The sequence below is a fragment of the Chanodichthys erythropterus genome, chromosome 16 (genome assembly GCF_024489055.1).
Source record: "Chanodichthys erythropterus isolate Z2021 chromosome 16, ASM2448905v1, whole genome shotgun sequence".
Taxonomy (NCBI): domain Eukaryota; kingdom Metazoa; phylum Chordata; class Actinopteri; order Cypriniformes; family Xenocyprididae; genus Chanodichthys; species Chanodichthys erythropterus.
Window position 1 is genome coordinate 25,302,432 of NC_090236.1, and position 71,327 is coordinate 25,373,758.

Sequence of the window (71,327 nt, forward strand, 5' to 3'; positions counted from 1 at the left end):
CATATTTATACAAGTTAGATTTGGTACATTATTATGGTCAAAATGACATTGTACTTACAAAAATGCTTTAATGCTACCTTTATCAGTCAATTCAAATGTTTCAAATACATAGACACAATATAAGTAAAAGACCAGCAGTAGCTTATAATGTTACTACAGTAAATTAATGTGTATTAATACAAGAATCCTTGAATGTCCCATTAAGATGACGCAGAAGTGCGTTCCAAAAAAAAATATTTTTTTTTGAGCCCCCCTTCATGCCTTCGAAGTTCTCTCTCCAGAGGGTAAACCCTTTGAAGGGCATAGGGATGAGCCCTTCCGAATGGAATGCAGGGAGGGGACTGAAAGAAACAGGTTTAAATACAAGAATAAACAGGGGACCTAACAAGACACAGCTGGGACAAATTAACTCAATGATGGTAACCATAGAAACAAAGTAGTGGCGGGAAACTGAACAAAGGAGCTGATCAAAATACAAACAGAAAGACCAAACACAAACTGAAAATGTGACAATTTTAGGTTAATATTTTTTTCAATGTAGTTGCTTAGCCAAGTCCTGAGCTAAGTTCTGTCTGTTAGAATCGAGTCTGGTCAGCGCAACACAAACCTTGGCCAACTTTTCTTTTCTAAACAGTCAGTTTCCAGCTCTTTACTGTTTCTTATACAACACACGTGTAGTGAGCATGTGGGTTTGATTTGTAACCCCAGTTGAACCTTGTTGAGTGATGTGTTGTATAAACACAAGCCTTTGAGACGTTTGCTCTTCCTTTCCCTTAGACTAAACATCCATCTCACTTTCAACTGTCACTTGGCTCAACACACCAATGAATAAGACATTTTTCAGCAGGTTTTGTTTGGCATGTTGGTGCTGGTAGAGCCTTTCTTGAAAGTTCCCAGAAACACCCAAAGAATTGTCTCAACACAATGGTAGCCCAGTTTCTCTAATAAACATTTTATTCTTTTTAGATTATTGTGGGCAGACACACTTTCGGTGCAGTGCAATGAACTCTTTTGAAATTTTCTGCCTGTGCCTTTCCTTCTTTTCAAGCAATGAAAAAGTTCCACCCTTCCCTAACTTCAAATTATCCCTCATAAATGAGAAGTCATGAAGAATACTTTTTAGTCAATATTCTATTATATTTAATCTACCCTCAACTAACCACTGTATTTTTGCACATTTCCCTTTATCTACGTCTTAAAAAGAAAAACTTCCCTCCTCACAGAGAATCTGCAGTCTTCTCCATTTGAACTCTTCCTGTCGTCTTGGAAAAGTAAACTCTTCTATCTATTTTTTTTTTTTCTTCCAGTTAGCACATTTAAGGCACTAAACCACTTTCCCAGAAGCAAAAATTTTCCTGCCCTACAATGAGCACATTCCCGCACGTCACCCTGTGCAGTTTGCTGTGTATTTTTTCAGCTTGATTGTTATGGAGCTTGACAGCGTATGTTGACACTGGTCAATACGGTGGTGTTATTTTGTCTGGGTTCATTGCAGTCAGTATGCATCACATCATGCAAAGCCAGTTGGGAAGTTGGACCTGCTACCACTGCTGGCTCATGAGAGTCACTGATTTGCTTTTTGCTTTTCCCCATGCAGCCTCATTTTTGGCAAACATACCGCTTTGCAAGTTCAGAGAGTTCAGCAATTTCCCTGGAAAGACTTTTATTAAAAGTAACGTTTTAGCTGTTACAGCAATTACAGGGCCAAGCACAGTGGATGAAACATAACTTTAGCACAATCCAATGAATCGGAGAACAGTAGAACAATTATTTTATGATAATCTGTACTCCTCAGAATGCATATGCATCCAATAAAGTATCAAGTATCCTTTCAATCAATGTTGTATGGCAAGCTTTTTTAAGATTGGACAAAATTTGTAGGACGTTTTTAAAAATAGTATTTTATGCTCACCATGGCTGCATTTATTTGATCAAAATACAGATAATTGTGAAATATTATTACAATTAAAATGTAAAATCTCAAAATGTAATTTATTCTTGTGAAGGCTGAAGCTGAATTTTCAGCATCATTACTCCAGTGTTCAGTGTCACGTGATTCTTCAGAAATCATTCTAATATGCTGATTTGCTGCTCAAGAAACATTTCTTATTATCAATGTTGTAAAAACACAGTTGTACTGCTTAATATTTTTTTAGGCACCGTGATACTTTTTTTTAGTATTCTTTCTATTCTAATGAATAGAAGTTCAGAACAGCATTTATTTGAAATAAAAATCTTTTATAAAATTGTCACTAAAAGTATAAAAATATTAATTTCTTAAAAAAAAAAAAAATGTATTTTAGTTATATCCTAAACTGTGTCTTTGTATACTTCCTTTATATGCTTAATCTTAAAAATCTTTCCCATTACAGACCACAGAGTTTTGAATGGCAGTGTATATATTTCTATTCATATGAGTAGATATAATATTTGAATTGTGTAAGAATAATTGCCATAAAAACGGACACAAAACATATTAAAATATGAAAAAAGTTTTTATTCAAGAAATGCACATTACTGTCAACAGTAATGTGGATTGTGATTAATGGGGATATCCAATTTTCAGAAACAGCTACATTTATCATTTGATATAAAAATCCACACTTGTTACACAAAAGCATCTGAGAACATTGCATGATTTTTTTTTTCAAGTATGTGTAAAAAGGAATATTACAAAGCATGTTGCAAGTCAATAACAATATGAAAAATCAGCAATAAATACATAATTGAAATAAATTATTAAAATAAATAAATAAATACACAAATAAATAAATTAAATATGACATATCATGTATCATGGTGAAAGCAATGAAACTTTCAAAATATTTTAAAACTCTGAACGCCGCTCGTTCAAAACAACCGTTGGATTAACATTATTCTGTGTGGAGTGCACTGAGCTTGAATTCGTGTTTTCTGAGCTCTGAACTTTCACATCAGGCACCTGAAAGGACACCATCGGACAGGGTCCATTGATATTTGAGCACACCAGCTTCTTCAGTGAGGCTGTGTTAACAATGTCAAATCCAACTTTCCCACCAAATGTGCTGGGCTTCCAGTATTCAGGAGAACAAATAGCATTTCCCATGAGCCCTTTGAGTGAATAGGGGGCTCCCATCTCCACCATAGTCTCCCCAAATACAGCGTTGGGTCTGGGTTTCTCCACAAGAAGGCCAGGATACAGCTCAACCGCGTCTACGTGACCATACAGCTTCTTCAGTTCGTCTGCCAGCTCCTTGTCTCCTGTTTTACCATACAAAAAAAAGTTACGATTGAATATTAGGTGTATTTTTCATAATATTCTCATTTCTAAATCTGTATAAAAAGAGTTCTTTGTTTTTTTGCCATATTTTAGGCACTAAGAATAACTATATTAATGTTCACACCAACAGATGATAACATTCTTTTTTTAATATTTTTAGTCATAATTATCATCTTTGGTGAGAATGGGCCTATAGGATTGACACCAGTGATGTTCACGGTTTGTATTACCTGTCATCTCCTCAAAGGATGAGTAGGGCTTCATGTTGAAGCGTTTTCTGTAGGCATTGAAAGACTGGTAGCGCATCTGTCTGGTATGCTCCAGAGCGTTAACAGCCACTCCCTGAACTGAAGCCGGCAGGTTACGTCCACCAGATACCTGTTCACACAAAAAAAAAATGAGAGAAATTAGCAAAAACAGTAAAGTTTAGTTAAAGATGGACACACATTTATGCACACTCATGTTGCTTCAATCGTGTATGACTTTTTTCGTCTGTGGAACACAAAAGACGATATTTTGAAGAACTTTTTTGTCCATACAATGAAAAGTCAATGGGGTACAAAAAGATCTCACTCACTTTCATTATATGGGAAAAAAAAAACTGAAACATTTTACAAAATATCTTCTTTTTGTGTTCCACAGAAGAAAGCAAGTTTTGAAAAACATAAGGCTCCAAGAAGCTTTCTCACCCTTCCAGCCGTCTGTTTGGTGAAGGACTCCACCATGTTGCTGATGCCATGTTCGGTCACTATAGAGTTGTTAAACACAAACTGGTGGTAGCCGTAGACCTGATCCTGGATCTGAAAGTTGTCGGGCATCAGCGGGTGCCAGTGATACAGAGTGTTGAATTCGGCTGCAATGCGGTTCTGGTACTGGAAGCGTTGATTGAAGAGAAGCTCTGGGTCAAACTTGAGCTTGAAGTTGTAGCCACTCAGATGCTGAACATAGTCCTCGATTACAATTTTGATGGTCTCACCTGGGAGAAAAAAGCAGGAATATTTAATCCCTGTACAAAATTGTGAAGATTAGTAATGATTTAGATGACTCGACCTTGACTCACCAATCAGGATGAGACGAGTGGTTTGAAAGATTCTCTCGTCATCCCAGTCCGGATGCTCTTGCTTCATGATATCACATACACGGTTGTGTTCACGGAGCCAAATGGTAGCGTACATCATCAAACCTGGAACCAGACCGAAGGCTTCATGGCCCACAGCAAATTTATGTTGCTCTGGGACATGAGGAGGATAGTGCATGTCAACTTGGACATCCTTCACCAGCGGAGGGTACACCTCACCATCCACAACCTAAGGGTTAAAAACATTTTTCATTAACTTTTACACATCAAACCAACAATCAATATTTGTGTCCATTTAAAAGCTGGAGTTTCCCTAAATTTGGTCATTATTTACTCATTCTCATGTCATTCCAGATATGAGCTGTATGACTTTCTTTCTTCTGAGGAACATAAAATATTTTGAAGAAAAAAGTCTTGAAAAAAGTCAATGGGGTCCAATGTCCCTACTATGGACAAAAACGGTTCTTCAAAATGGCGTCTTTTGTATTTACAGGTTTGAAACAACATGAGGATGAGCAAATGATGACAGAAATGTCCATTTGTCTCATTTGAGTACAAACCTGATACTTTAGCTTTCCATCTTTAAATAGACGAAGTTTGTGTTGTCTTTCCAGCGTCTCTCCATAAATATGCCCCAAGTCCACCTAAAACATTAGAGAAGATTTAGAAATTGCATTGTAGTTCCACTTTAGACACTTTAGATGGGATGTAAAATGGTTAATGACAGAGCTTTGAATGCCACTTACTCCATGACCCAGGGCTTTGGTGAAGGCTGGTCCTTTTTTAAAGTCAGACTTGAAGAACTGGTGAGTGAAATGCTGGGCGAAGAAAGCAAACATGAGACTGGATCTCTGTGGATCAGGGATGAACTGTTTCCTCAACAGCACTTTCTCCACCACCTGCTTTGCATTTGGGAGATCAGGCGTAGGGCAGTTCTGAGGCAATGGGGCGAGTGTGCGGGTGTAATAGGACAGGTTAGAATACGCTTCCCAGCTTTTGTAGTGATAATCTGCATTGTATGTCGGCGGGCTGTCGACCAAATGGGACCTTGCTGTAAAACAAGAAAAAGGCAATAGTTAACTTTGTGTATTTGTTAATTACGTTCAGTTTTACACTTAAAATCAACTTAATTCAACTTACATGTCAAGATGTAACTCATTATGCCATCTCTCAGGAAAGAAATGTTGTTGATAATGTCCCAGATCCATTTATAATGCGTTAAAATGTGATGCACTATGTTTGCCTGTGGTTTCAGAGTTGATCTGATACGTGTGAGAAGTTCAGCTGTGAGGCAAGAAAAAACAGTGTTGAGTGTTCACACATTTATTTTCTCTATGTAAAATGTTTATTTGTAAAGACAATCCATAGCCAGACTTACGGGTAGTGCAGTTTTCACCATAATAACCTGTCCTGGTACAGTCACATTCATAAGCATCAGCGCCCTTAGATAAACACACACCCTGGTTTTGGCAAGGCTGTGCACAGCAAGGGTCGTCTGCAAGAAACAGTCATAAAGAAAAAAGTGATTATTTCCATACATGATTATAGGTTATTGCATTTGGGTAGAACAATCAAACTGTGAAAGAAGCACGTCAGTCTAACACTGCTATAGCTGAGCTGACTTACATCCTTCACCGGGAAAGATCCAAAAGCTTGAAAGTAGCACCAGGCAAACCAGTCTATTCATTCCAGAAGTTTTATCTAGAATGTCCTACACCGAAGCAGAGACGCGTACGCTGGTAGCTCGTGAAATTCTGTGCGCCTTGATGCGATCCTGCGCCTTTTAACTGCTGTTGGAAAGGAAGTACTCTTGCGCAATTTCCAAGATGTCCAAAAGAATGTAAGGTAACGTCAAGAGCAGATTGCATTTTTCCACAAGTGGCACATTCAACAAGGATTTATATTTAGGAAGATGTTGGTAAAAACCGTTGGCATATATATATATATATATATATATATATATATATATATATATATATATATATATATATATATATATATATATATATATATATATATATATATATATATAAACCTAATAAAAAATATATATATAAACCTAATAAAAACATCTTAATGTTATATATATATATATATATATATATATATATATATATATATATATATATATATATAAACCTAATAAAAAAATATATATATAAACCTGATAAAAACATCTTAATGTTTTTTATAGCTATATTCAGATTATATTAAGTAATATAGCCTATAATTATAATTATTAATTATAATATAATAATTATATATATATAATATATATATATATATATATATATAATTATTATTATTATTATTTTATTTTTTTATTTTTTTTGAAAATGGAAAAAATGCTGAAGGTTTTCTGTGGTGGGTAGGTTTTGGGGTAGGGTTATTGTAAGGGGTAGTTTGTACAGTATAAAACCATTACGTCTATGGAGAGTCCCCACAAAGATAGGACACATTTTTTTTGTATAATGACACGGGTATGACATAGGTATTACAAGGAGAGGGTGACTTATGAGGGCATTACCCCATGTCCCAATTTTTCAAAAGGCTTAAAAAATCATACAGAATTAGTTTTTTTTTTTTTTTTTTTTTTTTTGAGAAAGTAAAAATGTGCACAGTTTCCTGTGATGGGTAGGTTTAGGTGGTTGAAAATTCGATAGGCGATAGAAAATTCGGTTTGTGCAGTATAAAAACCATTACGCCTAAGGAATGTCCCCACATTCACAAAAACAAACCTGTGTGTGTGTGTCCTTCCAAATAGGATGTATCTGTTTAAAGTAAAGCAATTGTTTTATAGGTATGGCTTTAGGTGGGAAAAAGGAAATCTCAAGGCAATGTAGATAATACGGGCATTTCAGTGATAATACGGGCAATCGGGCATTCAATTCCAGCTCATGAGCGCCATCTAGAGCAAATATCGCTATTACATTCATTCGTAATCATGCATGGATTTTGCATTATTTTTATGCGCTATAATTGAATTATTATTATTATTATTATTATTACTAAATAAATCTCAACTGAAAACCTAAACAATTACGCATGTAACGTTAACGACATGTCACGTTTACAATATAGGCCACTGAGAAGAAGAAAAGCAGAAAGACAACATAGCCTAGCGCTGAAATAATAATCCCATCTGTGTCCATCAGAGTCCTTGTGAAATATGAAGAACTGGGGCGGGGAAAGAGTTTGCGAGCGTCCGCCCAAAATGTAACTATTTTAGCGAATCGATTCGTTTGAATGATTCATTTCTTTGAACCGGTTCAAGTAACCTATTCACTAGTCATTTGAGTGATCGATCAAGTGTTCCCATTTTACGTTTTCTTTTTTCTTTTTTTTTTTTTTTTTGTGGTTAAATAAATATTTAATTAAATGCTGATATTATTACAGTTTTTGTATTCGTAGTAGGCCTAGCATACTTTTGTGGCCCTATACTGTTTTTCCAGATAATCTAAAGATGTGTTTATGGTTATAACACGTCACCTACATATTTGTTGTTGTTATTTTACTTATAAACTATATTCTCCCTTACGGTCGAATTATTATTTTTTAAATTATAAACTATATTCTCCCTTACGGTCGAATGCTGTGCGAGTCGGTTCAATCGAATCCTTAGAAATGAACGATTCATTTTCACGACTCATCTTTAGTCCGCCCAGTAGTGCGCATTCTTCTTGGCTTCCTGAAATGACTTTCTTGTCGGAGAGGGTCCAACATCACTGTACCACCAGTTATGGTAAGTTCTTGCATGTTTCATTTCTCTGTAAAATCGTAAAATGACTTATGCAACAAAATCCTACTTCAACAGTTTCTGTCATACTTTCTTCAGAACGGAGAGCGAACGTTTGGGTCTCAAGACGTTGAACTGTGTGTTAGGCTATTCGACAAGGCAGTATCATGTTTCAACCTCTTGTGCGTTGTCTTCCTCTTTTTATTGTCTAATTTAACAGATGTTTTGACTGTCTTGAAATAAAGTGCCTTCTTGAGCTCCAAATTGCCGTCAGAATGTCCTCCATAGACCCCTACCAGTACATCATTGTAAGTTACTCTTTAAGTTTAAAGCGTCATGTCAGTGAGGAACGTTTTAAAGTATCTTGTATGCTGTTTCATTAATATGTATGCATAACAGAGGCTTTAAGTTAGGCTAAATTATAGTCACTATAATGTTAACATTTATTTATGTCATAATTTATTTGTAGTTGTTATAAATGTGCATTCACATTTAGACTCTAACATGCTGAATTTATGACATTAGAGACGTATCTTCTGTTTAGCCATAATTCTGTTTGGGAATCACCTGTTGTCCATTTCCTATTTCAGTAGTTAAATGAGCTTCCTTTATAGCCTACATACACATTTTACTGCCTTTGCCACTCTAAATCCCTGCCTTTGTGGATCTTTTAAATGTGCAGGTTGAGCATCAGTATTCTCATAGATTGAAAGTGATTGTGGTGAGAGCTGAAAATGTGACTAAAGGAGCATTTGGCGATTTGTGTGAGTATATATTTATGCGGTCTTCTCGCTTTTTGAAGAAATCCTCAAATGAGCATTCATACTTCAGTGACTGTGTGTTTGTTCACAGTGGACACCCCGGACCCTTATGTGGAACTGTCAATTCCAACCACACCAGAGTCAAGAAAACGAACACGCCACATAAATAATGACATTAACCCAAAGTGGAACGAAACATTTGAATTTATATTGGATCCCAAACAAACCAATGTTTTGGAGGTAAAAAATTCAAACTCTAAATTACTAAATTAAACTAAATTAAAGGGATAGTTCACCCAAAACATGAAAATTCTGTCATCATTTATATATATATATATATATATATATATATATATATAATGTCAAACCAAAAACTGTATTAATGAATGAAATGTTCAAGGTGTCCGAATAAATTTTGGTTTGACTTTATGTGTGCGTATGTATGTATGCATTTTCTTTTCTTTTAAAATACTAATGTATTCATTAGATAATAGGATCAAGTAGAATCTGCAGACAAGTTATACTAGATCTTTTACTTGACTATTTAATGTGGTTAATTACACCTCTCCAAGGGACACCTATCACCAGGTGGTTAAAAGTTGTTGCAAGCTGAGCAAAGTGAAATTACCTTGCTTAGCTTGCAACGACTTTTAACCAGCTGTTGTTATGATATTTAGGGGATGTTTTGGAAGTCAGATCCCCTCAAGTTTACATAGGGGGTCCCTGGAGAGGTGTAGTTAATCACATTAAATATGAGCATGGAGAAGTTTTATAACCAGAAAGTTCCCGAATACTTGTTGTCTTAATTTTAAACTAGACAGAGAGAGAGATAAAGAATTAGATTGATCAAAAGAGACAGTAAAGACACTTATAATGTTACAAAATATTTCTATTTCAAATAAATTATGTTCTTTTGAACTTTCTATTAATCAAAGAATCCTGAAAAAAAGTATCACAGTTTCCCTCAAAATATGATTTTAACTTTAATAATAATTAGAAATGTCTCTTGAGCAGCAAATCAGCATATTAGAATGATTTCTGAAGGATCATGTGACTGAAGGCTGGAAAATTCAGCTTTACCATCACAGGAATAAATTAAATTTTAAAATATATTATAGAAAATAGTTTAAATAACTGTTTTAATAATATTTCACAATATTACTGTCTAATAAATGCAGCCTTGGTGAGCATAAGAGTGTTCTTTCAAAAACATTAAAATATCTTACCCACCCCAAATATTTTTTTAGCATTTAAAACCTAAAAAACATATTTTTGCAAAATGTTTTGCTTTAAAGGTGTGTCTATGATGTTGTTGGCTTATACAGTATATGCTTTATGCAGCATTCATAAAATTGTTGTGTTGCAGTTTAGAAGTATTAAAAAAAAATACATCAGCACTATGTTATAATGCTATTTGAATGCTGTCTATTTAGATGACACTGATGGATGCTAATTATGTAATGGATGAAACTCTGGGCACAGCTAAATATTGCCTCTCAAAGCTCAAAGCGGGGCAGACGGAGCAAGTGACCCTCTCTATCGGAAAGGTAAAAGCCTAAAGCTACTTTTGGTTTACACCTTTGGGCCTGTTGTGAATTAACATCATGGTTACTGATTTAAAGTGTCATGTTGTTTACAATTATTCTCTTCTGATTCTTGCTAGACGACCAAAGTGTTCCTCGACTTGTTCTTAGAAGTGTGGTATGTATGAAGTAATATTTATTTCTGCACATAGTGGATATTTGAGTTCCTTTTTGTGCTCCCTTTGTAGTGATCCATATATTTTTTATTATTGGTTTATCAAACAAAATGAATAAGCGACTGAATGTGAATCACTTTTGTACAGCTCGTCCACAGACTTGCGCTTTAGCTTGGCACTGTGTGATCAGGAAAAGCTTTTCATGAAGACGCGCAGGGACAGAGTTATGCTCGCCATCAAGAAGCTTCTCAAAATGGAAAACCCACGCTTCCTTCCAGCCTCACCGAGAGAGGTAAAGTTAAAAACCACACAAATAGCCTTCTGAATCATGCTGTACTAAAAAAAGAATTTGTGTGGCTAGTGTTAGAGGATGTGTTAGTGTTAGTGTTAGTGTTAGTGTGATTGCAGTTCCATTTGTGCTCAGGTTCCCACTATCGCCATTGTGGGCTCTGGAGGAGGTTTCCGTGCAATGGTAGGCTTCTCTGGTGTGATGAAAGCTCTGTATGAATCTGGGGTGCTTGACTGTGCAACATACACGGCGGGACTTTCTGGATCAACATGGTCAGTAAACCTTGAATATTCAGAAAAATCCCATAGACCATTCCGAACACCTCAACAGCTGCATAGCGAGCACCACTCACATGATAAGTGGTAAAAATCTCATAAACGTCCATATTGGCTATTTTTCCACAGGTATATGTCCACACTGTACTCGCACCCTGAGTTTCCTGCGAAAGGCCCAGGGGATATTAATAAGGAGCTGATGAGCAGGGTCAGCAATAATCCACTCAAACTGCTTCTGCCCCAAAATATCAACCGCTACGTCAAAGCACTATGGAAGAAGAAATCGGCCGGACAGCCTGTCACCTTCACTGATATCTTCGGGATGTTGATAGGAGAGACTCTTATTCCAGCGGTGAGATACTGTGTGCAAGTATACAAACTGGTTTATTGAGAGTTCTTACTGCAGTAGGACATCAAGTGCAGCATGAACTGCGGTCCACTGTACTCTATTTATACTCCGTTCAAGTACAAAGACTCCTTTGTATGTTGTTTCTCTATTATGCATCCCAATGCAAATGGACCTTTCTCTTTTAGAAAGGATCATCCCTGTAAATCAGGAAGATATTTATCTCAATATAAGAAGGCCCTACCGTTCATATACAGTGTACCGAATATATACAGTGTATAGTGTACTAAAGCCAAACGATAGCTTAATGTGAGGAAAAATCCTGTCTGACTAGCACAGTCTTGAAAATTTATCTTTTTGTGTTCCATGGAAAGTTCCAGTTTACAGCAACATGAGGGTGTGTAAATGATGATAAGACTTATTTTTATATGCACTGTTCCTTTAAGTATTAGGGATTGTGTGGGTCTTCAAAGGTCTTAAAAACTCTCTTAATTTGCCCTTGCACAATTTAACGCCTTAAAAAGGTCTTAAATCAGAGCAGAAAGTCTTGAATTCATAGTGGCATTAAAAGTCGCATGCACTGCAAAAAAAAAAAGAATATCTTCCTCAGTATTTTTGTCCGGTTTTCCAATACAAATCTTTGATTTACTTGAGATGCAAATGTAAAAGTCTGTAAAAAATAACTAAATTAAGTGAGTTTGTTTAAAACAAGAACAAATATCTGTTAATGAGTTATGAAAACTTCCATATGAAATAAGCTGATTTTTCTGAACCCATTGGCAGATATTTGTTCTTGTTTTAAATCATATACTTGCTTCATTTTGATCAATTTCACAGAAAACAAGACTTTATATTTTATGTCTTTTTCCATCTCGAGTTAATGATTTTGATTTAAGAATCTTTAGATGATTGCACTGGAAAACAATAACTGAGGAAGAGTGCGATCAGAATGTACAGTAAACGTTATTCCTATATTCTAGTGGTTGGAATCGGAGCGATTCAAGCTGCTTTTGGTTTTTAAAATGAATTAAAAAGTAATGTATGTCTGTCATACTTTGAAGTTTGGAACTCATTGTGTTTCTCCCTAGACATTTACATTTAGAGAACATATTGACATATTGTTTTCTCTTCAGTTGATTCCTTACATTTTCTTTATTTGATCTTTCAAAAAATCCTTTAAAAAGGTATTAAAACTATGCAGAAGCCCTGAGGTACCAACCTGTTAGAAAACGCTACGTAAAAAAGTATTGTAAATTTTATTTTTTTGACTTACCTCAACACAGATGCTGTGAACACCTTAAGAAAAAAGTTTGACCATTAAGCTTACTTTGTGTGTTTTTGTGTGTTTTGCACAGAGAATGGACACAAAACTGAGTGCTTTGCAGGAAAAAATTAATGAAGGTCAGAGCCCGATGCCTCTCTTCACCTGTCTGCATGTCAAACCTGATGTTTCTGAGCTCATGTTTGCCGGTAAGGAGACAGTTCACATTAAATGGGCTACAAATACCAGCAAATAACATTGCATTGCATTGTCCATTATTTATTGCTGTGTGAATGTATAAGTAGTATCAAAATTAAAGACTGTCAGTACTTGTCATGATAAACAAAATAGTCAAAATTCATGACACCTTGTCCTAGCCTCCATGGAAGCTGAACACTATCGATTTGTTTATATTTGCTTAATACTGTGGAAAACATGCAAATATTTGTTATGGGGCCTAATGATTGACCCACTGTCAGTCAGCCTGAAATTCCACAGCTCCTCCCACAAGTGTAGACACACTATTTTTAGAGGCTGGTCACTGTGAGTAGGTTGTTTTCTGCTGAATGGGATCTGAGCATGTGACTAACCAGGTGTGATAGTTAAGTGGAAGTATTTGTCAGGCACAGTCTTTGTGTTTCATTTTCATCTAATAATATTGGATGTTTTTTTTTCCTGTCTTAATTAGACTGGGTGGAGTTCAGCCCGTATGAAATTGGCATGGCAAAATACGGCACCTTTATGCCTCCGGGGCTGTTTGGCAGCAAGTTCTTCATGGGCAGTGTTGTGAAACAATATGAGGAAAACCCCTTACATTTCCTTATGGGTAAGACTGGGACTGCTCTGAATTTCCTCAGAAGGGTTTGCCAATTCAGACCCCTAGATGCAAATTACAGTACAGTCACTCATGTACTTTACAATTACTCATACTTCCCATCAGATTTTTTTAATATTTCTGATATTAGGTGAGCAACATTGTGACTTTCATGATGATTAATTTGCTGTTGTTTTTTCATTTAGATTGTATTGCAGCATTAAGCAGGATGTTTTAATAGCAATTGAAACTTTAGTTCAATGAACCAGTTGAACCAATTAACCATTTCAGTACCAATTTGACAGTTTGCATCACTAAAATGATCACAGAAGTTTCTACATAGCATTTTTTCTATATTAAAATATATTTTAGTAAAATATATGTACACTATCATTCAAAGTTTGGAGTCAGTATGATTTTTTTTTTAAGATATTAATACCTTTATCCAACAACAAGGACACATTTAATTAATCAAAAATGGCAGTAAAAACATTTATAATGTTACAAAAGATTTTTTTAATGCTGTTCTTTTGAACATTATTCAACATTGAGAATAATATGAAATGTTTCTTGAGCATCAAATCAGCATATTAGAATGATTTTTGAAGGATCATGTGACACTGAAGACTGATGCTGAAAATTCAGCTTTACCATCACATGAATCAAAATTACATTTTAAAAATATATATAAAAATATTATGTTGAATCAAGATCTTGAATCTTGTACAAGCATCTTAAACCTTTCTTAGTTGAGGAGTTTGAGTATGAGCTAGACATCCAGGGCCGTACGCATAATTACTGAGTCAAAAAGTAGAGTTTGCTAGGGGGTTTGGGGGCATGCAATTAATATCAATAAAACTTCCTCACTCATTGATGTGTCAATCCACTACAAAGCGTCAGCTTTGCACTTTCACATTGTACTTTGCAGCTGCTGCTATTGGCAAACAAGAAAGGGGCAGAGAGAGTTTTTAACTTTATTTTCAGTTCAAGACCTCACAGTAGCTGTATAGATGTTATTATTGCAAACAAGACCATGCACTCAGTCCTGTTTCGGAAAACAGTTTTTTCTTTGGAGGGAGTAAAACATTTGAAAATTATTTTAATTAAATATAAGCGAATAAAATGAGCTGAGGACAACAACGACTCAAAAAAAAGACTATCCACACTTTCTTTGTTGACCATAGTGTCTGAAGTGATTAACATTTTGGATTTACAGGATGCCAATAAACAGTTTGCATTTTAATATTAAAATCTAGAAAGAAACCTATAGACTGATTTTAGTGGGCTGTTGGTTGTGATTGGCTTAGACCCTGGCATGTTTTCTGTAATTTTTCAATTGTCGATATTTAGATAACTTTTAAATATGTTGCAGCATGCTTTGTTCTAATTTACATATTATCTTGAAGTGAAACAGATGGTTATTATGCCTGTAACAGTTGGGTTCACTAGTTCGAAAAATGTTTTGTTATTTACGGATTTACTGTACATCTCATCTTAGAACAGATTATATCTGTAACAGTTGAGTTCACAAGTTATAAATAGTTTATCAGAGTAAACTGTGGTAACCTGATTTTTTCTACTTGAGCTAACACTTGTGGGAATTCTGTTTATGTAGCCTTCTGTTACCAGAAAAGTTTATTAATATGAAGTACTAGTTTAGTAAAATAAAATTGTGGGACACACATTCAGTTGACAGACACTGACACACTGTTGTTGTTTTTTTATTATTATTATTATTTATTTCAACAAATGACAGTGGCAAAAGTTATGCTAATTCACAAGCCGAGTAAGAGTCATACTCGCAAAGGTAATGTTAATTAAAATACAAACCTTTCAAAAACACAAAGCAATGTGATTATTACTAGATTTGCTACCCAACGTCTTCTTGTCACCTTCTCAACCTGCTTTCCTTGGTGTTTTTACACGTAGAAAAGGCGAAAAACGTATTACATTGTACGGTTTTCTCCCTGAACGATGATGTGAGTTTCTGTGGCTGTTCTCATTGCAGCAGGAATGACCTACAATGGTGACATTTTTCATAATCATGACAGAAAATCAAAATACTGCCCTAAACTCACTAGCAAAAGGGTAGCTGTAGCGCGATCCTCCTAATACGGCATCTAAACAATACAGTTACCCTGAACTCAACACAGCTTGATGTCAGCTTTACATTCTCTATTATTTCAAAACCTTTATTATATACACCTCAGAAAAATACAGAGGTCTGGGTCTCCATGTATTGTTTGCTGTAGCATTGTAAAGTGTTTGATGCAAGTGTGTGTGCTGCAGGTGTTTGGGGGAGTGCTTTCTCCATCCTCTTTAACCGGGTTCTGGGGGTGAAGGAGACAACCAGCAGTAGCACAATGGAGGAGGAGCTGGGTGAGTAAGATTGTTGCTCTTATTCTTCTAGCTGTCAGAGCCAAAGAACTTGATGAATGGAATAAATTGCACCATATTTCAAGAGAACACAAATGTTGGACCAGCTAGATTGTTATCTTATCAGCAAGTTTGTATTCTGGTAACATACTAAAATGTGCCATTACTAGTTCTTCTAGTGCAAACGTACAGTTGACACACATGAGTGCACAGTGTTGGTGTGGAAATGATAAGATTAACACATGGATCTACACACTATTGATGTGTGACCTCAGTCAAACCCCTTGCAAATATTCAAAGTTGAAGTAAAGCAACATATAACACTAACAGATGAGTTTGTTTGGTATGTTGATGTTTATAAATAAAATTAAGTTTTTTTTAAGACTTTTAGGGCTGTTATAGATTTTCTGCACTGACACTTTATTTTCCACCACACTGTCATTACTGTAATCAAGTTATTAATTCAGCACAACAAATACTATCATGATGTACACTCACAAATACAACTATGTGCTATTTGTTTTTTATACAGTAGGCTATTAATAATCAGGGGACCACAGTGCACAAAAACTAAATGTTCATAAAAATATGCTTTTTCTAGGCAAAATTTAAATGCCTTTTTTTGAGGTTCACCCATAGTGTGTAACTCAGTTCAGGGAAAGAAAGAGGCTGTTTGGGTAATGCTGTTTGCATCTTCTGTTTTTCAGAGCATATTAAGCCAGAGCATATTGTGGGTGATGATTCAGCAGATAATGATGAGGAAACTCAAAGAGGTGAGAAAAAACTTTTTTTTCCTGTTTTACTTTCTCTCTCACAGACATGCTCAGTTCAATTCAGGGCTCAACAATAAGGATGGCCCGCTGGCCTGGGGAGTGTAAGAGTTTTGGGCCAGTTGACAGAACTGTCATTTAGTGTCGCATCATTACCTCCTTTGTTTATTCATCATGTACATGTTTTTATGCCTTAAACATTTGTTTTATTTTTGTGATATGCTGAACATTATCTATCTATCTATCTATCTATCTATCTATCTATCTATCTATCTATCTATCTATCTATCTATCTATCTATCTATCTATCTATCTATCTATCTATCTATCTATCTATCTATCTATCTATCTATCTATCTATCTATCTATCATTACCAAGGTAACATTATTTAATAGTCTAAAATTTGATCTATTTATATTTTATTTACTTATTTATTTACAATTGTATTTATTTATTAAGGTAGCATTATCCAACTGTCTAATGTTTTGTACCATATGCAGTCATTTTCCAATAAAAGTGTCATTGATCATAGTTGCTTTTAGTTGCAATTTCAGATATTATTGGGGGGGAAAAAATTAAATTTGGAGTGTACACTAAACTAAAATAAATGTACACAGTTATATAAAGATTATCTTTCTGAGTTTTTGGTTCAGTGAAAATATTGGCATAGTAGGTGAAAATCTGGGGGGGAAAAAGGAGCAAGAGACTCATTGTTTGTTTCTGTTTTTCTTCTAGGGGGCACAGAGTCCACAGAGGCAGAAGATGAGCGGCAGCGCCACGCTCAGGCCAGCTGGGTTCAGCGCATGTTGACCTCCATTATGGGGGACAGTACCCTGTTCACCACACGTGAGGGCCGCGCCGGCAAGGTGCACAATTTCATGCTGGGACTCAACCTAAACTCTTCCCTGCCTTTCTCTCCCTTCACCGGCATCATGAGCCAGAACTCTGTGGATGAGGAGGTTGATGCTGTTACAGGTACTAATTAATCATTTAGCTGGCACTTTTATGCACATTTACAAACAGTGTTTTGCCAAGAACGGTCAAATATGATGATCCCCTTCCGAGGACCCCCTTCCTAAAACAGAAAGTCTATTATAAATAGAAAAGTCATTTATTTTCATATATACAAACCTCATTATACTGTAAGAGTAAGGCCCAATCCCAATTCTATTTTATACCCCTTCCCCTTACCCCTACGCCTACCCCTTCCCCTTGCCCCTTGAAACAGAGTGTCAAGGGGTAGGGCTGAAAATATTCCCCTAAGAATTGGGACACCACTACTAGACCGTTACACGTCATCATAAGTCGTCACTAGCTCCTACGTCATAGATGCGCCAATGTTTATCGCACACTTCTAAAGGCCATTCACACCGCACTGACAACACTCGTCTGTTGGAGTTTGTTGGATCGGTGTGATACCCCTGTTGGCGTCTGTTGGAGTCGGTTTTCACCCGACTGAACATGTTTAATCGGCGTTTGTCGGGTCGTGGAATGTCTGCGCGGTGTGAACAGTTTTCCAACAGACGGCAACAAACTCACGTAATCTGACCTGGCCACGAACCGTTGCCATGACGATGAGGCAAGTCCCCTGCAAAGACAGCTGTTTGATCGCGCCCGCGCCTCACACACACACAACAAAGCAGTGGAAACCTGACATCGCAGCTTGTTCATTATAAAAAATAAAATACTGTTAAAAAAATATACAAAAGGTACAATAGTCCATAGTGCAATCCGTGCCATTGAGCAAGAGCAGCTGCTCCACTTCACCGAAAGAGAGAGGTAACGTTAACCATTATGAGAGCAACGCAGGTTTACCTTCAGTTTCGTTTTTAATAATTCGTTTTGGCTTGTTTAGCTACATGGTTGTATATGTTTATGGGTCTCGTTAATAAAAAGGGTCGCGCTAAAAAAAATTGTTTGTTGGTGCGGTGTGAATTGGCCTTTTAAGATGCCATCGATAGCTGTAGTGATCTCTGCTGCTTGGGCGACAGCTATTTTTTTTGCATTTGTCTTCAGTTCTTCGCATAAGACAAAGGAGACGAACCTGCGTGTTTCCTCAGGAGTCCCTGGTTGATACAAAACATACAATACTGATGAATAAGCACGCAAACTGGATGCACTTTTTGTTTATATCATGTAACGTACACGTATTTATGGACGTAAACACAACAAAACAATACATTAATGAGGCATGCGGCAAAAAGACAAGTTAGCTGCCACCGGATTTGAATTTATGTTGTCAAATCAACGCGGGTTTCAATAAAATATAAACAAAATTGTTGTGGAACTATCATAATGTAAAAAACATTAGCGAACTGTTTTCATAGCGATTTTAACAAATCTTTTTTCGGAGAACATAACCGTGTACATGAACACAAGATTAAAGGCAACATAAAACAAGTGATTATTTATTACTAAAATACTGTTTACCGTAAAAAAAATACTTACATTTATGGGTCTCTCTGCTCGCTTGGTCGGCCATGTTGGAAATTTATCATACCCCTTCGTCTGAAGTGTGGTCCCGAAAAATCTTCGTTTGAAGGGCTACCTGGCCCTTCCCCCTACCCCTTCCCCTCCAACCAAATGAGAATTGGGACACCCCTACCCCTTCACGTGAACGCGCGAAACAAAGGGGAAGGGGAAAGGGGAAGGGGTAAGGGGTAGAATTGGGATTGGGCCTAAAATCTGTGATATTATTAAAGTGTGATATTATAAAGACATTTGTTTGCTGTTGTTAAATGATTGTTTTTTAAAATGATCATATTTAGTGTTGTGAAGGGATTAATATTATCTGGAAAATCTAGAAACTTTTTCTTTTGTAATATTAGGGGCCAGATTTACTAACAGCTTGTGCCAGCGCAAACCCTCTTTTGGCATTAAAAAACATCTGTCAGGAAGACACGTGAATAACTACCACTGAAAAGTCATGCTATTTTTGTGGCTGACCTTATTGCTTATGCATTTGTAGGAGTTTCCCTTTCAGACACAACATTTATGGGAGGAGAGTATTTAAATGAATTGATTGATCAACTTTATTTTAAGTATTTAAATGAATCATGCGAGGTGATTTACTAAGGTTTGCGCTAGTCTGGTATTTACACCATTATTTAAAGGGATAGTTCACCCAAAAATGAAAATTTGATGTTTACCTGTTTACCCCCAGGGCATCCAAGATGTAGATGACTTTATTTCTTCAGTCGAACGCAAATTATGATTTTTAACTGCAACCGCTGCCGTCTGTCAGTCAAATAATAGCAGTGATTGGGAACTTGAGCAATAAGAGTCGAAAAAACTTCCATAGACAAATCCAAATTAAACCCTGCGGCTCGTGACGGCACATTGATGTCCTAAGACACGAAACGATCGGTTTGTGTGAGAAACCGAACAGTATTTATATAATTTTTTACCTCTAATACACCACTATGTCCAACTTCGTTCAGCTTCCGGCTAGTGAGGTCTGATCGCGCTCTGACAACGGAAGTGATGTCTCGCGCTCATTGAAGTATATGGGCGAGACATCACTTCCGTCACCAGAACGCATTTTTTGACCTCACTAACAGGAAGCTGAACGAAGTTGGACATAGTGGTGTATTAGAGGTAAAAATTGTATAAATAATGTTCGGTTTCTCGCACAAACCGATCGTTTCGTGTCTTAGGACATCAATGTGTCGTCACGAGCCGCAGGTTTTAATTTTGATTTGTCTAAGCAAGTTTTATTTACTGTTATAGTTGAAGTTCCCATCTACTGCTATTATTTGACTGACAGACGGCAGCGGTTGCAGTTAAAAATCATAATTTGCGTTCGACTGAAGAAAAAAAGTCACCTACATCTTGGATGCACTGGGGGTAAGCAGATGAACATCAAATTTTCATTTTTGGGTGAACTATCCCTTTAACGCATTATTTAAAGCGTGTCTTAAACCAGAGGCTAATTTACGCTGTTTTTGGTAGATTGCATTGGTCATTTTGGAAATTATCCAGTTGTCTGTGTTCTTTAATTTGTGTGTCTTCAGTAGATCACACACAGAACTTTCCACTGCCATCTGTGCTTTTTTGGAATTACGCTTTCACACTAATTTGCCATGTTTAGTAAATCTGGCCCTAGTTGTACAATCCCAAATAGAAACATTTTAAAGGTGCAGTGTGTACATTTTAGCGGCGTATAGTAGTGAGGTTGCGAATTGCAATACAGAGAAGCTACGGTGGCCAACACAGGACAAAGATGTCATCGTCTGAGACAGCAGAGTGTAGCCAGTCAAGCAAATGCGCTCTGTAGAGCAGCTTGTCCGGTCTACTGTAGAAACGTGCCGGCGCAAAATGGCAATTTAACATGTAAGGGGACCCGCGGTGTATGTAGATAGAAATGGCCCATTTTAAGATAATAAAAACATAACGGTTCATTATTTAAGGTCTTTATACACCACTGAAAACATAGTTATGTATATTATATTGCATTTCTGTCAATAGATCCTCCTAAAATGTACACATTGCACCTTTAAATTCAATTAAAATTTATTTATATAGTGCTTTTATGAAGATTATTACTTTAAAACCCCCTAGTGAGCAAGAAAGTGCAACAGTGGTTACGAGAGACTAAATAGAGACAGACACATACGTTTTCTTGAAACTATAGACCTATGCATTGAAAAGGAGATAAAAATTAATGTAATATTTGTATACAAAACAATATGCAGTTTTTTTATTTACTATTGTTAAAAACAAGTTGTCAATAGAAGTTGATATATAATCTTGATTATTTAAAGGCACAATATGTAAGATTTTTGGACCACTAGAACAGTGTTATATATTTTGTTGACTTGTATACTTACATTATCCCAAATGTTTTCAAGAATGTTTAAATCCAGAGAAATAAGCCATTTTAACCAGGACACGGACCATGTCCGTGCATCACATATCAATGACATCATACCCGCGTTATCCTCGATTTCCAGTTTTATTTTGTAGAAACCATTGAAACACAAAAGACACTTTAATATATTGTGTTTTATTAGACAGGTGAGCAACTGTTTTGATATATTCATCGACAGAAAACTAATCATTGTTATATAGCTAAACACAGTAAGTCTTACTGTTTAAATCTTGTTTTCTTGATTTACAATGAGTACCATGTTTTACCCTACCTAATATCAATCTAGCTTACTGCAGTGTGCAACGAGTCTCATAGCAGCTGCTGAGCGCACAGAGTAGCATTATATCAACTTTCCACACAAATGTACCTAATATGAGACAACAGTGCCGTGTTACCCCACATACTTATGACCGGAAGAAGCGGAAGCACTCGTCTTAATGAAAGCTTAACTGCTCTCGAGTTGTGTGTCATGCTCGTCTCTCATTAGCAATTGCTCATTCCGGTCCAATGGTTTTCTACCACACCCTGCTTCATACTACAGTAATGTTAATAAATCTTTAATACATTATCTCATCCATGATTATAAATTCTGCAGTAGTCTCATCGGATTCCTTTCCACCGCCTGTAGATGTGAAGATAACACCTCCCGTGATTCCGCGAAATCAAGGCGTCATCAAGCTACTCCTTTATTTTGAATAAGTACCTCTAGAGGCGTTTTTTTTTTGTGTGTGTGTAAACCCCTGACTGACCGTAAAGTGCCTAGTTCAAAGGCACAAGAGTGACAATTCAAGGATCATCTTTCGCAAGATTTAAACCTTTAACGTTTTTGTCCAGAATTTTACTCTATGTTTTTCTTAATGCCTGAAACCTCTACTTAACTGGGTCTTGTGAAGTATGCGGTTAAAAGAAATGGGTGTGACGGACTGTAGGTGGAACAATAGGCTGAAATCTGGTCAGGTGCCACAGGACTTGATGATGGCTTTCAAACATTATTTGGTGCCTGAGTGGGAGGATGTCAGTTAGTCAGCTCAAAACTTCTCACATCTAAGAAATACCAACACACCCACTGCAGATTAACTTTTCTCCCAGGGTTTAAATATACAGAAATACCTCAACACATCACACAGGAAGCATCTTGGACTCATCCATGTCACTGCAAGATCAATGACTGATTTAAAATGAAGCAGTTTTGAGCATGTTAGTTTGCTGATGAGTAAAGGCAGGGTTTCACTTGATAATTACTGATGATAATAATAGAACTGTCAGTGTTTTTGTGGCTCAGCAGTAGTCTACTTCCTGTTAACAGTTGAGTGTGAGAAAAAGGATAAGCTCTTGTAAGAATTTGTACAGTAATGTTGAATAAATGATGACATTGTTGCAAAACCTGCAACATAGAATCTTCATTAGTCACAAACAACTAGGTGAATGTTATTGACAGCATCCTGTAGTTCCTTTATGTTATTGCCACAAACCACAATGGTAACATTCAAATGAATCTTTCCTGCAGATCCTGATGAGTTTGAGCGAATCTATGAGCCACTAGATGTGAAGAGTAAAAAAATCCATGTGGTGGACAGCGGCCTGACCTTTAACCTTCCCTATCCTCTCATTCTGCGACCTCAGAGAGGAGTTGACCTAATCATTTCCTTTGACTTCTCAGCCAGGCCCAGTGACTCCAGCCCGCCATTTAAAGTGAGTGTCTGCCCTCAGGCTTGTGCATGACGTACATATAAAGAATAATATGAATATATCCAAATGTGGATTTACATCAGAAAAGTTTAGATAAACTGGGAAATGTCACACAATGCAGATTGTGGTGTCAGTAAAAAGGAAGTAGAAAGAGAAATATAACTTTCATTGGTTTTTGCCTGTGTTTTAAACTTGGTTGCACTGAGAATAGCAGAATGGGTCTTGGTCATATACACCTCCATTTAAAGTTTGGGGTCGATTTTTTTTAAGGAAGTCTCTTATGCCCACCAAGGCTGCATTTATTTGATCAAAAATCCAGTCTTCAGAGTCACATGATCCATCAGAAATTATTCTAATACGCAGATTTGGTGATCGAGAAAAAAATATTATTAATGTTGAATGAGGAATTGAAAAGAACAGCATTTATTTGTTATAGAAATCTTTTGGAACATTATAAATGTGTTTACTGTCACTTTTGATTAATTTAATGTGTCCTTTCTGAATATAAGTATCAATTAAATAAGAAAATCGTACTTAACCCAAACTTTTGAATGGTAGTGTTTGTTTCTAGTGTAACTGTCATCTAAATATGTCCTTGTTTGTCTGTGTTAGGAATTACTGCTGGCTGAAAAATGGGCCCGTATGAATAAGCTGCCGTTCCCCAAGATCGATTCGAAAGTATTTGACCGAGAGGGTCTGAAAGAGTGCTATGTGTTCAAACCCAATAAGGGAGAAAAGAACTGTCCCACAGTCATTCATTTTGTCTTGGCCAACATCAACTTTCGGAACTTTAAAGCCCCAGGTGAGAGAATGACTTTATAATGCTACACATGTATAAGAACAACCAGTCAGTAAATACTCATAGTAGTTTTAAAGGGTTAGTTCACCCAAAAATGAAAATTATGTCATTAATGACTCACCCTCATGTCGTTCCAAACCCGTAAGACCTCCGTTCATCTTCAGAACACAGTTTAAGATATTTTAGATTTAGTCCGAGAGCTTTCTGTCCCTCCATTGAAAATGTATGTACGGTATACTGTCCATGTCCAGAAAGGTAATAAAAACATCATCAAAGTAGTCCATGTGACATCAGTGGGTTAGTTAGAATTTGTTGAAGCATCGAAAATACATTTTGGTCCAAAAATAACAAAAACTACAACTTTATTCAGCATTGTCTTCTCTTCCGGGTCTGTTGTCAATCCGCGTTCATGACTCCGCAGTTTTTGTTATTTTTGGACCAAAATGTATTTTCGATGCTTCAACAAATTCTAACTAACCCTCTGATGTCACATGGACTACTTTGTTGATGTTTTTATTACCTTTCTGGAAATGGACAGTCTACCGTACATACATTTTCAATGGAGGGACAGAAAGCTCTCGGACTAAATCTAAAATATCTTAAACTGTGTTCTGAAGATGAACGGAGGTCTTACGGGTTTGGAACAACATGAGGGTGAGTCATTAATGACATCATTTTCATTTTGGGGTGAACTAACCCTTTAAGTTTCACTACCTTTAGGAATTTATGTTTTTAACATTTTTTAAGTATGAGTAACAAAAACAGTTCTCATCTCATTTCACGTCAGACATGACCTGTGGTTGAGTTAGCAAGTGAGTCATTCCAACTGATTCAAGTAGTGAGTCGTCTGACAGATTCAGTCTTATGATTCAGACTCTGTGGCTCCATTGTTCAGTTCATTCTGATTGAACAATTTGGTCCACTTATTCATGAACAAGAACCACAGTGATTTGTTTTCAAATTGTGCTGTTTGTTTGTTTATAGAATATAGTAATAGAATATAAAGTTGTGTCAATATATTATTTGTCAGTGCACATAACTCAACTAAAACCATTCAAAAGTTTGGGGTCATTAAGATTTGTTCTTTGTTTGTCAGAGACCATCAAATCAGATCTGCACTATTTCTAGGTCACTAATCAAAATATGTATTATGGATCATGTGAACTCCTTTTTCTCCTTTGTTTTCTTGAAGGAGTTCCTAGAGATTCCGACAAAGATATAGAGTTTGGTGACTTCGACATATTTGACGATCCAGCCTCTCCCTTCTCTACCTTTAACTTCAAGTACTCCAACCAGGCCTTCAGGAGGCTTCATGACCTCATGGAGTTCAACACGCTCAACAACATTGAGGTAATTTCTACTCCTTCAAACTCTGATTCAAACACCTTCACAGCAGTGTTTGGTCTTCATTCTACATGACTCTGTTTTGTTTTGTAGGTCATAAAAGAGGCTATTAAAGACAGCATTCTGCGGAGACGAGAGAACCCATCGTGCTGTTCAGTTTCCCTGTCACTCAATGAAATTGAAAACAAGAAGTTCCTGAAACGAGATACCAGCATTGCAAAATGACACGCCTAACAGATAGCTATGCAAACAGCTATACGCAAAAGCCTTGACGTGTAAGAAGGCATTGGTCCACTAGTGCTTGACGAAAATCTGTGAGCAGATTCATCACACAAGATTGAATTGACCTTATTACAGTGTCATTTTTTTATGTTGCATTCCAGACAATACTGAATTTTCCCACCTCCTGCAAAGATGCTTAAGGTCAGACACATTAAATTCGAAGCAGCCAGGGTTATCATCATAAACTAAAACCATAAAACAACATTTTCATGAACTGAAATACAATTTAATACAAATATTTAAATAATAAAAATGACTAAAACAGAAAATAAAAATTAAAACTAATTAAAAATGTTAACTATATAGAGGGAATGCACGTGACGTCACCGCTGGAATCAGGCACATGTCAGGAAACACTATTCCTGGCTGCATGTCAATATCCATGGATCACTGGATCTTTGGTAAGTTTTAAGGAACACTATATCGAGTCCAACCTTTAGTTTAAACTGATAATCGTTTGTGTTACTTGGGTTTTCACAGTTTCCCCAATTAAATCCAGTCATGCAGCAGGCTCTTTTGTCACTCAGTCCGGCTGAGAGGACATGTTCTGGTGGGAAAGTGACGTCAATGCATACCCTCTATATCAATAATACTAAAATAATAACACATGCTAAATAAATAACACTGGTACCAACCCTGACTTCAATGAGAAGCACCATTTGATATAATTTCCGAGATGGCGACAAATAAAGCGACATAGAGGTGGGACAATTCTGAGATCCTAGTTGTCTGGAATGATCTAAAGCTGGGAAATGGACAATTTCAATTCAAGTTATGCCACCTCTGACATCTGGAATGCAAAATCAGGGACAGAATCTACAGACATTTTTTGTATTTCAGGACTGATTTTGGGAGAAATTCTGTGGAATATATTTCAGTATGTTAAAATGTGTTAACTGAGCTGAGAGCTGAGAGTACTGCACTCTTAGGTCACTGAAAACTTATCAAATTAGCCAAAATTTAATAAACAAGTACTCAATGGGCAGGGGACACGAAACACTTTGTAAGTGAGAGCCATTATTCTGTGATTCGGTGTGGACCATTTTCCTTCATTCCAAAATGATTTATAAGTCATGTGGTCAAATTCTCCACACCTTTAATGTTAAAATGCTTACAATTCTGGCTGTGTGCTTCTCTACGGAGCCAAATACTGGCAGCTTTGTTTTCACTTGACATTTAAGCAGTAAATACTGTTCTGAGAGTAATTTATGCTCTAGTGGTGGCTTGAGCCTCAGGACATGCTGCTCCTTATGTGATTAGAAAACAATTTATGTTCTCCGTTCAGTTCTGCTGTGACGCACCTATGACCACTAGATGGTTGATGGTAAGCCCTGCCTTCAGGACAGGATTCATCTCATTTTTCAACAAAATATTCATTGCTTAGGAACTGGATTTAGCTGCTTTTATTTATTTTGCTTACAAATGTGTTCTCCTGCCCAAGGGGTGAAAGGAAGAAGGTGAAATGCCATCTCACATCTCCCATGCAGGACTCCACCTCTTTGTGAGGTGTCAGGAGCATGTTGTGAAAATGTCCTCATTTCCTGTTTGTATCAGATATTTGTGGCAAATTATGGGACATACAACATCTAACTTCCCGCATAGGTTTACATGATGAAAGTGTACACACGGTTATTTATTTGTATGCTTAATTTTTTTTTTAAATGTTTTAAAATTCATTTTAAGATTTGTACATTTCAAAATCAAACATTTGAAATAAATGTCAATGGGAATAAAGCGATTAAAGTGGATCAGGTAAGGTCATTCATATAACTGAACTCAGGTCAGTAGCATAAAGTTGGAAGGTATAGATACTGGAAAGACTGGTTGTATGGTAAAAATAGACCTTAAGTGTTAGAGTGCACTTTAACCCAACCCAAAATAAATACCATGCTTTAGACATTCCTTGCTGTTTGTGGTCTGTACGGTTGGGTTTGTATAAACTTGATTATGATGTTGCAAACACATTATGAGTGTCATGTACTTTTAAGTGATGTTACTAGCCCATGTAGTGTAGTGTAGTGTTGTGCATAAAAATAATAAAAGGATATTCATACCCATGAATCGCCTGGGGACTTCTGGAATTATGCAAAGTGTTTACTTTCAGAAAATGACTTCTAAAATGATACTCCAAAATATGGCAATACTATGATTTCACTAATAGTTAATAGGCTATATATTTGATTAAAAATGTGACTCATTTGTCAGTCATTTAAAGAAAACCAAAACACTTTACTGTGGAAATCACACAAGTGTTGTTTTTTGTACAGTTTTGGCAAAAAGGCACCTCATTTGAGGAAATGTCTGGTTGCTGGGAAAAACTGCGGTTGTTAGGAATTTCCTGAAGCTACTGTACAGTAAACTGAATTTAAAATGCAAATCCTCACAACTGAAAAGCAACGTATAGTTGTTATTGTTAATATTAATATATTAGCCTATGTAAAATAAGACAAATTATGTTAAATAATTTATAAAATCCCATTCATACTGCCTCAGTCTTGTATCAGCTGACAAGATTTCAAGGTAAGTATTCCTGCACAGATTTCTTTCACATAGCCTATACCTTTCATCTTTTATGAACAGAACACAGTAACACTTTCCCTTCTCCTCTTCCACATTCACAGTCGTACATTTCAAGTAGCCTACTTTACTATCATATTTTAGGGTCCAGCATATTGGTGAGTGAACTAAAAATTGTGTGACAAGCAGCTGAACAATACATATAAAGTTTAAGAAGGGTTCTTTTTTGAAGAGTGCTGTTGCCCAGGGAACAATTTTGATGCCAAGAAACTTAAAAATAATAAAATAGTTAATAAAATTCGATCCACGTCACCTCAAACCAACCCTGAGTCATTCCACGAAACCGGTATGATTTGGACTTGCACATTTTTTGATTTTTTACCAAAATGTATTACATTTCTGAACACCCCACAACAATTAATGATTTATTTAGCTTCCAGAAAAACATATCTTCATAAATCCCTATTATTATTGGTCATTATTTTAAGTTATGGAGCTCTCTGGAAATTATAAAATGTATTTGTGATAAAATCATAATTTTAATCAGATGACCCTCACACTAATTCAGTAATTGCAAATATAAAAGTTACATAAAGTCAGACACTTTTGTTACTAAAGCCTGAAATGGGACAGCAACCTCATCTTTTTTGATCAAAGGCTTAACTTCAGAATTTGAACTAAAATCAGTATTCTTATGATTGCTCTGAACATTGCAGACAGAGTTCAACAAACAACTTTAAATAACTTTTTCATAAAGTTAAAAAAAAAAAAATTATAATAAAAAAAAAAGTGAGACCAAACTGGCCACTTTATAATTCATAAAGAAGGTGGTAACTTGCCAATGTCTGCTCACAATGTTGTTCAGAAGACTTCTATGATGTCACTTCCTATTAATGGTGTCACATAAGAGAATGGTTTATGTAACAGGGTTGAGGGGTTACTGAGGTACGGAACTAAATAATGTGATTTTAATTAATAACCTCTGAATTTACTTAGAAAAAAACATTACCAGCAAAAAATCACAGATGGATATTTATGGGAATGGCAAAATGTATCTTTTTTCTCATTTTATTATTCATATCCCAAGTACACTTCCATAGAAGGACAAAATAGGTAGTGTCAACTGAAAAAAAGCTAAATAATTTCTAATATAAACATAAAATGTATCATGTTTTTAAACATTATTAAAGGAGACATTTCAATTAATACAAAAAGCTTTTAAAAATATATTTTGGTGACCCAATAGATAAAATACACTGAAAAAGGTCAGAGGGACTCAACCGCACCGGTTTCGTGGAATGACTCATATAATTAATTTATTTTTTTATGGTTGTTAATTCGAAAATGACTCAGATCCCCTAATTACATTGGTAGAACATTTTCGCATTGCTTGCTAATCAAATTTGATAGCATGAATGAGCGCTTTTCAACTTTGGAAACGCATTCATTTAGCCTATATCGCCATCTGCTGGACTGCCGGAGAAATCACAATTACTCAGTATTAACTCATGTCTGATTAAGAGCAGTACGTCAGTAAAACACATCACTATAATAATGTAGTGCAAGACAACATTATTAAGAATAAAAAGAGTTAACTACATTCATGTCACTGATTGAAACCTAAAAGAAAGTCAAAAAAGGTTGGGGTATTAAATTGGAAATATCTGTTTTACATAGCTGTAAATATACACATCAAACGCCTTTTCCAAACCAAATTGTAAAAAAAAAAAAAAAAAAAAAAAAGTGGTCCCGTCTAGAGATGACACGTGTAGGTGTTAATTCAGGCCACAGACACTAGGGGGCTTTCTATGCGGAAGTCAACAAGCACCGAGCTGCTTCCTGAAAGTGCTGGGACTATTCTGTATAAACTAGGATTTTCTAATTGATTGATTGAACCAGCCATGTCGAAGAACACAGTATCCGATCGATTCAGAAAGGTTGATATAGATGAGTACGACGAAAACAAGTTTGTCGACGAGGAGGACGGCGGAGAAAATCAAATAGGTCCGGATGAGGCTGAGGTGGATTCTCTCATCAGATCATATCCTTTCAGTCCCATTACTTTTATGGTTACTTTTCATAGATTTCTTGCTTATTTGCAGTATGGTATTTTGATTTGTCGTTTTTTCTTAAAACACTTGATGTGTTAAGTTTCTAAAATGAATTATTTTTGTACTCTCGTCCAGACATGGGTGTGGTAGTCAGTCACTTCATTCATTTAGGACATGCACATTTCACATTGTCATCACAAGTTTGCATTGCGGATTCAACTCTTCACGGTTTTTTAAAAACCGATAAATTGCGACTATAATGTTGGAAGAGTGTAGCACATAACCTATTCCCAATAGATGTGGCAATTACTTAGTATGAGGTTGCTGTAGAAACACTTCCGTATGCCACCGACTTCCGGTTGCAAGATTAAAATCTGAGGGTGCTTTTAATTTTCTACACTTTATAAATTATAATATTCCACATATGATAGAAGTTGCATAATGATAATTATTATAATAGAATGCATAGTGATAATTAAGAGTGAATGTTATTAGTAGATTTGATTTCAGGCGTCCTGCGGTGCTTTCCTTAGTGCCTAATACAGGTAACCTGATGGGGGCTTTGCAGGCAGTACTGAAGAATCCACCCATCAATACAAAGAACCAGAATGTGAAGGTGAGTAAAAGCAAAATCACTCCCCTGGTTTCACAGACGAGGCTTAAGCTAGTCCCAGACTAAAATGCATGTTTGAGCTGTTTTTAACTGAAAGCAACTTGCATTGACATATATTAAAATATTGTCAGTGCCATTGTTTTGCCTCAAGATGCACACCAGTAATGTTTTTCGAAGGCATGTTTATACAAGCTACTTAAATTTTCTAATTGAACTAAAGCCTAATTGTGGCTTAGTCTAAGACCTGTCTGTGAAACCAGACCTTAAAGTATCAGTCATGTTAAACTTTTAATATAATCATCCCGATAGATAGATAGATAGATACATAGATACATACATACATACATACACTTCATGGCATTTCTATATTAACTTCAAATTCTCTTGTTTGGGTGGCCATATAAGATTGGAGGTGTATGATCATCTCAAATGAATGGATTAATGATTAATTCATTAATTTTCAAGGGTAGTTCATAATATATGCGTGTATGTATGTGTGCAGGACCGGGCTGAAGGCCTCGTGTTGAAAGTGCTCAGCTCATTCAAGGCTAGCGATATAGAAAAGGCTGTTCAGTCTCTGGATAAGGCTGGAGTCGATCTGCTCATGAAGTACATTTACAAGGGCTTTGAAAAACCCTCTGACAACAGTAGTGCCATCCTGCTTCAGTGGCATGAAAAGGTAAATACATTTTTTTTTAAAGGAATATTATAAAAAATATATATAATTCTGGCTATATTCACTCTCTCTCTCTCTCTCTCTCTCTCTCTCTCTCTCTCTGTCCGTACAGGCTCTCTCAGCAGGCGGCGTGGGCTCCATCGTCAGAGTGCTCACGGCCAGGAAGACCGTTTAATGTTCAGCACCTCAGCACCATTGGCGGAGGGACTGGCTGGCACAAGCCCTCGTGGTCTGGTTTCTGCCCACACTGCCAAACTGTGGAGGATGTCCAGTCACTCACCTCTCATCTTTTTTTAAAACGATCAAACATTACAGTCCCATTTGGATTTGTTGCAGTGAAGATAAGCACCTTGGATCTATGTTATCGGAATGGTGATGAGAAAATGTTCTTGTTGACCTCAGTAAATATTAAGCACAGACATTTTAGCTATTATCAAAGGAAACGTCTCTTTACTCGTCCACTTCACGTACTTCACATTCTCATACCTGTCCCTATGTAATGTCTCAGCAGAACAGAACAGAACAAACAGTACATGTAATCACATGACTAAATCATTACACAGTCATATCATTGTTTTTTGTTTTACTTAAAGGAACAGTTGTCCCCAAAATAAAAACTTCTATCATTTACTCACTCTCATATCATTCCAAACCTGTATTTTCTTTCTTCTGTAGAACACGAAAGAAGATTTTTGAAGAACGTTCGAGTCCTAACAGCATTTTTTGTTTTCTTTTGTGTTGCACAGAAGAAAGAAACTCGTACAGGTTTTAACCAAAATGAGGGTAAATAAATGATGACAGCATTTTTATTTTTGGCTGAAGCTTTAGGAAGGTGATCAAGCTTTAGTTTGTAGAGGAAGTTCTCTTTACACTCTCTTGCTCATCTGCTCCCTTTTAAGCGTAATCAGAGCTGGTCTATGGAACATGCCAACATCAGTATTTTCTTTTTTCCTACTTGCATGCACTGCATAATATATTAGTTCAGAGTTGGTTGTTGAATCTAGCCTCATTTGAACGCCTGTGCTTTCAAGAGGGAGATTTCCAACTGGATTTCTAGTGATCAGAGTGTTTATTTTCCTCCAACCCCTTCAGTAATTCACGCACGTTTCCATTTTCTCTTTGGTTTCATATCACACCGGGATCACGTTTTAAGAAACAAAAAAGGGAATAACTTTTCTTAAGTTGCCAAAAAGGTTTTTATTGTTGATTAATATTAGTGTGTTTTTGTACTCTTTACAAAAACGATGAGTTTAATTTTTTTATAACGCTGAGTATTATTCGAATTGTCCAACAAAAGCTTATGTATATTTTGATCACATCATTTTTGAACTGTGTTACCAATCGTAGAGCATGACTTTACTTTGAACTCAGACTTTATGTCAGGTGCTGATGATATAGCTAACCTCTGAGACATATGAGTGTTTGTGTACTCTCACAATTCCCACCAAACACAGAAGCAAGCGCTCAAGCTGCAATGGAGAATTCTGCTTCCACTGTGGTCTACTTATTTTGCCATACTTGAAGCCATACATAAACAACGCGAGGAAGTCTCTACTTGTTCATTTACGGCTCTAAGTGAATGTTGAGTTTGCATCACACCAGTCAATCATTTGATTAAGTGCAAAAATTATGAACTAGTTTACCAACTGCCTTATAAAATGTTCCTTTTATATTGTATGGTTCTTTTGAAAAAATAAATGAAATGAATACAGTCTTTTTTTTCCATTTGTGTTGATTGAAAGTGCAAACCAGAAGACCTATTTGAGGTGTGTAGAAAGACATTGTAACGAGGTCAGTAGATATGGAAAAAAGGAGGCGGGAACCGGCGAACGTTGAACCAAACTTTAATATAAAAATAAACAAACAAAACGAAAGTAATCGCGGACGTCTGCCGGCCACACAAACATAATAAACCATGAAATAAAGTCCAGGCCTGGTCCTCTCTCGTCCTTCACTGTAGTCGCTCCTCCTTTTATGCCTCCGGAGCTCCTCCGTGAGAGACTCGAGGCCGGCACGCCTCGCAGGTGACGCTCATTATCACTCGCGTCACCGGCCTCGCACCGTTCCCTCACGGCTCTCGCCCGCCCTGCTCGTCACACAGATGTTTTCTACACTGATTTTTTTGACTGTTGTGTGTCATTCTTGTTAACTAAAACCAAAGCCATAGAAACATTTTTGTTATTAAAAATAAACATTAACTGAAAAACTATATAGACGTAAAAATGTTTTTTAACTAACTAAAAAAAGAAAAAATGAACTTAAAATATTAAGAGCTTATGTAACTAGTGTTTCACTGATACTATATGTATATACACTACCAGTCAAAAGTTTGGAAACATTACTATTTTTAATGTTTTTGAACGAAGCCTCTTATGCTCATTAAGGCTGCATTTATTTCATAATAAATACAGAAAAAACAATAATATTGTGAAATATTATTACAATTTAAAATTATGGTTTTCTATTTTAATATACTTTAAAATATAATTTATTTCCGTGATGCAAAGCTGAATTTTCAGCATCATTACTCCAGTCTTCAGTGTCACATGATCCTTCAGAAATCATTGTAATATGCTGATTTATTATCAATGTTGGAAACAGTTGCTGCTTAATATTATTTTGTAACCTGTGATCCTTTTTCAGGATTATTTGATGAATAAAAAGTTTAAAGAAATATATCAGCATTTATTTAAAATAGAAATCTTTTGTAACAATATACACTATAGTTCAAAAGTTTGAGGTCAGCAATTTTTTTTCTTTCTGTTTTTTGAAAGTAATTAATACTTTTATTCAGCTTGGATGTGTTAAATTGATAAAAAAGTGATAGTAAAGATTTATATTTTGAATGAATGCTGTTCTTTTTAACCTTTTATTCATCAATGAATCCTGAAAAAAGTATCACAGGTTCCAAAAAAATATTAAGCAACACATCTGTTTCCAACATTGATAATCACTGAATATCAAATCAGCGTATTAGAATGATTTCTGAAGGATCATGTGACACTGAAGACTGGAGTAATGATGCTGAAAATTCAGCTTTGATCACAGAAATAAATTATATTTTAAAATAGAAAACCATGATTTTAAATTGTAATAATATTTCACAATATTATTGTTTTTTTCCCCTTGTATTTATAATGAAATAAATGCAGCCTTAATGAGTATAAGAGACTTTGTCCAAAAACATTAAAAATAGTAATGTTTACAAACTTTTGCCTGGATATATATAATATATTTATTTATTTATTTATTTATTTATTTATTTATTTATTTATTTATTTATTTATTTATTTATTTATTTATTTATTTTCCAGGCACATCATACCAATTCCAAACCACATTAATCTTAATAATACTATTAATTTTGTATTTAATCATTTATAAGTGATATATAATTGTTCATGAAGGCTGGAAATGAAAAACGCCTTATATTTTACGTATGTTTTACTTATATTTTAGGTTTGTTTCCTTTTACAGATAAAGTGAGCCAAAAAAAGACATTTAACAGACTGAAAAGTCAAAAATTATTAAATGCCCAAGAGAAGGATGCAATTCTAATGTAATACTAGAAATTGCAGTTGCTCATTGGGTCAGCAGGGTCAGACAAAAACAGGTGGAGAAGAAAAGATACATGTTAACTGTAAAATAATTTAGAATTAAGTATGAAATCATCAGGAAACCTTTAGTCTCCAGTGCCACATTTTCCAGAACTGCAACCTGGAGTCTCCAGAAGTGCAAGGTGTCAGGATCTCAGAGACTTAGGTTAGGTAAAGAATCCTAAAAAATGACCCCCATAAGAATTACAAGCTGAAGTGTTGTGAAATACATGAAGACTATTTTTATAGACAGACAGATTGAGAGTGACTCTTGAAGGACCAGCACCACATCCTCTTGTACTACTGTTTGAAGAATTTATCTTCCAGAATCTGGTATATTAAGGTGTGGGAGTTCATTTTAGTCCTTTTTAGTCATTTTTTAGGATTCTTTATAGATAACCTAAGTCTCTGAGATCCTGACACCTTGCACTTCTGGAGACTCCAGGTAGGTTGCAGTTCTGGAAAATGGTGGCACAGAAAAAAGGGTTCCTGACTGTTTCACACTTAGTAATTCATCACCTTAATTTTTAATTATTTTGCAGTTAATGTGTCTTTTCTTCTCCACATGTTTTTGTCTGAAACAATGAGCATTTCACTGTCCAATGTTCATGTCTGAACTGCAATTTCTAGTATTGCATCCTTCTCATGGGCATTTAGTAATTTTTAAATGAGTTAAATGTCTTTTTTGGCTCATTTTTATCTGTGAATTAAAAATTTGAAAACAGTAGCATAATTTACAGATTGCAGAGAACCTTAAATACTGCTGAAGAAACCACACCTGCAAGCCTAGATCGAAAATTCCCGCATTTCAAAACAAAGACGTGTATCTTTTAAATAATAGTATGTTACATTTTCAATATTCAGGCTGTATAACTATCCTACAGGGCTTTCTACACTTTAATATTTTTTGCTGCTATAAACGCATGAGATGCTACAGACATCACAGCTTACAATGAGAGTCGAGCACGTGCATAGCAATCACAAGGGGGCGCTGTTTTCTCAGCACTTACAAGCTTCTACTTTGTTTATTGCAAAGACTCGTATCATCTCATATAAATGTGCAAGTGCAAATGTGCGCTCCAGTAACTTTCCACACTCTACAGGCGTCACATGCAATGTTTTTGTCAGGAGACAGGAGTAACAACTGCAGATTATGAGTTACCTGCGGTGAGTCCGACATAATGAATCCACTAAAACGACACAGCGAATGTCGGTGGTAAACACTCGTGTTCCAATACGAGTGTACGAGTTTTGTGAGGCGTTCCTTTGAAATGAGCTGTGAAGGAGGGGAGTTGTTCTTACGCATGCGCTTATTTAAAAAACTCAGTAACAGTCTTTGGATTCTCAGTCGACGAAAAAATCCTCTCTATCACCTTTAAATAAATGTCATAATACTGCCATAGCTGAATTTAATTAGAGCAATGAAATAAAAAATAAAACTAGAGCTCATTCCTGAGTGTTGAGAAGTCTTGATTATTGAAATGTGGCTCAAGAGTCAAGACTATCTGAGAATTATTATACTCCGTTATCATGCCAAAGCTGTATGTCGATAGATCTCCATATGAGTAATCATGGGTCACCTGTCAGAAGCAGCAGAGGGGCTTTATTAGCCCATTGTGTTGTACAAGTGAATTGGCATTGTTTTCTGTGTAGCAGTTGCTATGGAAACATAAGTGCACAGCATCTTCACACAATTATACTACTGAACTTAAATGGCTTGTGTAACCAAAACACTTCTTACTGGTTCCCTGCTTACAAAGTACGGGACAATGTACAGTCGGCCTATTGTTATTGCAAAATAAACCTAAATAGGGAGAGGTGCACCTTCTTAAAATTTAAAAATAGTACAGTAATAATAATAATAAAACATAGAAAACAGTAAAATATAAGCAGACCTAATATAAAGATTTGTCCAAAATGTAATTATTGGCTTTTATTTATTATTCTACTAAAGGTATAATAACTTATTTTTATTTTACCTGGAAAATAATGGGTTAATTAGATCTATGGCAATATTAGAAAAAAGAAAAATGTCCAATTGAAATTTTAAATGACATTTATTTGTATAGCCTTCCATTTTTCATAAAGATTATCACTTCCAAACCAGCTTTAGGGAGCTTTAAGTTCAAGTGAGCAAGTTTAGGTGCAGAAATCAACCCACAAATACAAACTATAAAGACATTGCAAGAAAAGAGATAATAAAAAATAAATTAAAAATTAAATTAAATTCCACAGTTTAAAATCCCTGCAGAGTTTGTTTCCAGTGGCCAGAAACATGCACACTATCATATTCCTTGACAAATGTTTTTTTTCTATCACACTGTTATACGGACCTATACACAAAAAAACATTCATCAGATTAATAGTGTATCTGCAGACATCATCATTGATGTGAGCTTAGTGACTTAGTATGTTGTCAAACACGGTTCAGCTGAGTGTCTTATGTAACACACGCTCAGCTGAACAAGTTTGCAAAGAGAGATCCGTAGAGAGAAGGCAGGAGGAGGCATGTCTGTTTACATATTCATGTTTCTTTTTCTAAGAGGCTGGAAACCATGGAGACAGCAGGCTGAGGTGGAGGCGCTTCAGTTGTGCCCATGACGAGGTGGTTACATAATACGGATCTCCACAGAGGAAATGGAATGAAATGCAAAATGACATCACAGGAAACATGACATCTATTTACTTCCAATTGTTTGTGCAGTACTCCTTACGGTCTCCTTTATTGGCCTCCTATTTTTTTGTTTGTTAAATTGTATGTTCATTTAAAGCACTATCTATCTAGTATAGATTAGACTCAAGAGATATGAACAATACAACAACACTATCATAAAACCCCAAGCATTTGCTCTTGCTCCAAAATGTAAACACCTTCAATTTGATATAGACAGTGTCTGGACACACCTGTTCTCCATGAATGAATTGCACTGTGTTCTGGTTGCTATAGGTGGGGGGTAAGAACTGGGCTACTCTCATTAAAGTGAATAATTTGTTGGTGACATACAGCCAATCATGTTCACTGCATATTCTCACTTTCTTATCATATAGGTCCAGATATAATACAATACATCCATTTAGCAACATTTATTCTTTTTTTAATAACTGTAAAGTGTCATTTTAAGCAAGTAAGAGATGAGCGTCATTATTTATCCCTCCCACCGTGTGCTACTGTGCCCTCGTCATCAGTGACGCAGCATAGTTAAGCGCGCGCTCTTCGGTGTTGCACATCTCGTTAACGGCGGTTCTTTGGACGGATAATCACTCTTTTTTCTAAGTAGATATGATGTTCATGATCTTAAACAGACAAAGGAAATCGGTAAGACGTTTTTCTCATGTTTTGTTTTTAAAATTAAAGCGTTTTTGATGGTTAGGGGAAGGTTAAAGTGGTGTTAAAGTTAGTCGAGCTTGTGAAGTGACTAGAAAAATCCTGTTTTGAGAAAAGGGCACTTTTAGTATCTGCTTGCTGTTTTGCCTGAACGATTGCCTTACAGCTTGAATCTCGGGTGAGGAACATCAATAAAATATTCAGTTTTATTATATTATGATAAACGGTGTGGTTTAGTGTAAAAAGACTCAGCATCTGCTCTTGACTTCACAGATCGGAATAATAGCACTTTAACTGGCCGTTGAACACCATGTTACGTTTTATGGTTTTTAAGACGGTTAAAGATGTTAGTTCACTTAAAGATGAAAATGACAGATGTTAGGCAAGATGTTGTTGACCGTCAGCCTCAGTCACTATTCACTTCCGTTGAATGGCAAAACGATGCAATGCGATTGAATGGTGACTGAGGCTCTCGTTCTACTTTAATCTCGTTTTTCAAATAAATGTGTCTCATCTCAATAAGTATAAAGTATCTTGTGACCCGCCACCTTGCTCCAGACCTGTAATATGGTGTTTATATTGCACCTGTTTTGAATATAAGGTGGTGAGAGGTCACGTGTGTTTGTTTCGGCGGTACTGGTTCAATCTGGAAAGCTCAGTTCCTCCTCGCGCTCCGGGTCGCGTGTCTCTCGCGCCTTGAACAAACATTAAACCCGGAAATATAAAAACCACAGAGCGTATAGTCAGTTCAGCAGTTGTTTTGTTTTTCCTGGCTCCTTTTTGTTTATGGACATTAAATGTAATGTTTCAGGTTTAGAAAGTATATTAGGTTTTAAACTACAGTTTGTTTGCTTTCCATATAATGTTGCAGTTGTTTAGCCTACAGTTCACCCGTTTCAATATCCAAGTTGGTGGTTACAATTTTGGTAAACCCTTTCAGGGTTTCTACAGCCTTTGAAAACCTACAAATCTCAGGGTGATATAATTGGGATTTCCCATGCCTGGAAAAGACAGGGGACTTTCTATAATCAATACAAAGTTTTCTTCACCTGTAAAATATTTATAGTTGGAACTGAAAGTTAAATTTCCCAGAAATCTGAAACTAATGGAAACCTCAGTGGAATTAATTGGTTAAAAGGTTTGTGAACCACTGACTATGTTAAACTGAACAAAATGGTCAGTAATGTCTTTGAAAAATGTCTCTTATGCTCACCAAAAATACAGTAAAAACAGTATTATTCTAATATCACAATTTAAAATAAGTTTTCTATTTAATATTTTTTTAATTTGTAATTTATTCCTGTGATGGCAAAGCTGAATTTTCAGCATCATTACTCCAGTCTTCAGTGTCACATGATCCTTCAGAAATCATTCTAATATGCTGATTTGCTCTTCAAGAATCATTTCCTCATATTAGCTGTAGTTAAATTGTCATGGATGAATTCAGTGTGTTTTTTCTTTCACTTTTCTAGGTCATCATGCATAATCAAGGTTGTAGAACTTGTATTCTTTAACCCACTGAGTGACATCAGACAAGATTGGTGCAGCCGCTGTTTCTTCTCTGTTGAAAGGTCTACTAAAGTGCCTTAAAGCAAGACTGTTCTTCTGTTACATCTGTTTGGTAGGTGTGTTTCTTCACAAGACTTACATGGAATCTGTGTCCACAGACTTCTGCAATCTGTGGGGTTTTCTGCAGAATTTCAGGGTGCTTTCACACTAGCACTTTCGGTTCTTTTGGATGATGGAAACACTCTTTTCCAAAAGCACCCGCGAACCGTACCCTTGTCTGCATAAAATGAGTGGTCTGGGGTATGGTTCATGTGAACTCCAGTAAGGTTCGCTGCTGATATGAATGCAGTCCTACTAAATCATGTAAGCTCAAAAACCAAAATGTAAAAGTGAGGTGAGCAACACTGCATTTTGCCGCCTTCTCCGGTGTCGCCGTTACAAAGCAACAGGGGTAAACCGTTGCTGCTTTGATGCGAAAGCACCATGGTTCGGACCCAAATTATATAATGTGAACACAATCCAGTGGGGAAGGGGGAGCAATCTAATTCTTGTCCAGACCAGGCAATCGAACCAAGTGTGAAAGCACTAGGGCTGCACGATATTGGAAAAAAATTACATTGCGATATTTTTTTCCCAACAATATATATTGGAATATTGAGAGGCATCAATCCAGGCTAAAGTCATTAATTACCATTCCCTGATATTAATAATTTCACTAATAAGCAAGCTTCATTACAAGTGACAAAAAGGTATTTTATTCCAAAATTAGAACATTTCTGTAAACACAAAAGCAGAACACATTTTTAAGTAAAACAGCAGCTTTACACCAACCCCCCTGATTGGTTTACAACAATATAACTTAAAATAAATATATTTTTTATAAAAGAGCAATTCCACGCAAATGTCAACTTTACCATGAAAAAAAAAGTTTTAACCAAAAGAACAAAACCCTTTTTAAATTGTCCATTTAGGTCTGTAATATACTGTAATAATGTGCTCTAACAGAAATTTTAAGAAAATTGCCTTGTTTATCCACAATATATGTGGTAAGCAACAATGCTTAAATTTAATTTTCAACCCACCATATTTCATGCTTTCAAAAAAGGGATCAAAGACCCCCCCTTTTTAAACTTTATTTTAACAGTAAGCATTGTGTAGAAAGATGGAGGCATGCCTGAGAAATAAATACACTCATTTAGTCATAACAGCACTGCCTGTTGAATTTATAAGGGCTGGAATAAAGAGGTCAAGACGCTTCAGTGCTCTGTCACGTCCGTAACGTTTTAAAGATTAAGTTTATGTCATATAACAATTATAAATGCAAATAACTTGAAACTTTATATGCAAAGCTAAATTATGTTTATGCTTATTGGGATCAACAATTAATTTCACTACGTTGCTCTGAACAACCATAATAAGCGTTACGGACGTGACCGTTACGGACGCTTCATATTAAATCCTATGAGTTTGCTTCTTTATATTGCTATCATCTGTTTCAGGCTTATCATATCAGAAAATATCAAATAATCGCAATACTCTTTGTGCTTTGTTAGTTTTAATATGAAAAAGGTTTAACTTTCAAATTCAGTCGATTTTATAACAAAATTCAAGCAATAGATGTCGCTCTTTAATAGCCTATGGCGCGTGACAGATTAGCTGCAGCGCCTGTAAGCGGCGGATCAGGCGCACATGAACCGATCTTCTCTTCCTCTTGGCAGTTAAGCGGGCGTACACGGTGCGAATTGGTCGGAAGATCGTATGTCCACGCACACGTCAAGAGTGAGTTTATCTGAAGAGGTGATATATGACACGATTTTTCGACCTGCCGATTTCCGAAGCAATCGCACAAAGTTCAGTGTGTGTATGTGTGTGTGAGCATGCGAGCGGAGCGCGAGCTCAAATCAGAATAGCCTTTGACATGCTGGATAGAAAATAGGCCTATGTGAAATAAGTTTTTTTTTTTCCGACTAGTTGTTCAAGCCATAAGTGGACTAATCACATTGAGTAGTTGATTATTCACATTCACACACATAGGGCTTGCCATAAAGAACCGGCAAAAGAAATGATTATGAATTTGACCAAAAAAAAAAAAAAAAAGGAGACATTTTAATATTTAATTTATTTATTTATTTTTTTTATAATCTAATGTTTTCTAAATCAGTGTCGGCTGCAAAGTGTTGACATTGGTGACTCTCATCATCTTCGCAGTGGATGTGCAGAATGCACTTTTCATTCGGATTACATAATCAGAGAGTAGCCTTTTTCTTTTCGTTTAGAATTATTTCGTTTAAAAGAAGACATTTCGAGCTTTCTATAGATATTTTTCTCGTGTCTGTGAGGCAAGCAGCCTATACGCTGAGTTTCGGTTCATTTAGCATATAAGACGCGCTCCAGATCAAGTGATCGCGCCCGCGCATCCATATTTGTTGCTTATTTATTAAATCAAGGCAGTTGGTTGATGAAACATTGATTAAAATTAAGATACAATTTTTACAAAACGAAATTCACTTTAAAGAAGGCTTTCTACAAAACAAAACTTAATGAAGCGATCAAAATCATGTCTGACCTACTCCATGTCTCCAGATGTAATGCGCATCTTATTCTATCTTAGTCATGCTGTTCACTTGTCTTAATCAAATAGATTAAATTAAAAATAAATATTATAATATGGTTATTTAAACAAATATGAAATTAAATATGTTTTCTTTAATGGCTACCAACACATATAGTACAGTAGTACAGAGAAATTTCATGTCTTGATCAAGAGCTGATCAAGCATGTTGTGTCAAGCAGTGTGTACCATGACAGGGTTGTCTGAAGATGATATTTTACAGCGGATCGCCCAAGAGCTACAGTTATCAGGTTAAAAAATTAATTATGCTTCTATTAATTAAGCTATCCGACTCGACTCATGAACCACTCTTGATCCCGACATGACATTTCTCTGTACTACTGTACTTTGGTAGCCATTAAAGAAAACATATTTAATTTCATATTTATGTTTAAATATGCCTACTATAATGTTATTTATTTTTTAATTTCATCATAAGATGCGCAATACATCTGGAGACATGGGGCCCTATTTTAACGATCTAAACGCAAAGTGTAAAGCGCACGGCGCGTGTCCAAATCCACTTTTGCTATTTAAAAGACGGAAAAACGGTCCGTGCGCCGGGGTGCATTTTTGAAATGGGTTGTCCCTATTCTCTTAATGAGTAATGGGCATAACGTTCAATAAACCAATCAGTGTCATCTCCCATTCCCTTTAAGAGCGAGATGCACTCGAGCCATGGCGGATTGCTATTTACATGGCGGAATTTGTTGGCGGAAAAGCTGGAAAAGCCACATACAGCCACCCCAGACCTAACGCCAGCGGAGGACATCTCCTTTATTATGCCTCCTCCGTCTTTCGATTCTTTGGCCGAGCAGGTACTCCATTTGGCTGAACAATTCGAAAATACGTAACATTATAAAATACACTGACTTATTAAACACACCGATTCAACTGAGGAGTTCAACGAGTGGTGTTTTGCTGAAATTACCTGTTAAGTGGCCAGTCAATCTTTCAGTCGTCTGCGTTGGATGCAGGCTTTCAAATAGCTCCGCGCGATGAGTATTGGCACGATTGTTCAATTAATTAGCCTTTTTCGTTCATCATTATAACTATTAATAGGCTGAATTGAAAATAGGTAGCCTAATTCTAATAAACGCAATGACTATTCATCATTACATTTTTATATTTATGTAGCCTACGCAATAATATTATTTTACACTGTAATCCTTTTGTTTTTAATATTTGGCATGTTTGTTTGATGCGCATCCCAATAAGCAAAGTCAACGCGCACTGTGGACGCGCCCAGAGGCGCAGTTTCTTAACGCGCTCTAACACAAAAAAATATTGTGCCATTGACTTTAGACTTTAGACCAGGTTTGAGTTGGTCTATGGCGCAGTCTATTTTCAGCTCCTTAAAATAGCAATGCGCCGGCAATGCGCCTGAACACACCTCTTTTTTAGACGAGCACGCCCATGGGAGCACTAACTGGCGCAAATGCATTTACTAATTTAAGGACTTGGCGCTGAACGGGAAAACGCGAACGGCGCCGGACGCAAACTAGCAAACACACTTGTGCTGCGCCTTGCGTCGCATTGCGCCGGGTGTATTATGGGGCCCATGGAGTGGGTCAGACATGATTTTGATCGCTTCATTAAGTTTTCTTTTGTAGAAAGCCTTTCTTTAAAGTGAATTTCGTTTTGTAAAAATTGAATCTTAATTTTAATCAATGTTTCATCAACAAATTGCCTGGATTTAATAAATAAGAAGCAAATATATTCATGGATGCGCGGGCGCGATCACTTGATCTGGAGCGCGTCTTATATGCTAAATGAACCGAAACTCAGCATAGGCTGCTTGACTCACAGACACGAGAAAAATATCTATAGAAAGCTCGAAATGTCTTCTTTTAAACGAAATAATTAAAAACTAAAAGAAATGGGCTACTCTCTGATTATGTAATCCGAATGAAAAGTGCATTCTGCACATCCACTGCGAAGATGATGAGAGTCAGCAATGTCAACTTCATCTTTGCAGCCGACACTGATTTAGAAAACATTAGATTGTAAAAAAAAAAAAAACACAAAAAAAAAAAACAATCAAAATGTCTCCTTGCTGTTTTTTTTTTTTTTTTTTTTGTCACATTCATAATTTCTTTTGCCAGTTCTTTGGCAAGCTTTATGCTTGCGCTTGAGTCCTATATAAATGCTAATTATAATATTCTCTCCAGTATTTAAGTAATTAAATGTGATAGTCAACTAATGGCTTGAACAACTTGAAGGAGAAAAAAAAAACTTATAGGCCTATTTTAGCATGTCAAAGGGTAGGCTATTCTGATTTGAGCTCGCGCTCTGCTCGCATGCTCACACACACTGAACTTTGTGCGATTGCTTCGGAAATCGGCAGGTCGAAAAATCGTGTCGTATAGCCTATCACCTCGTCCGTGCGATTTTCAGATAAACTCACTCGTGACGTGGACATACGATCTTCTGACCGTCAAAATTCGCACCGTGTAGCCTAGACCTTCATTTACAGAACGAAATATGAACATCAAAAGGTAGGCCTATATGATACAGTACAACTTATAGAAGAGCATTGTGTCTCATAGGACATTTCCTCGGGAATTGGGATGTCGCGTTTTTACCTGTTGGTTAAAAAATGAATGGCCTAGCCTTGATCACAATCCGTGCGATCAAGCTAACAAAATAGGCTAATAACATTGCAATAATTTTGACTTGAAATAAAGTTTGATCATTTTGACTCAAGACTCCGCTTTAAACTGTGAAACTAGCCGAAAACCGTGGGTTCATTCACACACAAAACTGACATGATTGCGATTGGCAATAGTGTAGGCTACGTCAATCGGTCCACCTGTGGGGAAAACTTGCGATTTTAAACTGCTTTATGATAAACATTAATATTTGTCAATGTATTTTAGCAAGCAGTTCTGTAAGAAGGAAAATCATGGTCTCTAAATTGAATCTTGAACGCACACGCTTGTCAACATGAGAAATAGGTCTAATCTATAACCTTTTGCAATACAGAGTATAAAGTTGTAAAAAGTTTAGTAAAAAGTTAATAAATTGTGGGGTCTTACCATACTGGTATCCCAGATTTCAATATTTGGTGGTTTAAATGCCTGCTTGAGGTCTCTGTGAAAGTTTTAAAGCAGTTTTTAAAGCAGTCTTCTGTGCCGCTTTCAGACCGGTCACGTCCGTAACGGAAAACTGTCACATCCGTAACGTTGTTTTTTCCTCATTAATGCGAACACGAAAAATGAAATAAAATTATTATTTTATGCTCTGTGGAGAGCCAACCCTTCTTCATTCGGTGGGCATTATTACTTTTGGTTTGCTCAATGTAATTCACAGAATTCGTAAAAAATATGTTGTCACCCAAAGCTTAGTGACTTTTTTTGTCACGTCCGTAACGCTGTATATTTTCCTCATCTAAAATATAAAACAGTTGTATAGTCTGACATTTTTCTAATGTCTGGACTCCTTTAGTAAGGGGTTATGAATATACAAATAGACGGTTCAATATGTTGCTATTAAATGCATTCTTTGAGCGTTTATATTTCAAGTTTTGACTCCAAATGTCATGTCCATAACGCTGGAATTGCCCAAAACAACTTATAAGCATTTTGGTTCACAATCTTTTAAGTCAACTTTTCTTAGCCAAAGTGCCAAAATAAAATAGTGCTGTTGTTGGTCATCATAATCATGGCTAAATATATGAAATAATGAAAATGAAATAAAACTTATATATATATATATATATATATATATATATAATATATTTTGTATTATATCTTCTAAACAGATTAGAGAACATAGAACATATTCCTGTAAACAGAAAAGCCGAACACATTTAAACAGCAGCTTTACAACACCAACCCCCCTGATTGGTTCATAACATAACTTAAAATAAATATATTTTTTATAAAACAACTTATAAGCATTTTGGTTCAGTCTTTTGTTTTTAAGTCAACTTTTCTTAGCAAAAGTGCCAAAGTAAAACAGTGTTGGTCATTATCATAATCACGGCTAAACAAAATGAAATAAAACTTCTAAACTGAGTATTCTTTAGCATGATCATGACCATGCATGTTTATGTATGCTGTATGCAGGGCTTGACATTAACTTTTTTGCTCACCAGCCACTGTGGCTAGTGGTTTTCCGAAGTTACTAGCCACTCTGCATTTTCACTGGCCACAATTTTAATGTTGGTAAATTACATTTTATATGATTAAAGTTGACTTTGTTATGCTTAAATTGCTTTATTTTGAGTCATTTTACTTGATTTAGAAGATTTACAACCCTTTCAAACTTTTAAATGCAGATTGACCACCTAAATCAAGACTACGTTGTATATCAGCTGGTATGTAGCCTAAAGGTGGGCAAGAGGTGGACAATATGAGCATTGGCTAATATGAGAAAATTGATGTTATTTGTGTTAGGCTACATAAAAGAACAAAGCAAATTACAAAAACAATAGTAAATTAAAAATATATTTTTTTAGATACAGTATGTTTATTTAACATATAACTTATAGCCTACATTTATTTAACATCGTTTGTTGTTTGATTAACATTAATGACTCCTTACAATAACATGTAAGGAGTCATTAATGACTCCTTACATGTTCATATATTAAATATTTGGCTACTTATGCCCTCGTTTTCCAGTATTCTCAGCTTAGTTAAACACAAGCCATTACACAGAAATCCCCAGACAGATATTGCAGAAAGTGTTGTACAAAACTGCACAGATTTCATGTGGGCCTTCTCATCACGTATTTGTAAATGCTAAAAGAGCAGTTCTCATTTTGCTGTGTTTGCCTCTATCCACATTGACTTTGATAGATCCATCAAAATGACTCCCAACGGATATTTAATATTTGAAGATGAGAGTTTCCTTGACTCTACTGTGGCCAAGATGAATGCTTTGCGTAAAAGCGGCCAGTTTTGTGATGTCAGACTGTTGGTAAGACCCCCTTTGTTTCAGGAAAAATAAACATGCCTTCCTTGTGATACTGTATACATGTACACGTATACTGTATTACTGTTCAAAAATTTGGGGTCAGTAAGATATTTTTTTTTTTTTTTTTTTAACAAACTTCTCAAGGTTGCACTTATTTGATCAAAATTACAGTAAAATAGTAATTTTGTGAAATATTACAATTTAAAAGAGTTATTTAATAAACTCCCGTCTCCAGTATTACATGATCTTTCAGAAATAAATCTAATATGCTGATTTGATGCTCAAGAAACATTTCACAATGTTGAAAAGTTGTGCAGTTCAATATTTTTGTGGTAACGGATATATATATATATTATTTTTTTTTTTTTTTTTTTTTTTTTCAGGATTCTTTGGCAAATAAAAATTCAAAAGAACAGTTTTTATTTGACCTGAAAACCTTTTTTGTAACTTTTTAAATGTCTTTCCTGTTGCTTTTGATCAATTTAATGTAGTTGCATGATTCTGGAGAAATTTTTATTTTTTATTTTTTTTAAATGAGATCTTGATTCTTCCACAATTCACACTAACAAAACATGTAATTTACTAGAGGTTCTGATAAAAAAAATGTTATTTGCTGCTTAAAAATATTTAATTAAGTGTAATGAAATAAATGTTTAAATTAAAGATTAATTCAATGACTCCCTCATTAAGGCTTCACTTGTTTCAATTCTGGATGAATACGCTTTTTGAACAAATCTTTTGAATGAACGATTCGATTACAAATCTCTACACTTTTTAAGTCACACATCACCACCTACTGGTGTAACCATGTAATTGATAGTCTTTAAAAGGTACTCAAAGTCATTACTTTCAAAAGTTGATTTACTCTTTTTAGCCCAACTGTAGGCATCAGTGTTTATACCCGAACTATACACTTTTTTTTTTTTTTTTTTTTTTTTTTTTTTTTTTTTATATCCCAGATCTTTTGTGATAATTCAAATTATTGAAACATAGAAATAATGACACTGTGTGGTTGAAAAGTGTTTGTGAAACTGTTTCCTACTATGACAACGGCTCTCTCTGGCTCAGCAGCAGCGCCAACCCAGATTTGAGTGTTTGTCAAAAGTTAAAGCCTAGCCGAACCGTTGTCATTTAGGAAAAAGATTGCATGGGTGTTTGAATCGAGATTGCGATCTTGCAACAATTAATTTTGCAGCTCTAATTTAATGCATCTTCGTTTAAATAAATTTCTTTATAAAAAGTATCTTACTGACCTCAAACTTTTGTATAATGCTCTCTGTACCCACTCACAGCATTCTTTATTATGGTGCTTCTGCAGGTCTGTGGACATGAGCTGATGGCCCATAAGGCTGTGCTAGCTTGCTGCAGTCCTTGCCTCTTTGAAATCTTCAATGCTGACTCTGAGCCACAGGGTGGGATTTCACTGGTTAAATTTGATGACCTCAACCCTGATGCTGTGGAGATCTTGCTGAACTATGCCTACACAGCGCAGTACATATCACATGGCATTTAAACTTTTGATTACTCCTTTATAATGTCAAGGACATACAGGTTTCATATATCCCCATATTCTCCTGTTGACAGACTGAAGGCAGATAAAGATCTGGTCAGAGATGTCTATTCTGCAGCAAAGAAACTCAAATTGGAGAGGGTCAAACAGGTATGTACAGGCATTTACATGGTCAGAATTCTCTAATGTATACACTACAGTACTGTTCCCTCATATCCTGAATCCTGTTTTGCAGATCTGTGGAGATTACCTGCTATCAAAAATTGACTCCCAAAGTGCCATTTCATACCGCAACTTTGCTAGTAGCATGGCTGATGGGCGACTTCTGGGCAAGATTGATGGCTATATCCAGGACCATCTTCAGGAGATCTCAGAACAGGATGATTTCCTTAAACTTCCTCGACTAAAAGTATATCTGTCTAATATATGTAATATAATATAACATAATTTTAAATACTACTTAAGTGTTTTGCATTTATTTTTTGTATAATTCCATTCTTAACTGTGTCTGTATAGCTGGAGGTTATGCTAGAGGAGAACCTGAACTTGCCTGGTAATGGCAAACTCTACTCAAAGGTGATAAGCTGGGTGCAGCGCAGCCTGTGGAAGAATGGAGATCCCCTGGAGAAACTAATGGAAGAGGTCAGTATTATGGCTTAATATGTACCCTTTCCTTTCACCTTGCTCATGTCTCCTGAATTTCTGTTCAAAAGGTTGACTCAGGTCCCCCCACTTCCCCTTCCCCCATAGTTTTGCCTTTAACCTTGTAAATTTTGCAGTACGTGCTCCTCAAAATACTGAAAAACTGAACGGTTTTCCAGGTGAGCCGAACAAACTGTTAAGTCTGATTTCCCCCCTTCGCTTTCTTTCCCTTGACTGTATTGACCTGAATTGTCTTTGTGACTTAACATTTTCTCCCCAACAGGGCTTTTTGGACTATTATTAATTTGATTCTAATGGCTGGTCCTCCCCATTGATCTCCCCATATCTCCTGTAGGTTTAGTATACACATCAACAGCAGTTTTGTCCAGCCCTGAAGAAGAATGCAAGATCCCAACCATCAGTGGTACTAAGTCAACCTACCAAAAGCCATGTGCTCCCATCTGTGCAGTGTTCCCGAGAGCTTTGCAGCTTTTTTTCCAATCCCACTGTGCAGCGATCATTTGTTTAGATAGCTCTTTGACCCGAAGCGAAGTTACTTATAGCTAGAATGATCTCTCCTCCCAGCAATTTCTACAATCACAGTGACTGTAGACATGTGAAAGGTCGTGGCTCCCTCAAGGTCCAGGCAGCACACAGTTGTCAAGGACCTCCCTCGTAGCAGCTGACTCCACTGCTTCAAGGAACAAGGCAGAACATTGCTTTGTTCTTGTTATGGAAACACCCACATGGGTCTTGTTGGTGTTTTGTTGTTGCAGGTGCAAACGCTGTACTACTCAGCAGATCACAAACTGCATGATGGGAGCCTGCTTGAGGGGCAGGCAGAGGTCTGCAGCTCTGAGGATGACCACATCCAGTTTGTGCAGGTACATGACTGGTTTTCAGTCCTCCCCTTCCAGTGCACTGCCTTCTCTGCTGTAGAATAGCATGGCTCCCATTTGATAATGTTTCAGGTGGTTTGCACTAAAAGGCAGATCTGTAAACTACCACCTGTCTTAGTTGTGTTTGCACTGTGGAAGACCTCTTAAATGGTGGTATTGGCACTGGATGGAATGGGTTTAGCCTTTGGCCCTAAGCCTGTATGCATGCAATAGAGATAGGGGGTGACGTTTGGGCAGGTTTAGAGCTGCCTGGTTTGGTTTTGCAGAAGAAGCCTCCTCGAGAGAGAGACGAGATGAGCTCAGGCGCCTCTGGCAGCCTCTCTCCCTCCATCAGCCAGTTCAACAAGCACGAATGGAAGTACATCGCATCCGAGAAGACCACCAGTGAGTCTATAGTGCTTCAAACATTTATGCTATAAATTTCCATATTTATTTATGCAGAGTCCCAATGGTCATGTTACTGGATCAAAAAATTAAGCATGATTTCCATTTCTATAGTGGATTTTTTCTTTTTACTCTGCTCTAAAATTTCCTGTTTGTAAATTTGATTTTATTTATTTTAAATGAATAAAAATTATCCTTATCTGCTAGAAAATCCTGGGTTTTTGTTGATTACAAGAAGTAAGAAACCTGTTTTTATTGTGTAAATTAACTAGACGTCTTTTGCAGATAATTCATACCTGTGTCTGGCTGTTCTGAGAGGCATGCTGTGTGTGATCTCCCTGCATGGTCGCACAAGTCCTCATACTTCCCCATCTGCTACACCATGTGTGCTGAAGAGCCCCAGCTTTGAGACTCAATCAGAAGATCTGCAGGAGAAGCTGTTGAAGCCCATGCATTACGCTCGCTCAGGCCTGGGAACCGCTGAACTGGACAGCAAGCTCATTGCTGCAGGTATGAAAATGGGCTACTTTCCCATAGACTGAAGTGAGACCATAGACGTCTCTTGAGCTGTCGCAATCTGTCTCTTCAGCTGTCGCAGTCTGTCTCTGAGTTTTACTAGATACAACATGAAATAAACATGAATAAACATGAGAAGGTATGTTGAAAGATACAGTATACAACCGCGGAAAGGCGTCAATAAAACTGCTTGTAAACAATCTCACATTTACCTCAGAAAAGTCCAATAAATCATTTGTCAGCAAAAAAAAAATAACTTTGAGAGGAGCATTTAGCTATAAATATGCACTATATCACACATTCATTGTATTTTTCAATGTTCTTCAATATTGAATGTTTGAGTTTTATGGCACCCACCATTTAAATATTAATATAAAAAAATGAGTAGGAACATAATTGTCATTAAAAATGTATTATAACGTTATTATAAAAATGTCCTTGTGTGCAAGTTCCCTGTATAGTTTACAGCATAAGTTGTTGTTTTTTGTTTTTTTCTTCTTTGAGGAAATTTGCCATGTACTGTACCCGAGGCCCCAAAGTAATCAATATTGAATCAAAGTTAATTGAATTGAAATCGAATCCAATTGTGAAATTTGTCAATGCCCAGCCTTAGTGTCAATAAATGTTTTTTTTTTTTTGTTGTTGTTTTTTTTTTTTTTTTTTTTTTTTACCTGAAGCAAATGTTGCCCCCAGACCCCCCAACAACAATATATATTGTAAACATATCACCTTTTTCACCTCTTGTGTGTTTGCGGCTGTTATTAAAATCTATATATTTTTTTTTTTATCAGAGCAGAACATGCACGGATGTCATTTACACCTTTTCATGTCACTCATGCAAATTTTGCAAAACAAACATTCAGAGTGTTGATACTGGTGGAGCTGGAGAAGAACAAATATAAAAACGAAAGAACCACATAGCATGACGCAAAAAATGGTCATAAATGGAAACATGAAAAGGTCATAGGTTTGTGAAGATGTGATGTACTTATTGTTATCTGTTCAGGTGGTTACAACAGAGAAGAGTGCTTAAGGACAGTGGAATGTTATGACCCACAGAAGGACTGCTGGACTTTCATTGCTCCCATGCGCACTCCACGAGCTCGCTTCCAGATGGCTGTGCTAATGGTAAAGGCAGTGCACCGTTTCCAGTCCTAAAGTAGCTTTACTGCATCTGCTATTACAGCTGAATGAATGGTTTTTCTCTCAGGGTGAGCTTTATGTGATGGGTGGCTCCAACGGTCACTCTGATGAGCTGAGCTGTGGAGAGATGTACAACCCCAAGGCTGATGAGTGGATTCAAGTTCCTGAGCTCCGCACCAACCGCTGCAATGCAGGTATGCATCACTTCTATTTTTTTTTTATGCAATCAAAATCACGCATACACAAATTTGCTTTCTGTTTTGCTGCCATTGTTTCCTACTCTAAAACATTTGTTGAATAGTTTTGAGTTCAAGTGAAGCTACACTTCAGTGTGTTTCGTCATCAGGAGGGTCTTTTAGGGTACTTTTAGATTACTTTTGACCTAACTCGTTTATCACATTGATTTGAAAAGGATAATATTGTACCATATTGATCTAAAAAATACAAAGAGAAAGAAATTATATTCTTTTCTTTATCAACAACATGAAGTGGATTAAACATTACGTCAGGGTTACCCAGACTGGTGTTTCTGAAGGAACTGCAGGGGTTTTGTAAGTTTAATGATAAGCTAATAATTAAATCTTAAAAATGTAAAATTAAAATAATATAAAATTATACTAAAATGTTTTTGAAAGACACATGCCTCTAGGGGTGGGCGATTATGACAAATCTTTTTTCAAGATATGAGTATCCATGGCCGTCATGGAGACAATGAAAATATCTGAAGATTGTTAGGAAAATGAATGTTAAATATAAAAATTAGATGAAACCCTGTCTATGAAAACATGAAAATGTAATTAGAACAGCGCTCGATTGATTATGATGCAGCAATGTTTTTAATAATAATGGGTAAGGACAGAATTTACTGTAGATTTCTATAATGTTCTCATTATAAACCATAAACGCCTTCGCATTTTCGAAGCCATGCAAATTATGCCATTAAACAAATGTGATGATAAATGCACTGCTGCATTATTATAACATCAGTATTTTTATTTATTTATTTTTTTTAAAAAAAGAAACATCTAAAAGCAGTATGACCGTCTCAGATATCTGTCAATATCGGACATTGCATTTGAGCATGAAACTAAACACTGATATGCAGCGCATTCAGCATGTTAATAAATGTTGATATCCTGACCCAACGCATCCTATAGTAGATTAATCGGATAGTAGCTATTACAACTTTTATCTGAAAAAGTTTTGCGAAATGCAAACGTGAGCTTGACGAAGTACAACTCCGACTGTGCTTTAAAATGTCACTAATAGTTCAGCAATATTTTGGATTCAATTTGCACTTTCTGATCAACCAAAATGTTATTTTACAGTATGAAAAGCACTGATTATTGCTAAATGAATTACAAATAGAATTGAAACGATATTTTCAGCACAAGATAAAAGCTTGGTGCTGCACATCTTGCATTGAACTGTATTTTCATCTATCTTGTCAAAGTGAAACTATACATCACTACGTGACTTCAAGGCCATTCTCTCTCTTCTCACGTCTTTTGACACATGCTGTGGAAAGCTAAACAGTTGGAGCTCAGGGCCCCGCCCAAAGTGCTGCTATAACCAATAAGGGCAAAGGGAAAAAAATACATTTCGATCATCGCTTACATGATCGCTGTCACGGTCAAGTACTCGAGTATTCGGACGCTGTTGCACATTCCTAATATTTAAATTGAATACTATGTTATAGCCATTTATATTGCAATATATTTATTAGGTGGTTAGGGGCATTTTACCTGCCCAAATAGGTGGCAAAAAGCACTCAATTCAGTCCTCACGCTCTGAGCATCGGCTTCATGTCACGTGCTGACAGCAAAATTTATTTATTACTATAATAAATGTATTTATTACTATAATATTATTTGTGTATATGTTATATTATTGTAATGTAGTAATAAACATTTAATATTATGTGTTGTTCATTAGTAAAAACATAATTTAAAGTGACTGTATATTATCTAAAGGCTGAGGAAAAAAAATCTGCATTTTAAACTACATAAAGGTGTTGTTCTCATTAAGGAGTGGATAATCTCTTTTGTTTGTTCTCAGGTGTGTGTTCCTTGCAAAACAAGCTTTTTGTGGTGGGTGGATCTGATCCCTGTGGCCGAAAGGGCTTGAAGAATTGTGACTCCTTTGACCCAGTGACAAAAATGTGGACCAGCTGCGCACCCCTCAACATCAGTATGTCAATTAAATTTTCTATTCTGAAATGACTGATTTGTATTGTACAAACCTGAATGTGTGGTTGACTATTGTCCCTCTTCTGTGTTTAGGAAGGCACCAGGCGGCAGTGTGCGAGCTAAATGGATTTGTGTACGTGATTGGTGGCGCCGAGTCCTGGAACTGCTTAAACTCAGTAGAGCGCTACAACCCAGAAAACAATACATGGACCCTGGTGGCCCCCATGAACGTTGCCCGTCGTGGAGCTGGTGTGGCAGTGTATGAAGGTAAATGGAGACTTGTTGAAATAGGAGGTATATAGATGGCATAATAGTCCAGCAGGGTTATAAATTCTCACTGGTTGGAAAATGACTTAAGCTTGTTAAATTCAGAACTTGCCTTTTTAATTAAGTTATTTCCAATTGATTCCAGGGAAGCTCTTTGTGGTTGGAGGATTTGACGGCTCTCATGCTCTGCGCTGTGTGGAGGTCTATGACCCAGCCAAGAACGAGTGGAGGATGTTAGGCAGCATGATGTCAGCACGAAGCAACGCAGGGCTGGCTGTGTTGAACGGTGTGCTCTGTGCTGTCGGGGGCTTTGATGGTAACGAGTTTCTCAACACCATGGAGGTGTATGACCCAGAGAAGAATGAGTGGAGCCCATTTATAGAGGTGTTGACTAAGAACTGAAGGGTGTCGGGATCCCATGCTCAATCTTGTGTTTTACTGATGTTCATCTGTTTAGGTGCTGATGAGAGAGAACTCTGATAGATGCTCATATAGGGTTGCCCAAAGCGACATAAAGCCTTTGCATATTGCATAATTACTATGTAAATAAATTTTTCTCCTTTTTTTTTATTTTTTATTTGTTGTTTCACTATCAAAGCCTGTAGCTGGAGTAATATGGAGATGGCATGACGGCAACAGGTTTATTAGATTGCTATAATATGAACTGTAACAAAGGTTCACGACTTGCCGCAGTCAGGCACAATGCTTATGAATGATTTGACAATGATTATTGATGATAGCCTTTCTTATTGAAGATGCTATCTATATATGTATAGTTGGAAAGTCTTAGACCACAAAATACTTAGCTAAAGCTTATCTTAAATGGAGCCATAATGCTTCAGTGGAATTGCATCTTTTGCCTTTTTATAGCATTTTTATACAACTTATCTAAGTGTCTAATATGTAAACCTGACAAGCATACATTCCAGTTATGAATGAATCTGTGCCACAGGCTTGTTTTTACCTAGATGCTTATCTATGTCTGCTTTATGCTAAAGAAGCCAATGATAATGCCACTTAACACCAATTAATGTCTCATCTCATTCATTTAAAACCTTGTTGGACCTGATTTGTAAATGATTTTCTGATGTTTTACTTTTGGTACAAAAATGGTGCAAAAATTAATAAACCATTTCAACTTGTAGTAGATTGAGTGTCTCAACTTTCATCCATCGTACTGGAAGGTTACATTTTTATTTTTTGGTCTGCTTTTTTTCACTGGTTAGATTTAATGTTTTTGTTAATGATTCTGAAGACTTAAACATGAAAGACAAGTCTGCTTGATAACATATCTCTGCATTAGCATTACTAATCATGATATGTGTGGGAAGCAATGGAGATTGGGTATCATCATGTTAAAATCACTTTCATGCAGATTACATGCTGTGTTAAGAGGATTAGGCTCAGGAGTAATAGAGAGTACTATGCCAGGTGCCCGAATGAAATTAGTGTAAAACATTTACTTGGCAGTTGGCCTACGGGTCACAATTTTCATGCCCCAGTCATGAAGTCCCTGATCTCTGGTAATATTAGGGCAGGCCACTAGGTAAATGGGTCAGGCAGTGTCACTGTGAGATGAGGGGACTTGAGAGTGAACAGATCCTTTTGAAGTTTCCACATATATCCATTTCAGACAAGGATCCTGAGCTTAGATTCAATCAGATATTTCAAGACACTTTTAGATACTGCTTTGTTACTTTTGTACTAAGCTGAAAATATAATGCTTCTGAAATTACTGAAAAGGAGGCCATATGAATCAGTGTTATTTTAGAATCATTGAGTGTAGTTTTTTTATTAATATTCTGAATTCATTTTCATTTGTATATTTTCTGTTTTCATTTTCATTTTAGTTCAAGCTTTAGTCATTTTGTTGTTTTTGTCATTTTTATTAGCTTTGAAAATATGAAAAAGCTTTTATTAAGGTACGTTAAGTTAAAATAAATGTTTCCTCATCAACTAGCTAAAATAAAAGTTTTTTTTAACATATTTTGTTACTTTGTTACATTTATTTTAAGTAATGAAATTTCTTTTATGGTTAAGTTTTAGTTAATAATAACCCTGATATGAACAGATGTATAGTTTTCATGTTAATTTATATTCTCTTTATTATTTAGTGGTTCAATGTTTTTACTTTATGACTAAAAATGTCCAATAGCTCCAATCAGTACCCCTTTTGTCCCAGTACTACACTTGTATTAGCTGGCTGTATCCAAGTACCAAGTATCCTGTCAGATTTCTATTTCACTGATGTTTTAATTGGTACATATCCTCTCCACATGCCATCTTTTGGGTGAATAAACCTATTAAACATGGTCCCAAAAAAAAAAAAAAAAAAATGGAAAAAATGACAATCAACATGTCATATACTCCACTGCTTTGGTCCTTTACAATGAATTTTCATTTGAATAGCTCAGTACAACTCTGGTTCTGTTATGTGTAGAAAGCCACAGGATGTAGTGACTCACAATGAAACCACACAGTACTGCCAAAGAGCAAGAACTGCATTCTAGACTATTCAAAGTTAAAATGGTGTATTTTCTATTTATAATCTAAAAAAATGTAATAAAAATCACCAGTATTCTGAATCCTAAGTAACAAAATGAGGTTTGCATAATACCACACTAAACCCTCTCAGTGCTGTTTTGTTTTGTTTGAGAGGGGATTATGTAAGAGCCATGCCATTTTTCATAGTTGTGGCCTCTTACATAAGACAGGCCTGCGAGCACAGCTTTTACAGACTCTTTACGCAAAACATAAAATGCCTCAAATGCCTTGCTTTTACTGACACTGCTATTTAGAGTGTTGTCCTTTCACTCGCTTTATCGCAAGTATGTATGTGCTGGCAGTCGGCCCAAAAACAGGTGTGTGATAAACAGGAAATGACATTACTTCATATCATAGCCCACAAAGTCAAACTCTAGAAGACGTAAGGTTAATTGTTCACCTCTCCTCTCTTTAACAGCATTTATCACACTTTATCTTTCTGTAGATAACTAACTGTTCTATATTAAGTGCTTTCAGGAACACAACTTCAGTTTGCTATCAGTCCCTATACCCAGCTAACAACTTTTGGTTCTCAGAATGTTCAGATGTTCAGGGAACATTATTTTAGGGTTTTATATATATATATATATATATATATATATATATATATATATATATATATATATATATATATAAAATTAAAAAAATAAAACATAAAAAGAACATTCTTAGAATGTCATTTGGCTCCCCCAAAATTAACCAAATTGGAAACAAGTTCTTACATTAGGAGAAAGTTTTGTTTGCTGGATAGCATCCTTTAGAAATTGCTTGGATTCTTATTGCTGGTTTAATCACATTCACAAAAGGCATTATTAATAATTAATGTTTTAATTTTTTAACTTTGCCACTCATTTGGAGAGTTATACTGAAACAAAGCACAGCTATGGTCAAGGTATTTGCATCATGTGACCTTCCATAGTTCTTGAGGCCTAACCATGCAAATCCACCCTCAAGCAGTGCTATTTGAGGACAAAAGTGTGTTGTTACCAATAATCACATTTGCTAGGAATCAGAGCAAACTAGATAAACTACCTGTATCACCAGCAGCCCTGATTTACAAAAGCATTACAGTACTTTTCCAGAGTTCTGCTGAAAGTGAATGATTAGATGAATAATTCATTTACAATATAATGAATCATCCAGTGTTTGAATACTCTGTTAAGAGTTTAAAAAGTTTGCCAGAGGTGACGGAAGCTTGGCACAATTGTATGAGGAGGAAGGGGAAAAGAAGGCATTGTATTTTTGGCAGTAGGCAGAAAATGTCCACCAGCTGCATTTCTTGTTTATACATCTGACACAGGACGTTGTTCCATGTAAATATGTGCTACACGGACTAATTTTCCCCCAGCGTCTCACGCATTTATAAATTAAAAAGTTCAACTTCTTAAAATGCAGTGGCTGCAGAACACCATCAATAACTATAACTAAACTATAATATTTTTTAAAACCTGTGATACTTTTTTAAGGATTCTTTGATGAATAAAAAATTTAAAATAACAGCATTTATTCAAAATAGAAATCTTTTCTAACAATATAAATCTTTACTATTACGTTTTATCAATTTAACACATCTTTGCTGAATAAAAGTATTAATTTCTTTCAAAAAAGAAAGAAAAAATACTGACCTCAAACTTATGAACGGTAGTGTATATTGTTAGAAAAAAGTAATATTTTAAATAAATGCTGTTTTTTTAAACTTTTTATTAATCAAGAATCCTGAAAAAAGTATCACGGGTTATAAAAAATATTAAGCAGCACAACTGTTTCCTGTTTCTATCAAAATGAGGACATTCCATATTATACTGTACAAACTGTACATTCTATCCCCCTACACTAACCTACCCATCACAGAAAACATTCTGCATTTTTACATTTTTAATAAAACATTGTTTAGTATTATTTTAAAGCTATTTTAAATATGAGGACATGATTAAATGTCCTCATATTTCATGTTTGCGTCGTTAATACCAGTGTAATACCCATGTCATTATACAAATTTGTGTCCTCATATCATTATATATATATATATATATATATATATATATATATATATATATACAGTACAGTCCAAAAGTTTGGAACCACTAAGAGTTTTAATGTTTTTAAAAGAAGTTTCATCTGCTCACCAAGGCTACATTTATTTAATTAAAAATACAGTAAAAACAGTAATATTGTGAAATATTATTACATTATTCATCATTACTCCAGTCTTCAGTGTCACATGATCCTTCAGAAATCATTCTAATATGCTGATCTGCTGCTCAAAAAATAAATAATGTGTACAATTGTACAAAATATTTGTGTACAATATTTTTTTCAGGATTATTTGATGAATAGAAAGTTAAAAAAAAACAGTGTTTATCTGAAATCTAATCTTTTGTAACATTATAAATGTCTTTACTGCCACTTTTGATTGATTTAATGCATCCTTGCTGAATAAAAGTATTAATTTCTTTAATTTCTTTTCAGAAAAATAAAAATAAAAATTCTTACTGACCCCAAACTTTTGAACGGTAGTGTAAAATGCTACAGAAGCTTTGTATTTCAGATAAATGCTGTTCTTTTGAACTTTCTATTCATCAAGGAATCCTGAAAAAAAAAAGTACACAACTGTTTTCAACATTAAAAATAATCATAAATGTTTATTGAGCAGCAAATCAGCATATTAGAATGATTTCTGAAGGATCATGTGACACTGAAGACTGGAGTAATGATGCTGAAAATTCAGCTTTGATCACAGGATATAAATTACTTTGTGAAATATATTTGAATAGTACACAGTTATTTTAAATTGTAATAATATTTCACAATATTACTGTTTTTTACTGTATTTGTAATTAAATAAATGTAGCCTTGGTGAGCAGACGAAACTTCTTTTAAAAACATTAAAAATCTTAGTGGTTCCAAACTTTTGTACTGTGTATATATATATATATATATATATATATATATATATATATATATATATATATATATATATTAAAATACACACTTTTTTTTTACATTTGAGCCCCTGCCCCTGAGGAACTCTGCACGTCCCTGGTGTGGAGGAGTGGACACCAATATTGTTACAGTTATCATTAGTTGTCTTTCTTGGTGTGAATGAGCGTTAACTCTAAGAGAATAGCAAAGTCCAGAAAACTCTTTTGTGTGTGAATTCAGTTGGTTATGTAGCAAGGCTCACAGTCCCAGTCCCAGAAGGCAACTTATTATGCAGTGTGTGGTTTTAGTTCAGATGAATCCTCTTTGCTCAAGCTGTTAAACATTCACATCCCATGGGTGAAAAATGTCCTTCTGGGACTCATTACTTTTGCAGACTGCCCAGAGACTAGAAATGAAGAACATTTGTTCTAATGGATGTCTATATCAAAATTCAGAAGTGATTATTGCTAAGAATGCTTCCTTCATGGACATGCAATAGCAATAAATATTCAGAAGAATTTCCACTCCAGTTAATGTATAACAAATGGTTTACTTGAATCAGGGAATCTTTGTTAAATGACTTCCAATATTTAGTTTGTTATTCAAATCTTTAGCTAAATTGAACATACAGAATAATAACTAAATATTAAAATATACATTTGACTGAAATTAGAATGAATTAGTAGAATATAGAATGAATGGTTATAATGTAGGTTGAACTAGTCATTGACGCTTTCAGTTTTCTTTTTATGACATGAAGAATTTCGTTTGAATGTGAAAGAAAAAACATTTAATGTGTCACATTAGGACACAATTCCTCAGGCTGTGCTAGAAAATATTTACGTCTTAACATCATAAATCACATCTACACACTGACGTAAAGATAGATAAGCTCTCAGATTTCCGTAAAAGAATTTTGTGTACGTGTGGTGCATGATCTGCTTGAGAACTGCTTCAAGCTGTCATGTGATCTATAGTGAACACAGCGTTCTTCTGTGGAGGTTCTCTGATTTAGGAAGTCAAAAAACACCTTAGCAACAGCACACCAACAATTGTCCCAAATGCCCAAATGGTGGCATGGTGCCCAGGTGCTCAGATTTGGCCCAAGAGTTTCTATAACCCCTAAACAAAGGGAGAAAGTGCTGGAAGCATTCACATACAGAGCACCAATCACAACACAGCACATTTTGTACTTTTAACTCATTGGCTGAGCAGGCTTGATTCAGAACGAAGTGAAACTTTATTTAACAACAACAAAAAGGTTTTGTGGCATAAACATGAAGAACGTGCTTACCGAGAACATTTGCACATGATAAAATAAACAGTCAGTCCAGGAACGTGATAAAATACTAAGATAGATGGCAGCAGATGCATGAAGGAAAGGTTTAATCAAACAGGGGATCAGATAGTTAACGAGAACTTTGTTTACACAGAGAATAATCTACTATTTTTTAGAACCTCGTCGGCGGGGGGTGGGGGATTCGATGGTTTTGTGGCACTAAAAATGTCCTCAGCCGTTATGGTCACCACACTTGTGTCCTTAGGAATTTTAGTGGAGTATGAGGGGATGTCTTGTGATGGCTCCAGTCTCCGAGTGTGCTCCAGAGTCAGCTCCAGTTCCAGAGTCTGCTCCAGAGTTCGCTTCAGTCCCCAAAGTCTGCTCCAGAATCCGTTTCAGTCCCCGAGCCCGCTCCTGAGTCCACTCCAGTCCCCAAATCTGCTCCAGAGTCCACTCCAGTACCCAAGTCTGCTCCAGAGTCCATTCCAGTCCCCAAGTCTGCTCCAGAGTGGGCTCCAGTCCCCGAGTCTGCTCTAAAGTCGGCTCCAGTCACCGAGTCTGCTCCAGAGTCTGCTCCAGTCCCCAAGCCCCTTCCAGAGTCTGTTCCAGTCCCCAAGTCTGCTCCAGAGTCCGCTCCAGTACCCAAGTCTGCTCCAGAGTCTGCTCCAGAGTCTGCTCCAGTCCCCGAGTCTGCTCCAGAGTTGGCTCCAGTCCCCGAGTCTGCTCCTGAGTCTGCTCCAGATTCGGCTCCAGTCACTGAGTCTGCTCCAGAGTCTGCTCCAGTCCCCAAAGTCTGCTCCAGAGTCCGCTCCAGTACCCAAGTCTGCTCCAGAATCTGCTCCAGAGTCTGCTCCTGTCCCCGAGTCTGCTCCAGAGTCAGCTCCAGTCCCCGAGTCTGCTCCTGAGTCTGCTCCAGAGTCGGCTCCTGTCCCCCAGTCTGCTCCAGAGTCTGCTCCAGAGTCGGCTCCTGTCCCTGAGACTGCTCCTGAGTCTGCTCCAGAGTCGGCTCCAGTCCCTGAGTCTGCTCCAGAGTCGGCTCTTGTCCCCGAGTCTGCTCCAGAGTCTGCTCCAGTCCCCAAGCCCCTTCCAGAGTCTGTTCCAGTCCCCAAGTCTGCTCCAGAGTCTGCTCCAGAGACTGCTCCAGTCCCCGAGTCTGCTCCAGAGTCTGCTCCAGTCCCCAAGCCCCTTCCAGAGTCTGTTCCAGTCCCCAAGTCTGCTCCAGAGTCTGCTCCAGAGACTGCTCCAGTCCCCGAGTCTGCTCCAGAGTTGGCTCCAGTCCCCGAGTCTGCTCCTGAGTCTGCTCCAGATTCGGCTCCAGTCACTGAGTCTGCTCCAGAGTCTGCTCCAGTCCCCAAAGTCTGCTCCAGAGTCCGCTCCAGTCCCAGAGTCTGCTCCAGAGTCCGCTCCAGTACCCAAGTCTGCTCCAGAATCTGCTTCAGAGTCTGCTCCAGTCCCCGAGTCTGCTCCAGAGTCAGCTCCAGTCCCCGAGTCTGCTCCTGAGTCTGCTCCAGAGTCGGCTCCTGTCCCCCAGTCTGCTCCAGAGTCGGCTCCTGTCCCCGAGACTGCTCCTGAGTCTGCTCCAGAGTCGGCTCCTGTCCCCGAGACTGCTCCTGAGTCTGCTCCAGAGTCGGCTCCTGTCCCCGAGACTGCTCCTGAGTCTGCTCCAGAGTCGGCTCCTGTCCTCGAGACTGCTCCTGAGTCTGCTCCAGAGTCAGCTCCAGTCCCCGAGTCTGCTCCTGAGTCTGCTCCAGAGTCGGCTCCTGTCCCCCAGTCTGCTCCAGAGTCTGCTCCAGAGTCGGCTCCAGTCCCCGAGTCTGCTCCAGAGTCGGCTCTTGTCCCCGAGTCTGCTCCAGAGTCAGCTCCAGTCCCAGAGTCTGCTCCAGAGTCCGCTCCAGCCCATGAACCCACTCCGCCTGACTCCGTTCCATCTTGAAGCAGCACACTCTTCACTTGACACTGGCCATCCTGGCATTCAGCAGACCCTCTCGCTCCTCCAGAATAAGTACTGGTGGCCTTGTATGTCTCAAGAAGTGCAAACTTTTGTGAAGGGATGTCCTGAGTGTGCCATCGCTAAATCTCCACGTAATCTCCAAGCAGGCAAACTCCACCCACTGCCCGTTCCTCAACGTCCATGGTCCCACATAGGAGTGGATTTCCTCACAGACCTGCATCAGAGAACCATATCTGCATCCTTGTGGTAGGCCTAGTTGATTGATTTTCAAAGACTTTTAAACTGATTCCATTAAAGCAACTTCCAACAGCCTTGGAGACTGCAGAGAAACTGTTTCACCATGTCTTTCAAAATTAAAGAAATTAGAAACTCTGACTGCAAAAGAGTGTTAAAGGAGAAGATCTGAATTGAATGAATCTGTTTTACAGTTTGTCAATGTATGAAGGCTTTAATCACAGACAGGGAATTCAGGTCCTGTTCCTCACTGTGTGTCAAAGCATGAATATCTGATTGTTCAGCGCAGTGCATGTGGAACCAACCCAAGAATGTTCTCATCCAGCCCTCAACTCTCCAAATACACACTTACACTGAGGGAAAACAGTCTAAATAAGGTCCCTAGTTGTGACTGCCAGGAAATATCTGCACAGTGTTGCCATCTGCAAACCACTGAGTGGCAGGCGGCATCAAACTACGAGTGCTGATGATGTCACGACAACTGATCATTGACCAGCTTAAAAGCTCAGAACAGTTTAAAATGAACATCAACAGCATCTTCATAGATTTTCCAATCTCTGTTTATGAAATCTGTGAGCATCAGATGAACTAACAACACAAACAAATGCATGAGTAGATCCCAACTAATCTACCTAAAAACGATGTGGACATTTATGCTTATTCTGATTTACTATTATTCTGATGATCGAGAGTTAATCAGACTCTTACAGTCTGTTAAACGTCAACCTGAAGGGTCTACAGAGATCAATTTTGATCTGTGAAAATGCCAGAGTGCTTAAGGTTATATGGGCATACTGTCAGGGGCTTTTACAAATGCATGGCCCATCTTTTGATGTGGGAGGCTGCAGCTCTCAGGCCTTTCAAGGCAGCAGGGTGTAAGCAGCCCCTGCCATTACCCCGACCGCATTAAGTTCAAGACTGCCCTGAGAGCGCTTGTAAAAACAAATTTCTGAGTCTGCAGTTAGTGTCAGCTGCCTCCTTGCTGTGAGGCTGTAAAATCCATTCTGAATGGCCGCAAATCAAACTATGCAGAACTGACACAGACAAACACTGACTATACATGAAGCACATGGTCTGTCGAATCTCTCTTCTTGACATACAAATGACTGGTAGGTCACCTGAGGTCATATTGATAGGTTGCTTGGGAAATGTGATTTTTAGTGGCAGTTTGATGATCTTTTCAATTTTATACAAGTGTTAAAGCAAGCACATTGATTTGCTTGGAAAGTGTGATTGTTATCTTTCTTTAAAATAAATGCCCCTTGATTTGAAACTTTGATGTTTAACGCATTCATACATTTTAAATACTTAAAGGGATAGTTGACCTGTCTGTCATAGTTTACTCACCCTCAAGATGTTCTAAACTGGTATGACTTTTTCTCTTCTTTGAAACAAGAAGACAACATTTTCATAAATACTATTTGGTGCCAATGTATGTGCACCAGAATATGAACAAAATGAATTTATGTCCCTCGAGTTTCAAGACAGCTGTGATGAATGGCTAAAGCAAGAGTGAGTTTGTACAAACACTGACACAAGTCTGAATTCTCATAAAGCACATTGAATGAAAATGTACACAGCATCACAATTTAAAATGCAAGTAAACATAGCTTGTAAATTGTAAAAGTGAGATTGTCAATTGTTTTTAATTTGTGATTATTATATTTATAATATATGAAGATGAGAAACAAATAAAGAGATGCTCTTTGTTGTTCCACAGCCATCCAGACACGAGGACTGACTGGCAAAATGCATAGTATTTAAAAATAAAAAGCTGTATAAGCAGTCGCCACATGTATCATGTGTTAGAAGAACATGCTGAGCCATGTGGAAGAAGGACACCAGCCACTATGACCACAAGTCAAGAAGCAGGAGGAGGATAGAGAAACACTGATATAAATCTGCTAATTCACTTCCTCTTAAATAAACAGTGCTACAGAGCATCATGTGATGAGACTAGACTGTCACAATTAAATGTATATAAATACACTATAGGCTACCATTTTTTTTTTTTGCTTTGTTTTTGAAAGAAGTCTCTTATGCTCACCAAGACTGCATTTACGTGATTAAATATATAATAAAACAGTAATGATGTGAAATATTACAATTTAAAATAACTCTTTTCTATTGTAATTTTAAAATGTAATTTTTCATTTCCCTTATTTTTACATTTAGATTACATGCTGTAACATGAAAATAATTGTTTATTGGCAAGAATTTGATTGGTTCATCCTTAATTGATATAATAGTTATGTGGGACACATCAACTTAAAAGCAGAAAATGTTTGCAAATATTTGTACATTAAGTTAATAATTTATTATTTGTATTGTGGTATGATTTTACACCATGGCAAATTCTTAATTTTTCAATTTTATCAATTGCCATAGCCTTAAACGACCTGAGCACTAGCGCCATCTGCTGGGGATGTAATGTTGTTACTCCACTACACCAGAGAACCTCTTTAAAAAAAAGCTGTTGCATGACACAAAGAGTGACACCAGCATTTGCATACATTTTTTTTTTTTATTATTTTCCAAACAAAGAACGCTGTATACATTTTTTTCCCAAACAACAACATGAACTCAAATGTATGCCAAGGATGTCAAACTAAAAGTACTTCATGCTCTAAAAAGTTTTTCCATGTCATGGATGAAGCGTCTATGAAATGGAACTATCAAAAACTGGGTCCAAATGTACAACTGCCAACTTATGTTTTTATGAAAGGGTACTGTAATAGCTGCAACAACGGTGTCAATATACATTTTCCAGGTAGTTATTCTATAAAGTGATGTATGTACAATCCCCGAAACATCTGACGACCAACACAGTAGTACAGACCAGTGACATGACAGTGTCATGTGAACTAAGCCATCACATTGTACTGGTACACAGTGGCAAGATGCAGTCATGTTAGTGAACAAATGTTGCTGCTACAGGAGTGGTGTGTCAGAAAATGCACTTAAAATCTCTTACAGTTCTGCGAAACGTCATTGGTCAAGTCTGATATTAAAGAACAGCGCCACTGGCTGTAAAAGCCACCTTCCGAGCCATGAAAAGACAGTCTTTCATGAAGCACTCAGTACGATTTCCTCAGGGTGTTACCGTTGCAATATCCATTTTGACTAAAATGTTGGCGTGTTGAAGGCAACGTCTGAGTCCTCTTGACTCAAAAAGGACTCAACATGTAACAATGAAATGATTGGGTCAACTGAAATGGTGAGGGAAAAAACAAATCCACACTGGTTTGACTTCCATGGCCCTCCCACCCCATTCCCAATGATCAACCCTGGTCTCGTTCCCATACAAAAAGACAATAAAAATACAAATCAAAGCAGCCACAGTTATTGAGGAGCCAGGGCTCCAGAGACTATTTTACTCCAGATGAGGAGGAACAGAGAGAAAAAAAAAAGAAAGAGAGAAGAGAGGATGAACCATCAGTCTGTCTCGGGTCATCTTGGACCCTCGTGTCTCACAGGATTCATTTGTGCTCCTTCGTTGGGGCGAAGTACAACTCCATGGGCTTGTTGACTTTCCAGTACTTCTCGCTCACCAGCTCCAGGGAGAAGGAGCCGTTCAGGACCTGTGAGGGGAAAAGGGACACTGTCATACTGAAGAAATGTACGTATGATATGTTTATAAAAACAGGAGTCCAATGGTATTCAGAGTTTTCATGTGATGTATAGCCTGTATTAGTGTGCATCATCAATAAAGTGTATACTGAATTTGATCTTTTAACATCAATGTCTTAGTACATTACAGGGATAGTTTACCAAAAAATTTATTTTGTCATCATTTACTCACCCTCACGTTGTTCCAAACCTGTACAAGTTTCTTTCTTCCGCTGAACAGAAAAGAAGATATTTTAAAGAATGTTTGTAACCAGACAGTTGACGGCACCCATTGACTTCCATAGTTTTTTTTTTTCCTACTATGGAAGTCAATGGGTGCCGTCAACTGTCTGGTTACCACATTCTTTAAAATATCTTTAGTATTCAACAGAAGAAAGAAACTCGTATGGGTTCAATTTTTCATTAAAATTGAAACTGGTGTAACATCTAAGAAGCAGTATCAGATGATAATTGTTTATACTATCATAATATTTGTCAAAATAATCATAATATGATTGCTTGACCATATTGTGCAGATGTCTTTAGAAGTAGAAGCGGCACTAAACTCACTGTGAACTGGTTGTTTGCTGTAGGGATGTAGATGGTGTACTGTTTTTCACTGGCTGCCTCTACATTGATAGGGCTTCCTTCACCGTTCTTGCGCATTTCCTCCAGAGCCAATCTGACGGCCAAGTATTTGGAGAGGTGGTCCACTGTGGCATTACCCGAAGTCTTAATGTACCTGGTAACAAATTCCACATTCAAGTTCAGACTAAATAAAAATGAACAACAATAAATTATGGTTAAGCAAAACGAATTAACTGCATATATGTTGGCGAATAGATTAACAGAGATGGCCCACCTTGTCTGCGCAGCGTCTTCTTTCTCCATCAGCGTTGGGTGAGGGCGAAACACCAGCTCAATCTCGCTGGCCCCGTCCAGTGCCAGGTCTCCTCCTCCATTCTCGGTGGCATTGTCCATATCCAGTCCCGAGTCATCAGAAGTTTTGGTTCGTTTGATGCTGGGCCCGGCCTCTTGGTTACTGTGCACTGATGCATTGCTGCAGTGTGAGCTGTCCCCATTATCTTCTGCCCCGCTGCCATTTTCTATCTGGTGCTTCTTCCCCCGCTGCAGTCTATCATGCCCCAGGTAGTGGAAGTGGGAACACAGTAACAAAAGCAGTTGAATAATAATAAAACAGCAAAATCAACACAAGATGTTTAAAGAAAGCTGTCTTAAGGTCCGTTCACACCAAGGACAATAACTATAACGATAAAGATATAGCAAAATATATTATTATATAGCGATATATAACAATAGCGGCACAGAGAAATGATATAGTTGGAATCACTTTTAGAATGATTTTGTTCCAGCTGATGAATGATAAAAACAATGACAGCCAAACAGATTTCACCTGACTTTAGGTGCTAAAGAGGATGTTTTATTTTATACATTTTTGCAATATTACTTGAAACTGTCTTTACTAACTGATAAAAGACTATTTATTAGGTGCACTGAAAGTAATAATATTAATATACATCATCTGTGCACGAGGTAGGGCCTTAAAAACATCAGCCAATCGTTTACGCGATGATCTGGCTTGAACGTCACGGCAGTGATTGACCTTGTGAGAGACGAGCGCGGCTGCGCGCTCCAGTAACTTTCCACACTCCACAGGCGCCGCATGCAATGTTTTTGTCAGGAGACAGGAGTAACAACTGCAGATTATGAGTTACCTGCGGTGAGTCCGACATAATGAATCCACTAACACGACACAGCGAATGCCGGTGGTAAACACTCGTGTTCCAATACTCGTGCACGAGTTTTAGGAGGCGTTCCCTCGAAAGGAGGGGGGTTTTTCTTATGCATGCGCTCATTTCAAAAACTCAGTAACAGTCTTTGGTTTCTCAGTCGACGAAAAGATCCTCTTTAGCACCTTTAAAGAGCTCAAACATTTAAATTGACAGGCGACAAAACTCAGTGCGTGCTTTGCATGAAAAGAAGGTTATCATCCGCTGGTGTGGACGCTAATATATTTATCGAGTTATAGAGTCTGTTAACTGAAAAACATAATATTTAATATCCAGTCAAGTTACAACAGATTTCAGCACATGATGGCAGTAAATAAGATGTATGATAACACTGAAAACAGCAAGCTAAACCTTTATGTCATACTGAATTCACAAAAAATATTATTAGAAAGATTTTCCACATGGATGCATATCAGCCATCTAACCTGTTCATAGCCTGGATTTTTAGGCCCTCTTCAATACTGTGGCTGAGCGCCTGCTGGTTGTTGTGCTTGCTGATGCGGGCCAACACTCTCTCCTGGTGGGCTTCGTATTCATCTCTGCTGGGGTAGATCTTACTGATCAGGGCGTCAAAGTTGGGGTCTGGACGGAGAGAGCGCTTAGACACCAGCTTCTTTCTGCATGTTGGACACTCCTTATTCCTGTGAACCAGAGAAGATATGAAAATTACAAAGTGACAATGCAAATATACAGTTTAAAATCAGCATGAAACCATATTTCTTTTCTCTATTTTTCTCGAATGACAAAAAATAAATAAATACGGGTTGGGTATCATTTGAATTTTAAGGATTCTGATACTTATCAATTCCTTATTTCGTACTAACAAGTATTATTTTATGTCACAAACAAAATGTACAGTATGATATAAATATGAATACATAAATTCTACGAGTAACACAAACCCACCCCGATCTGAGTGCAGTGATGATGCAGTCGGCACAGAAGCGGTGCAGGCACTCCTTGGTGGTCATGGTGTTCTTCAGCATGTCCAGACAGATAGGACACATGAGCTCACTGTGTAAGCTGCGTGGGGACACGGCGATCTCCAGACCATCCGTGATGGCCTCCTAGAGGAGCACAACACCACAGAAGCAGAATTGAGGCTCTAAAACTAAACTACATAAGCCAAAACTGTTTCTCGAAAGGCTTTCATTAGCACAAGGGTTTTTAATCTTTTGGGTGCCATGGACTACTAATCCTAAATAATCCTCATGCGAGGGATCCCAATCCTAAATTTTAAAAGACATCTATCTTTTAAAAACACCCAATTTAAAGGCTGAAAAATTAATATTACAAATCTAAAATTTATCAAAAATGTATATATTTATTCTAATCTATTTATTAACTAACCAATATTTTTCTTTTAATCATTCTTTATCAATTAATTTATTTTTAATCTAATTTATATATATTTACTATATTTTATGTATTAGTTATTAAAACACTATATTATTATTATTAATATATATATATATATATATATATATATATATATATATATATATATATATATATATTTTTTTTTTTTTTTTTTTTTTTTTAGTTTTTCTTCAGACTTTTCCATGGAGCCCCTGTTTCTCAGTTTGAAAACCCATGCACTAGCATACAGTCAGAATCACGCTTGAGAAACCTAAATATACAATAATTGGCATATGAATTTTCTTACCTGTGGAGTTCTCTGTAATTCATAGAGACTAAGCTCCCATGTCTTGCTGAGGGGTTGAACCCCATTCGTCTGGACCGTCTGTGTCATATTTATATACCGTGTCTCCTTCACCTCTGTGAAGAGAACATTACTGACATGATGATGTGCAGAAAATAATATGAAAATCTACTACATGATGTGATGAGATACAGAATCAAAATGTCAAAATTCATACACAAATATTTAGGACTTTTTAAAAACCTCTTTAAGACGTGATCTAACAATTTTCAAACAACATTTCAGGACAAGGAC

At 36.7% G+C, this 71,327-nt stretch overlaps 5 protein-coding genes across 7 annotated transcripts in view; 3 read left to right on the plus strand and 2 right to left on the minus strand.

Annotated features, from left to right (window-relative positions):
* Positions 1–2,512: 2,512 nt before the first annotated feature.
* Positions 2,513–6,104, minus strand: ptgs2a (prostaglandin-endoperoxide synthase 2a). Its single transcript, XM_067361872.1, has 9 exons — positions 5,964–6,104; positions 5,716–5,832; positions 5,478–5,621; positions 5,084–5,388; positions 4,898–4,981; positions 4,320–4,566; positions 3,949–4,235; positions 3,490–3,637; positions 2,513–3,240 (listed from the first exon to the last, which is right to left on the minus strand). Exons 1-9 carry the CDS (start codon positions 6,022–6,024, stop codon positions 2,828–2,830), a joined length of 1,806 nt encoding a protein of 601 aa, XP_067217973.1. The 5' UTR covers positions 6,025–6,104; the 3' UTR covers positions 2,513–2,827.
* A 1,883-nt stretch (positions 6,105–7,987) lies between these two features.
* On the plus strand, positions 7,988–27,713 carry pla2g4aa (phospholipase A2, group IVAa (cytosolic, calcium-dependent)). 2 transcript variants are annotated; one of them, XM_067361871.1, is made up of 18 exons: positions 7,988–8,079; positions 8,173–8,381; positions 8,756–8,837; positions 8,926–9,074; positions 10,268–10,381; positions 10,498–10,535; positions 10,681–10,825; positions 10,958–11,094; positions 11,227–11,449; positions 12,799–12,913; positions 13,393–13,530; positions 15,808–15,897; positions 16,602–16,667; positions 17,401–17,640; positions 23,043–23,227; positions 23,837–24,026; positions 25,216–25,373; positions 25,461–27,713. In XM_067361871.1, exons 2-18 carry the CDS (start codon positions 8,349–8,351, stop codon positions 25,590–25,592), a joined length of 2,235 nt encoding a protein of 744 aa, XP_067217972.1. In that variant the 5' UTR covers positions 7,988–8,079; positions 8,173–8,348; the 3' UTR covers positions 25,593–27,713. The 2 variants fall into 2 exon arrangements, with proteins under 2 accessions (XP_067217972.1, XP_067217971.1); XM_067361870.1 differs by having other exon boundaries at positions 7,995–8,079; positions 8,294–8,381.
* Positions 27,714–29,978: 2,265 nt separating this feature from the next.
* On the plus strand, positions 29,979–33,214 carry arpc5a (actin related protein 2/3 complex, subunit 5A). The gene is made up of 4 exons (XM_067362620.1): positions 29,979–30,206; positions 30,760–30,833; positions 31,333–31,509; positions 31,619–33,214. The coding sequence occupies exons 1-4, from the start codon at positions 30,068–30,070 to the stop codon at positions 31,679–31,681; spliced, it is 453 nt and encodes a 150-aa protein (XP_067218721.1). The 5' UTR covers positions 29,979–30,067; the 3' UTR covers positions 31,682–33,214.
* A 5,049-nt stretch (positions 33,215–38,263) lies between these two features.
* On the plus strand, positions 38,264–56,164 carry ivns1abpb (influenza virus NS1A binding protein b). Its single transcript, XM_067362388.1, has 15 exons — positions 38,264–38,418; positions 39,900–40,048; positions 47,353–47,473; positions 48,789–48,961; positions 49,055–49,130; positions 49,216–49,389; positions 49,497–49,622; positions 50,399–50,506; positions 50,788–50,905; positions 51,191–51,415; positions 52,428–52,549; positions 52,632–52,758; positions 54,623–54,754; positions 54,847–55,020; positions 55,166–56,164. The coding sequence occupies exons 3-15, from the start codon at positions 47,363–47,365 to the stop codon at positions 55,420–55,422; spliced, it is 1,923 nt and encodes a 640-aa protein (XP_067218489.1). The 5' UTR covers positions 38,264–38,418; positions 39,900–40,048; positions 47,353–47,362; the 3' UTR covers positions 55,423–56,164.
* A 10,266-nt stretch (positions 56,165–66,430) lies between these two features.
* Positions 66,431–71,327, minus strand: part of rnf2 (ring finger protein 2) — a 5,583-nt gene continuing 686 nt past the window's right edge. For both annotated transcript variants that reach the window (XM_067361924.1, XM_067361925.1), the window contains exons 2-7: positions 71,037–71,149; positions 70,277–70,437; positions 69,796–70,011; positions 68,422–68,694; positions 68,130–68,301; positions 66,431–67,531 (exon numbers count right to left, since the gene is read on the minus strand). In XM_067361924.1, coding sequence (XP_067218025.1) covers positions 67,430–67,531; positions 68,130–68,301; positions 68,422–68,694; positions 69,796–70,011; positions 70,277–70,437; positions 71,037–71,123 — 1,011 coding nt within the window. In that variant the 5' untranslated portion in view covers positions 71,124–71,149 and the 3' untranslated portion in view covers positions 66,431–67,429. The remainder of the gene's footprint in view (positions 67,532–68,129; positions 68,302–68,421; positions 68,695–69,795; positions 70,012–70,276; positions 70,438–71,036; positions 71,150–71,327) is intronic.

Excerpts from the sequence above, each read along its gene's own strand:
- ptgs2a (XM_067361872.1), bottom strand. The coding sequence starts at position 6,024 with ATGAATAGACTGGTTTGCCTGGTGCTACTTTCAAGCTTTTGGATCTTT. Across the intron at positions 5,622-5,715 it reads TGGTGAAAACTGCACTACCC|CTGAACTTCTCACACGTATC; the intron begins GTAAGTCTGGCT and ends CTTGCCTCACAG. Across the intron at positions 5,389-5,477 it reads AATGAGTTACATCTTGACAT|CAAGGTCCCATTTGGTCGAC; the intron begins GTAAGTTGAATT and ends CTTGTTTTACAG.
- ivns1abpb (XM_067362388.1), top strand. The coding sequence starts at position 47,363 with ATGACTCCCAACGGATATTTAATATTTGAAGATGAGAGTTTCCTTGAC. Across the intron at positions 52,550-52,631 it reads TCCAGATGGCTGTGCTAATG|GGTGAGCTTTATGTGATGGG; the intron begins GTAAAGGCAGTG and ends TTTTTCTCTCAG. Across the intron at positions 55,021-55,165 it reads TGGTGTGGCAGTGTATGAAG|GGAAGCTCTTTGTGGTTGGA; the intron begins GTAAATGGAGAC and ends AATTGATTCCAG.
- arpc5a (XM_067362620.1), top strand. The coding sequence starts at position 30,068 with ATGTCGAAGAACACAGTATCCGATCGATTCAGAAAGGTTGATATAGAT. Across the intron at positions 30,207-30,759 it reads GGTGGATTCTCTCATCAGAT|CAGGTAACCTGATGGGGGCT; the intron begins CATATCCTTTCA and ends TAGTGCCTAATA. Across the intron at positions 31,510-31,618 it reads TGCTTCAGTGGCATGAAAAG|GCTCTCTCAGCAGGCGGCGT; the intron begins GTAAATACATTT and ends CTGTCCGTACAG.
- pla2g4aa (XM_067361871.1), top strand. The coding sequence starts at position 8,349 with ATGTCCTCCATAGACCCCTACCAGTACATCATT. Across the intron at positions 10,382-10,497 it reads TGACCCTCTCTATCGGAAAG|ACGACCAAAGTGTTCCTCGA; the intron begins GTAAAAGCCTAA and ends GATTCTTGCTAG. Across the intron at positions 15,898-16,601 it reads CACAATGGAGGAGGAGCTGG|AGCATATTAAGCCAGAGCAT; the intron begins GTGAGTAAGATT and ends TCTGTTTTTCAG.